This window comes from Aphis gossypii, unplaced genomic scaffold (genome assembly GCF_020184175.1).
Source record: "Aphis gossypii isolate Hap1 unplaced genomic scaffold, ASM2018417v2 Contig00763, whole genome shotgun sequence".
NCBI lineage: Eukaryota > Metazoa > Arthropoda > Insecta > Hemiptera > Aphididae > Aphis > Aphis gossypii.
The window spans coordinates 1-61,731 of NW_026083270.1; the positions used below are offsets into that span (position 1 = coordinate 1).

Below are 61,731 nucleotides of genomic sequence, written 5' to 3' on the forward strand. Positions count from 1 at the left end.
AGGGTAGAATCATTGAAAAATAAAACAGGAAAAGAATGTACAAAAGGTATGTTTAATATATTAAAACAAGCTAATCCAAATTATTACAAACAGATAATGGTACAGAATTTTATAATAATCAATTTCAACAGTTAATGAAAAAAAAAAAATTAGACATTATAGTACGTATAGCGTTATCAAGTGTTCAATTGGAGAACGTGTTATACAAACTCTAAAAATAATATAATACAAACATTTTACTGCAACAGGTACATGGAATTGGTATAACAAAAATATCAAAAATTATTTATAATTATAATCATACAAAACATAGATCAATTAATGTACACCATATGAAGCTAGAATAAATACAAGTAAAATCAAATCAAATATACAAACAAATAAAAAAATTATATAAACCAAAATTTAAAATTAATGATAAAGTACCCAGATAGAAAATTATGTTATAATAATATTCTAGCAATGTTACTTAGAAATCAAAATATTCTTAAAAGATGAACATAAAGTTTCTTGAATCTTTTTAAATATTCTTTTAATATTCTCAGAAAGTTTTTTGTCAACAATTTTCACATTCTGAGAATATTATACAATAATATTATAATAATATTACACAATAATATTATAATAATATTTTGCAATTAATATAATAATCTTAGTGTTATAACATTATGATAATGTTATGGAAAAAATAGTCTTACAATATTATATATAAATATTCTGTAAAAGGACCTTTGTTATATTTCAGTAATATTGTTTAAATACTTATCACATTTATATTTTCCTATTTATTAGTGAGTTTTTACACAGTGCAAGGGAAGGGCGTCTACCTATCACAATCCCCCGTAAAACACCACTGTGTTACACCCATATTTTCAAATAATAATCTACAATCTACCTTATTTAAATGAGGAAACCTATATTATTTTAGTAGTATATTAGGATAGATTATAGGATTAAAGAATAATAATAACAGTATATACAAATAAAAAAATTATTATTAAAAAAAAAAAAATTAAACATTAAGTATCAGCCAATTGCTAAGGATTATTATAATAATAATAATAATAAAAAAAAAGAATAATAATTAGCTTGAAGAAAAAAAAATTATACACAATATGTGTACATATGACATAATAATATGTACAATGTCATATTAATGTGTATTATTAAAAAACAAATAATGAAATATTATCAGCCAATTGCCCAGGCTTGTTATTAACAACATAAAAAAAAGAGTAATAGCTAAAAGAAAAAAAATTAAACACTTTTATGTTAAAAAAACTGTTTGAATTCAGTTTAATTGTATTTACATGTAATTTAAAATGGTCTTTATGGTTTATGATTTGTTTTTTTTGATACTCTGAATGGTGCATGCGCTAACCAAACACCCAGCGGTAGTTCAATTTCTCGCTCTGTAACCATTTTGTACTTGGTGTGCATTCTTAAGGAGTCTAGAATAATAAGAATGTTTGAAATTAGAATAATAAATCAAATTTACAAATACATAATTATTTTAGTTATGTTTCATGTGATTAAAATATTACCTATAATAACACGATACAGCATCAACTTAGTGAACGGCTGTTTTTTTTTAAACCCAATCAGTGAATAGTTAACTAAATATTCATCATCAAACATTCTGGCTACGATTCTTCGAACACTGTGACCCAAATCCGAAGCAACAGCAATTAATGATAGTTTTGAAACCTAAATGTATTATAAAATATATAATTAATTTTTTTTTAAGTTTAACAAGTTTAATGAACATATTAATACAGTATATTATGTAATTAAAATAAAGTCATAAACATAATTTAGCTAAATGCATTTAATTACAAATGTACAAATAATATACGAGGAAGAACTAATAATTAAAATTTTACCAATACTTTCCGCAGTTGAATATCTTGGACAATTTTAGATTCAATACTAGTAAGCTGTTCATCATTATTAATTGGAAATAATGAATGTAAATCAATATCCTGACTATTTTGTGCACAATTTGTTATAGATTTACCAGTTAAATTATCCATCAAAGACTCTATGTTAGTATGCATAACATTAATGACATTCATCATATTATTAATATCATATTTCATATGAGTGACTGTTGTGAAAATATATTTTTCATAATCTGTAATAAATAATTAATTATCGATACCTTATATACCTACTTGAACAAAAAGTATTAGTAATACAGTATAATACAAATATTAGGTTATTTATTATTACCCTGATGTGACTTAAATGACTCAACATTAAAATTGTTCTTGCTAGATATGTTTAATCCGTTTTGGGATATTTCTAAAAAAAATAATACATATTTATTAATTTTAAATTAATAAAATATATATTTATTTTAACTATAATACACACTTGATTTCTTTGGTGTATTATTTTCCTGGAATAATACTCGTTTTACTCGTAACGTGTCATCATTTTCATTTTTTTCAAACATAATATTTCCATCTATTTCAACAGACCAATTATTTGTTCTTGGAGAGCACGATACTTGAGAATGGCCAGTAGATTTTTGTGGAGTTGGGGTAGGGTTAATCGATTTAAAATCTTGATGATCTTTACCTTAACAATGTTACAATTTAAACAAATATTTAAAAAAAAATACGTGCAATAAAAACTAGATATTTTAAAATAAATGTAATCAATATTCTCCTATTATTAATTAAAACATGTATTTATATTATATGATTTTAAGCTTTTGTAACACATATTATAATTCGTAACATGGCTAGTATCAGATTAATTTGATAATATTTGTACGAATAACACTCAAAATGTTATATAATATGTGCTCTCACATGTGTTCCAATTACGGATTAATTATACTTCCTAAGTAAATAAATTATAAAATACCAAATGACAGAATGACAATAAATGTTGTAATTGTTGAGCTAACAGTAATTATATTGAATAATAATAATAATTGTTGTGGTAAAATTTATATTTATGGTTACCCAACCTTATTATACTTGGGTATTTTAAATGTAATAAAATGATTATACTATATATAATTATTATTATCATGGATGCTCAAGTAAAAAAAGTTGCCTATACGTGTTTAACTGTATTTTTTCTATAACGACTCCTCATTTTCTAACCAGACATAGATTTTTGGTATAATAAAAATATTTTTACTTGTATTCTCGTTTGATATCCACAATGGATCAGTATCTGAATCATCAACTGATGAATCTGAAGACAAATCATTAAATATACTTTTTTTTCCAACTGATGGACTAGATTTTGTAATAGAATCTTAAACAAAAAATAACAATTAAGATCAATAACATAAAAAAATACAAAAATGTAATATCCATTATCAATAGAAAAAAATATTTAATAATATAATGTCATTACCTTCCTTATTAAAATCATCATATTTTTTTGGTAATGGGCATGTATTTGCTAAATAGTTTTTTTTGGTTTTTAGTGAAGTTTTAAACATGTCAGGAGAGATACTGAGGGATTTTTTTTTTCTTTTTCTAACATCATCGTCCGTACTTGACAAATCAGACATACGAGTAGCTTTAGGCAATTTAGATCTGGTTTCAGCTAAAGATGCTATAATTTAAATATTAAAAATTCATTATTATTATATAAATACAGATTTACTTTTATAAAAACAATTAAAATTTACCATATGATTTATTCCCTAATTGTCTTGCAGGATGATAGGTGAAATCCTTTTTATTGGGTTTCTGTTGAGATTCAATAAATTTTTTAACAAGTTTTGGTTTGGCAGGCCAAGCGCAAGTCTCTTGCTTTTTATTAAACCATATGTTTGGTACGGCCTCAACACTATTTTCGTCCGTGAAATACACAACACTCCAATAGTTTTCCATTTTTGCTAATAATAAAATTAATTAGTTATATATTGTAATACAGTAATAGGTAGTTATTAATTACATTTTTATTGAAATAGTAATTTTTAAAAACTTGTGATATTTTATATATTAGGACAACAAATTTATTCATTGAGTCCAATTGTATGTATAATAGGCATGGCAATAAGAGTCCCACCATTTTCCAAAACCATAAGTTTTTTCTTTATGTCGGTTAGTTTCCAACAATTTAAATCCAATGATAAATTATGCAATATAAATATTTCTAAGATTGTAGAATTTATTGGTTCAGTGAAAAATGGTAATAATGTTTTGTACTTTTTACCAATTAATAATATTTCATCAGATGCTTGAATAATATTTAAACATTTCACAACTTCTCCAGTGTTGGTCAATATAGTACAATCTTTGTTAAATTTAACATTTATTTTAAATTGACTAAATATTAAAGCATAATATTGTTGTCCATTAATATTTTTTGTTATAGGACCATTGTTATGTGGCTGCTTTAATTCTGGTTTGTCAGTATGATTCATTAAATCAAAAGATTTATTTTTATTAATTGAATTTATTTCAGAATAACGATTTATTACTTGTTGTAATGGTTGATCTGCTTTTCTTACCAAAGACTTAAGTTTTTTCATGTAGTTTTCAAATAAAAACGAACTGCAGGTATCTAAAGGACCGAATTGTTGGTAATCATCACACAAATGTAATAAACCATGAATATTGTGTGATAAGAGATGTTTTCCATATATTCTTTGAAATGTCATTACAAAATAATCTAAAAGATATTTAGCATAAGGTATAAGACTACTACGATCTGGACTTAGAAGTACGATCATAGAAATATTTAGAGCCATGAAATTAGTGTAACATTCATCACTTATAATTTTTTTTAAGACAATTGGACCTGTGTATAGTAAAAATAATCTGAATTCTGTAGCCTTCCACCGATGAATTTCATTAATTGTTCTACTCTTTCTGGTAAAATCAGATGCAATATTTAAATTCATTGATGTCAATGACAAAGACAATTCATTAACTTTCCTAGAGTTAAGGCGGACGTGCAAGGGTCCTTTTTGTATCCATAAAAGCATCAGTTTTTTCATGACTCCTAGGCACACCAGATGCATGTAATCAAGAGAAAATTGTTTTACCGAATCAAATCCAGGTAATTGATTAAGAACTGAAAGGGTCTGAGATGTTTGAAAATCATCATCTACACAATTAATGTAAGCCTGATGAGTTCTCTCTGTAAACTTTTCCTTTGAATACGGAAAACATACTCGGTTGTTTAAGTATTTTCCAACAATTGTGCAGCGGGTGCATGAAGAAAAACCAGTATGGTTCTTAATTTTCAGAATAAATGCCTTGGCAGGAGCATCACAGCAATAGGCATTAATTGAGATTTTTCTTTTTACATCATTTACAATTAAACCATTCATAATTAAATCTTTAGCTTCAGTAATAAAATCAGATAAAAAAGTATTGCTATCTTTGGGCTTTTCATATCCAAAATAAATTCCAATAGGAAATACTTTTTTTAATAATGGTGGTGGAACTACTACATACCCCAAGATTGGCCAAAATTGCGCACCACTACTCTTAAATAGTGGAAGTCCATCAATACCTATCACAATTTCCACATTCAGCATATTATTTGGAGTATATTTCATTATACCAGTTGTTAAACCAAAATAAAAATATGTGCCGGGATCAACATTTCTTAATTTTGTAAAAGTTTGTTTGGGAGTAGCCAACAATGTTCTAGAATCCACTGGAAAATCTTTGAAACATTTGTGTTTTTTTAAACCTTTGAGCAAGTCGTTAATTGCATTAAGAGGTATATTAAATGTAGTTGACCAATTAGCAATAAAGCTTTTTATTGACTCGTCTTCTTGTAAAAAAGATTCAGGAAGTTGATTAACAGATAAATTTTCAGAATATTCGGGTATAACATTAAGTACGCTGGGTGCGTTGTATTGTAAATTTACATCTGTAGAAATATTTGAAGGTTTATCATATGAAGAGCTATTTTCATCACTATCACAATGTTTTTCGGAACTATGAAGTTGGTCTGAAGTTATCTGATTAGTTTCTATAAGCTCAATAATACTGAGTTCATTTTGAATTTTTCTTTTTTTGGTTCGCTCACTTTTTATCATTTTATATAAAATAATATATTGTCAAGGGCATAAATGAAAAAAATCGTTTTCCTAAAAAAAAAAAAATTAAAAAAAATTGTAAGGCTTAGTAGTAATGTAGGCATACACATCTATTGTCCCCTTAAAATTATATTCAAAGTTTATAATTAATATGAACATGATAGTTAGCTACTCGAATAAATTATTATAATAGATATACTAGGTATATAATATTATATAATATTATATAATATGATATATACTATATTTAAATATAATAGATGTAGGTGCCTATGTTATAACTATTAAAATACATTATAAGTCTTCTAAACGGATACATATTATATTATAAATGTATTGTTAGGAAGGTATATTAAATTAAATATATTTTATAAGTGACAACTATTTAAGTTATTTTCCAAAAATGTTCTTAACAAAGTTTATGCAATGATATATCTGCATACATTGTTTTATCTTACAAACACATAACATATCAAATTGAAAGCTCGCTGAATAATCTATTTAACTATGTGTACATCAGTTTTCTTTATACTTGTTAAAATCAATAAATTCGTGAATACATTTATTATGTTTAATACAAAAATGAGTGAATACAAAATATGGCTCAGATTGACAAAGAGCAGTTCTTAACTTGTAATATCAATATCTTTACAAAGTGTGTGTTTTAATTATTATAAGGCAGATTAATTGTACTACTTAATATATTTAAAAACAACAGAAAAAACATAAATTATATGAAGACTTAATATTTAAAATTTTACATTCACTGTATAAAGCAGTAGTTGGGAAGAGGCTTATTGAATATTATTTCACTAGAGTTTAATGTTGTATGTAACTTTTTAATGTGAGTATCAAAAACTTTACCCCAAAATTCAATACCATAGGAAACTATCGATTGAGCTAGAAATGTATATACAGTTGTAGCGTTAACAGTTAAGATATTTTTCAAACAATAAAATCATAAAAAAAATTTCAAATTGACATTGTTAATTTATCTATGTGGACATTCAATTTCAATAATTGGTCAAAATGTATACCTAAATATTTGATTGTGTGTTTTATTAATTAAAGGGTAGATGCAATTATTTCTTTCACTATTACATGAGACAGTATTTATAAATATTAATTTATTAAAATTAAGATTACTGTTATTCTTAATTATTTTAAAATCTATTAAGTTAGATATAGTAAGATTTAGTTGTAAATCATTACTGTCCAGTCAATTTTTTATTAAGTTATAATAGGTACCTATATTAGCTTCATGTTTAAGTTTGTGTTACCACGTTATACGTTTGTAATACGTACGTATTGTATATATACATACAACGAATGAAGATGTACCTAGCATCCTCCATTAAACTGTACCACTACCACAAAGGTAATACATGCATATTACATACGGATATAATAAAATATAAAAATATAATTAAATAATATGTAGTACGTACCTATAACTTTAACGTGAGTGACTGTGGTCAGTGGGCTGAGGCGATGATCGTGGTTATTCTATTCAGTCACTAGTCACTTGTCCAAGTCCAATAGTCAATCGATAAATGAATAAGGAATTAAGGAATAAAAATGTACGTAACAGCAATCAGTAATCGGTACTGGACTGGTGTGGATAACCGTAAACCGAATAACCGATAAACAATGTCCCATAGGCGGCAGGCCGTAAACAAAGATTTCTTTGTTACGATCGTTTTATTTTTCCTTATCGATATCTATAAATAACTTATTACTACGGTTCACGATTAAAGATTGTAACATCGAACCTAACTTTACTACCTAACGCGTATACGCAATACGCATCGATACAAAACGCTTAAAATCATAAGTTTGATACCACATGTTTGTTAACGCGCGAATATAATATTATTAATTATAATAATATGTTCTTTCATTCTTTGCGAGTTTGCGACTTTGCCCTTTGACGCTCGACGCCTGACGGTTATACACGGAGCGGTTTAGCCGCGCGCGGTCGCGGTTATTATCCGCCGCGGATTTTCTGATAATTGAAAAACAAAAATAGCGGATGACCGTCGGAGTGTCGTTCCGCGTACACATGTATATATATATAATAATAATGATAATTGTGTAGCGTGTGTGTCGGTCGGTACGATAAGGACGCACAGATGTACATGAAAAATATAAAATAAAATCATACAATATTAGAATAGCAATGTACTATTTAGTTATTACACATTATATAGGTATATACAATTATTTCATACTATGTAACATTTTAGTATAGACATTTATACAATAATATATTACACATATTGTAGGTATATGCAGTATAGCAGGGTTTTTTTAGTGTGTAGTGTGAGACACATTTTGTGCAGTGAGAAAAGTAATTGTGTAGTGAAAATTGTTACTTTGTGCAGTACTAAAAAAGAATTTCAGGGTGATAGGTATATATTATTGTATATTATAAAACAGTAATAAAGTAAACTTTAAAAAAAAAAAAATGTTTCTATTAAAATTAATAATTGATTATATAATTATTCATTAAGATACCTAGTACAATAATAATGTATAATAATTATACTATCTTAATAATATAATTCCTTATTATTTATTCAAGTATTGAAAATAACCAAAACTGATTTTTTTTTTCATATCCTTAGTTATACGATTCCCTTTTGTATAGATCTTGAATATTATGTACCTATAGAATATGTCCCTTTTTATATTTACTGGAGGCACTCAAATATCCATACTTAAGTACTTAACTCAATAGGAAAAAATAAAATAATTAAAAAATATAATTATTATTATATACACAGTACACACTATGTAAATATGTAATGCGTATTATGTATTTAAATATATAATAAAAAGATATTTTTAAGTGATAATAATTTTCAATTATTGATACATTATGTTCAAATTTAATTGGTTTAATAAATTTGGTTTCCTGTTTGACTTGAATTGTTTGGATACTTTGATTTTATATGTATATAATATAAATTTAATATAGTATTTACCTATTATAAATTGCAATGAATTATGAATGTCTTATTATGGATATCCATAAGTGATAAGTCATAAACATGTTATCATGTGTAAAATAAATATCTAATGGATATCCAAAACTAAGAAAAATGTGGCCAATTGGATATCTACTGGAAGTTTAATAGATACCTATACAGAAATATCTAATATATGTCATAGATAGGTATTTATAAATCATACTGTTATTTATTATATCCATTAGATGTCCCTGTGTTATGTGGATAGTGGGTATCTACCTACTTTCATGTATTATATAATATTTATAAAATACACCATGCAGGGATGCAAAATAATTTTGCCTCCCCCCACCCCAATATTTAATGCGCCCCTGCCTTTACTAAACAAATAAATTCCAAAAGAGCACTAAAAAATCAAGGGTTTAAAAATGTAATTAAGAATCTATATTTTTAATATTTCCAAAATTCATAATATCAAAAAAAAGTGCAAAATAAAAGTAAAATATGTAATCATTTGTCGTAAGAAATCTATGTTTAACGATAAAAGCTAAAAATAAATCATTTTTTATTTAAGTTCACTTCTCTAATTTGGTATAAATATGATTTGGTGTTAAACACTTATCTGGAGGAGTTAGGAAAGTGATTTTTTAAGTTTTACATTTACACTTTCCATCTCGACAAAAAAGAAAAAAAAACCTAAAATAATTTATACATGTTATAGAGCATTCTAAATTATATATTTTAAAAATATTTATATAATGTTAATGGTGTAATGTTAAAAACATAACCTACCATAAATATGTAAGAAATATTTAAAATGTAATATTATTTTATGTTATAAACTTAATATTCTTAAAACATTTCGACGTAATTAACTTTATAATATTACAAAAATAAGCTATCTGAAATATTAAGATAATGTTTCGTGTATAATATTCTAATTTTAATATTGTACTAATATGATAGTAACATTAAATTAGAAATATTATAAATTTAATCAAAGAGGAATATTATTGTAATATAAATATTACTGTTTTGCTATCTGGGTAAGAATATCAAAATATAAGCATATATTTAGTAAAGGATATACACCAAATTGGACAACAGAAATTTTCACAGTTTCAAAAGTTTTACATACAGAACCAATAACTTATCAGCTAAAGGATGGATCAAACAATATAATTCTAGGTGGTTTTTATGAGCAAGAAATTAAATTGACTGATTTTCCGAACACATTTCTAATTGAACGTATTATAAAAAAAGTTAAAGATAAAATGCTTGTTAAATGGATGGGTTTTGATTCCAGTCATAATTCATGGATATTATCGAAAGATATTATTAAATAATTTTTTTTTATAATATTTTACCTTTTTATAAAAATAAAAAAAAACAGTATTAAATTAAATTATTTTAGTTATTCATATAATGTTTTCCTTTCACTTTGAACGACACCTACTGAGGATAATAATTTAATTTTGAAATAATTATTATCACTAGATAGCGTGGAAAAAACACCTACTGATGATAATAATTTAATTTAGAAATAATTATTATCACTAGATAGCGTGGAAAAAAACACCTACTGATTATAATAATTTAATTTAGAAATAATTATTATCACTAGATTGCGTAAAAAAAACACCTACTGATGATAATAATTTAATTTAGAAATAATTATTATCACTAGATAGCGTGGAAAAAACACCTACTGATGATAATAATTTAAATTTTTTAGAAATACTTAATATCGATTTTCTTAAACATTATTAGAATATTAGAATAATTATTTTTTTAATTTATAATGTTCGTATGCTAGTGAGTTAATCCCATCGTTTGTTATAAAACGTTTATCATCGTTACCACTTAGTACAAGCTTATTCATTGTTTTAGAATGAACAACATGTTTATTCGATTGAATAAAATTCATGTTTCTACAAGTTTGTTTATTATCAAGAGAGATATGGTTTATGTACGCATTTAATACTTCTATATAATTTTTAAAATACATATGTTGATTAATTACATATTTTTTTACACCTTTAGCTTTTTTAACCTCATCGTTGTTTTCAGTCTTGTAAGCATATAATTTCGGTCTTAATGAAACAAATTCTTTTAAAATTTTTCCCCCCATTTCATCTTTAAAATAACCAGGTTGATTTTTATGATTTTCGCTAAAACAATAATGATCTTTTGGATAGTTGATGTATCAAAATACGGAAATAAATCATATCTAATATCATCAAAAAATTAAATGTTCGAAATTATTATACCAAAGAATCTGTATCCGAGTACAATAATCGTATTTTATTATTATATTTATTTTTCATTACATTATAATGAAAATCATACATAAATGTTTTCGAGACATCTAAAATTGCAGACCCTACATAAATTGCTTTATCGAATTTGATAGTTTCCTTATGTTGGTGAATAGCCATAAGATTTTCAGAGTATATAGTTCTATCTTTAAAAGTATTTTTCATCATCATTTATTTGCTTGTTTATCTGATGTAACCAGTTTTAAGAAACTCTAGTTCGAACATTCTCCATACATTTACCAAAAACGCTATTAATTAATAATTTCCAAAAATCTTTTTCAAATCTATTTTTAGCTTCTCTCCTCATTCTCGTACATAGTTCGATATATGAGGCCATCCATTTACTCTGTGAAAATTTGATTGCTCGATGAATTTTTACTAATTTAAGACCATTAGCAATTGCTTGTTTTAAATTTTTATAGTGTAATATATATTTTTTTTTGATGATAAAGTAGTTAATAATTTTTTAACTTTTGAATTTGGAGGACATTCGTTTAAAGGTAAAAACGGGAAATCATTATGTTTTTCATGTAAATATTCAGGATAATCAATATCAACTTCTAATATATATCCGACTTTTGAATCATCAGGATTTTAGTAACATCTATGTTCAAGTCATCAACCCATTCGAAATCTTTGAAAGGTAGCTCAGTTAACATCGATTTTCCATATAAATTTACACAATCAAGATATGTAATCCATGAAATTGATTTATTAGGATTATAGTTCAAACCTTTAATGTTTGGTATGTTTGCTTTAGCATATCTTTTAACTGATTGACAGATACCCCCTCTGATTGAGGATTCAAAATATAAAAGCATGTTATAATCAGCCAATTTTTCTAATTTAACCTTAGTATATTTAAGCATACATCGAAAGCAAAGCAAAGCTGGAGCAGTCATATAATGAGCAGGATCTAGACTAAGAGTAGATAAACATAAATCTCTAAAATTTTCGAACACATCCGTTAGTATGGTGACATCAGTTTTCAAATAAAGATCACTATACTCACCCAAAGTTTAATATTAAATACTTTCCAAATTTTTTAGCATGAGAATAATCATTATTATTAATTTCTTCATTTTTAAAGAGTTATAAAATGCAGATTTTGAAGGTAATCGAGTTTCGTTTAATTTACTCCAACTATCAATATACTCATAAGGGAAAACCCCTTTTCGTGTGACTAAATCAAATGTTTTATTAGAAAATAATTTTAAAGTTTCTTTAAACCTTGATTTATCTTCAAGTAAAATTTTTGCAAGCTCGCTTAATGAGGAGGCCATAAAACGGAATGTATCAACGAATTTTATACTAAATCTCGGAGCAACCTCTTTACTAAAAGATATATATTTTTCTACAGAATTTGGAATAACATGTATATTCTTATCATCAAAACCAAGTTCTCGAATTATAAAGTGACTATCGTAAGATAAGTTATGAAAAAAAATTGGAACAAATGATGGGTTGGTTATTTCAAAATTACATTTAAAACAAATACATTGTCTATATTTACCAGTAATATGACAGTGATCTCTAACTTTAAATAATTCATTTTCTTCAAAAGATAATAAACATATTTTACAAACCTTTGCTATTTGAAATTCTTTTTCCTCCTTTTCAGTCAACGTAATCATTGGTACATTAATTTGATAAATATCATTTATTTTTTTGAAATATCAATCATATTTTCCATAAAATTTTTGCCGCATCAATACCTCTATAAATTATTGTTTGTTGGAATTTTAAACTGTTGCATTAACTTTTCTGTGATAATATTATAGTCAACTTTTACATAAAATGCATAACTCATAATTTCATGTAAATGTGTGATATAAGTTTTACTAGTATTAGTGAATTCATTTGTCTGTTTAGGTTTTAAAATACATTCAAAGTCAGCATAAATAACAAATGGTATTCTAGAAGTTTTTTTATAACTTTTAAAAAATATGAATTTATTTTCTTTTCCTTCTTCAAACATTATCGGTCTTCCTAATTTATTCTTACTACACATTTTTTTATGTTCAGTTAATCCTGTTTCACCCCAAAGTTTACTTTTACATGGTTTATTTCCAAAAGTTGTAAAACACCTCTTACAAATAATTAATTTAGAACAATTTTAGTTTTCTGACTTCTAATAAATCTTGAAAAATCTTTAATATAACAATAATGTGATGTTTTATGATTATTGACAAAAAATAAATCAAAATGATTTTTTTCTTCTTTATTATTTATAAATAGAGGGAAAATAGTACCTTTATTATTTAAACTATAAACATTAACTGAAACATTATTTAAACGTTCAAATTTTTTAATTTGATTTATTGGTGTTGGGAAATCAATACATTTAAAATCTAACCCACTCTTTTTTCAAGAAAATCAAAATATTTTTGGTTAAATCGTGATTTATTAGAACGCTTATCATATTTGGTAGTATAGAATATTTAAAACAGTATTTATCTTTATTTTTAACGTTTATAATAGCCTTTTTTTCTCGTATAAATTTAGGTAAATCTAAATATGTACCTCCTTTTAATGGATTTACTAAATTGATTCTCAACTGTAACCCATCTATTGAAACAAGTGTCCATCCTGAACCTTTAGCAATAAATTCAGATTCTTCAGCTAATATTTTATCAAACTTTATGTTTAACAAACTAGCGAAATCGGATGAATTACATGCTAAAACATTCGAAGTTTTAAAAGCTACATCTTGTTTATCATGTGTTATAGGACGTGTGTAAGTAGCGTCAACGTGTAAATTAAATTTGATCGACGTTTTAATACACGATTGTCTTAACTTTAAAATTAACTCATGTAAAATATAGTAAAAAATAATTTGTAATCTATATAATTTTCACAGTTCTTAATTACGAAAGTTTTTGAACCTTTTCTAAATCTTTCTATTTCAATAAGTCCACTTCCAATCGTGTTCATACGCTGTTTTTTGTATATATTCTGTTCATAATGAGACTGAAATAATAAAAAAAAAAATTATAATATATAAAATAATATAAATTAAATATATTTATATATATATATATAAATTTGTTTTACATTTTAAAAAAAAAAAAAATAAATAAAATTCTTAAATAAACAATGAGTACTTAGTTTTTTTTTTTAAAAAAAAAAAAATCATTTTAGATTCAAACAAAAAGATTCTGTTAATAAATTTAGATCATCCAATAATGTACAATAATCGCTATGCAGATGATAAGCTAACGTCTGTTTTCGAAATCTAACATAACCATACAAATCATAATATTTATTAACAAGTAATATTTCATTTCTCAAATTTATTATATTCTCTTTAAGATTTTTATTTTTTTATATCTTGTAAAAGTGTTTTAGCTAAGTATTTTTCATATCTTAATATTTTATTTTTCTTTTGATTAAATTATAGTTTTCTTTGTTCATGTTTACTTTGTACTTCCTTCTCATCATTATCATCGATTTCTTCATCCAATCGATGAATTTCAATTAAGATATGGTTAAGTAAATCCATTTTCTAAAAAAAAACATTTTTTTTTTTTATGTTTTGGAAAAGCTATTATGAACAAAGTAATACTTCTATATAAGTAGGTGTATAAAAAAAAGAATAATAATAAATCAGGTTAAAAAAAAAATAGATTTATTTAAACAAATTTATTTATTTATTAAATCTTCTAGTTGATTATTTAAAATTGTGGAGCGATAACGTATACGTCTATTACATTTTTCACAATATAATAAGAAAAATGAAACTCATCTAAAACGTCCCTTTTTTCCTTTCTTAACCTATCTATTTCAACTAGATCTATTATTTTTTTTTATATAAATTATTAATTTTTTTATTTAAAGCTCTTATATCTATTTTTTTTCTTTCTTCATCTTGATCAACACTTTTTTGGTTTTCTAAAACATTCAAATGTAATTCTTCAATCAAAGATCGGAGGTAAACGATTTGAGGAGATTCCATTTTATAATTCTGAAATTATAGGTAAATATTTATTCGTTTATTTTTTTATTTTAAATATAAAAAAGGTAATGTAAAAACTATATCTCATTTACACCACATCTAAAAAAAATAATTTGTACCACTTTTCAAGTTTATAATTCACACCAAATAAAATTTAAAAAAGGGGTATTATCTAATCTGTACTTACTAAAATTATAATTTGTAACATTGTTCACATTATTAAAATTATAATGTATAAATATAAGTAAATTTTTTGTTTAGCAATAATTCATAAAATGTATATAAAACAATCATACTTAATTATAAATAAATGTAAAACAAAAACTCTATATAAAATCAATCATACTTTAATTATAAATAAGTAAAACAAACTCTATATATTATATTAAATAAGTAAATTCTTGTTAAGTATATTATACTATTTTTTTTTTTTTTTAAAAAAATAAAACATAATTTATAATTATTTATATCAACTAAACTCTGAAAGAAAAAGCTAGTAACTATTTTTTGTTTATATATATATATATATATATATACCACAGAATATATTCCGTGTACATACCGTACATTTACTATAACTAAGCTAATTATAACAAAAAAATAATAATAACTAAAATTAAGTGTATAAGACGTAACAACACAAAATATTGTTTACGATGTATCTGTGTATATGTGGTTTGGAAAAAAAAAAATGTGAAGATATAAAATTAAACATATTATTATTATTATAATAAATGACATACTTTTAAATGTTGTACTACACACTAATCTTTTTGAACTATTCAAAATGTTTCGTACTATACTCAATTTTAGGGCTGGTACAAATTACATAGGTATTTCATTTCGTTTTTTTTTTAACGTGGTGTAAAAAAAAAAAAAAAAAAAAACTAAAATTTATTTATTTATGTAACGCAAATACATGTTATATTTTTGATACAAATGAACCTATTTGTGGTGTAAATATGTAAAATACCATTATTAAATGGAATCATTTTTTATAGTAGAAAATTATAATAGTAAATATTTAATTTAAAGCTAGTTAATAGTAGTAAAGTAATAGTACTTACATTTCTGTTAGCGTGGAGATGCTTGAAAAAAAAAATATACTGGCTTCTAGTTGTAGTGAACGGTCTTGGTGAAGATGGTTCAGCACGATTCAACGACGAAGTCCACTTTGTCGTATGTGTAAGAAATTTAAAAAAAGTTATTTATTCACTGAATAATAAAAGCAAGCTCGATGTATTGTTAAGTATAGAACAATGTCATCGGTCTATGCGTAAGTGAAGCTTAACTTTGTCTAATTCTTAATACTACCACAACCCATTTTATATTAAACTATTTGGGAGTAGTCCCCAAAAATATACGTGCGTGTCATGGTAAACAGGAAATTCGACTATACGTTTCTATTTCATATTTTACTATAACCAATTATTTAAATACATATTTTTTTTTAATATATATATATATATATATAAACGATTATTAAAACTATGTTCGTAATCCAATTATTTAATATATTAATATTTATTATTCTAAATCTAACCAACTAATATCAGCTCAGGGCAACAGGAATGAAGTAATGTAATATGTCGGATTTCTACATAGTGTTTTTACTGAACTAGCTGTATGTCTAATTCTTAATACTACCACAACCCATTTTATATTAAACTATTTGGGTGTAGCCCTCAAAATATACGTACGTGTCATGATAAACAGGAAATTCGACTATACGTTTATTTCATATTTTACTATAACCAATTATTTAAATACATATTTTAATCTTTAAAATATATGTGTGTATATATATATATATAAACGATTATTTAAACTATGTTCGTAATCCAATTATTTAATATATTATAATATGCAGGATTTCTACATATGAACTAGCTGTATGTCTAATTCTTAATACTACCACAACCGCTTTTATATTAAACTTTTGGGCGGCGTAGTCTCCAAAATATACGTACGTTTCTATTTCATGTTTACTATCACCAATTATTTAATTTTAATCTTACCTTGCTAAATTTACGTACCTTGCTAAATTGTATATAACCTTTCAAATCTGACATTGAAATGTAGAAGTCAATTACATTCTTTTAGATACAAATTGTACTTGTTATTACATTCTATTTTTCGAATTGAAAAGACGTACCTTTCAAATTTTATTCTAGTTAGTGTTTTAGCTGAACTGATTATTTTAAACTTAAGAGGAGGAGTAGAAGTGGTTATATATATATATATATAAGAGACTCATCGATACAGTATATTCAGTTTACTTCAACAGATTTACAATCTAGACTTTTTTTTTTAATAAAATTAATTTAATTTTGAAAAAATGTCCTGCTACTCTTTAAAAGCGATGACGAGGAGTCGGTTGTATTTTCCGAAGTAAGTAAAAAAAAACATTAATTTTTATTTATTTTCATTTTTTTTTTTATTATTATAATATAATATATAATTATTTTAATTAAAAGACATTAAATATTTTATGAAAAATTTATTTTGTAAACCGTCATCAGCTTATCGTCTATTTTAATTATAGGATAATATTGCAACAACATCTCAAAAAAAAGGTACATCGAAAAGGTTAGCTGTAAAACCGGAGAAGAAACCAGTATCGAAAAAGACGAAAAAGGTGAGTTATATAAATTTATAACATATTACGAAAAAGTAAAAAAATATAATTTAATTATTATTTTATAGAGCACTGCTATTTGTTATACAGACAAAATATTAGATTTAATAACAGATCCAACTATACCAACCGATGCAGAGAACACCTTGAATATAAAAAAGGATGATTGTTCATTAACGGTTAAGACACCTGTAGACAATACGGCTGTAGATTACTGGACTATAGCACATTATAAATGTGCTAAAATTGATAAAGTTGCTCTGCAAGATAGGTAATAATAATAATAATAATAATAATAAAATAATATATATATTTAACTAAAGTGAAATATTTATAATAAAATGTAATTTAACCTAACCTAACTTTTTTAGATGGAAGCATGCTGAATGCTCACTCAAAATATCTTAACAGGACAGCATCCGGATGATTTAACTACAGCCAAAGAAATGGTGACGCTCATTCAATCTGTTTTCGACAAAATGATGCGACATCCCGCCAAGAAGCTAATCAGACACAAACCAAAAAAATAAACTTATAAAATGTATGTAATAGGATATGGTGTTGGATTAATTTTATTTAATAAAAAAAAATTTTTTATATTTATATTTATTTTTTATTATAGATAAAAAAAAAAATAATAATAATTCATTTATAGGTTAAAATAAAAATAAAAATAAAAACAAAAAAAAATAAAAATAAAAATATTGAAAGTTAGTATACAAGTGGTATTAATTTCACATTTTTTTTTTTTTTTTTTTACAAGAACGATAAATTAAAATAAATTAAGAAACTTTTTTTATATTACATCACTAAATCTTGTAATATCATGTTCGACAATGAATTAAAATGAAATTGTAATAACTCGTACATAAATGAACAATCTTCACTTTGTATATTGCTGTAGCTGAAATCATAATTTTGAATATATTGATTTGTAAATTCGTTTCGTTGACAAGATGATGGTAACCCATTTACGTCAGACTTAATTAACGTATAAGCTGTATCAAACGTTTTTTGGTATGATTCCAATTTTTTCTGTTTTTCAACAATATACAAGTCAATACAATGTTGTAATTGTTTCAAACGATGAAGATCAATATGAGATAATGTTATATAATTATCATTAGAATATAAAACTATAGTTGATTGGTTTACATTAACAGAGTAGAAAAAATTATCAGCTATCTTAACACGTTTACAACGAGTATGCAAATTTTCGATAATTGTATTAAAATTGTTTTCGCACATTAACTTACACCACTGATCAAGATCTAACGTTACAACTTTTTTAGTTAATTTACATTCTAATAATATAATAATTGAAATTTGCTTATTAACTAGAAGTCCAACGGTTACACTTCTTACTAAAAGGACGAATATCGAACACAGATTTGATACAACGATTGATGGATTCATATTGATAAAATAAAAAAAAAAACAGTAAACAGTATTTTTTTCTAGAAATATGAATATGATCACTAGACAGCTTAGCTCAAACTAACAAGTTTTGTTTATCCATACATGTTATATACTAAACAAATGTAAGGTTACAAAAGAAAAAAAAAAAGAAAAAAAATGTGAACGTATAGTGTCTAGTTGGATAAACAGTAAAGAGTTATTATACTTACCTACCTAATTCGATAGAACCTGAAACATTTTTTAAAAATCATTAACATATTAAATTTAAATTAGACGCGTTATCCCACTAGGCTATACGTTCACGAGGTATTAAATAAGTTATTAACACATTTAAGTTTATTAAATTCAGATTTTTTTATTGAAATATAGAAAGTTAATGAACTAAACAACAGTATCATATGACCTTGATCCACAATCACAATCACAAATATCGATAATCTTACCATATTTTTTTACTACATTTTCAACAAACTGATTTCCTTTTGATAATAATACAAAAACACATTTCGGATTCCATCTTGAATGTTCAATCCATGGATTATCTTCTTTTTCCCAACGATGCAATATAATACCGCAGCCAAAACATTCAACAATATCTTTTTTCCCTGAATATATAAAACCGCTTTCAGCTAATGAGTATTTATCTTGAGATGAAGTCAACGGAAATAAATTGAATGTTTTCAATCTTGATATAAATGTAGTGAATTCTGGATATGTAGGATATGCATTGTTTCGTACTAACGAAACAAGTGAACAAAAACTGTTGTTAATTTGTTGAAAATTCATTTTTTATAAAAAAAAAAAAAAAAAACTTAAATGAATTAAACTTGATTAAAACTAACAGAACCTGATTGAACGATGGTTGAATATTAACTGAACTGTCTGAACTGAAATGAATTCAATAAAACGACTTTTATCTATAATTTATTAAAAAAAAAAAAAAAAAATGAAATTATTGTGTAACCTGAATGTTTAACTTACAAGGGAAATAAATAGTGTTGAAGTGTGTATACACTGTTTAAACTTTATGTGTAACAGGGGAAAAAATAATTGTTTAAAACTATATCTTAATATCCTAGTCAAATCCGCAGAACAAGTGCGCAGAACATTATGGTTTTTGAGAATCAGTGTTTTTTACTAGTACAGCGGAGAAAAAAAAAGTTTGAGGGGGAAAATCCCCCTTAAAATTTTACAATCTCCGCAGTCAAAAGTGCGCAGAACATACATTATGGTTTTTGAAAATCAGTGTTTTTTTTACTGGTACAGCGGAGAAAAAAAAGTTTGAGGGGGAAAATCCACCTAAAAATTTTAAAATCACCGCAGTCTGTAGTAGAGCGGAGAAAAAAAAGTTTGAGGGGAAAAATCCCCCTTAAAAATTTGCAATCTCCGCAGTCAAAAGTGCGCAGAACATACAAATGTATACTACTTATTTATTCTGACACTACTAAAAAAAAAAAATACCTTGATCATAGTGTGGAGATAGCGAAAAGATCAAATTCATCGTTCGATAATTTTTTAATTTCTAATCCTAAACTACAACGGTATGATCAATCGTAGGCATGCATTTATGATTCGGTTAATGATCACTTTAAAATATCGATATTCCTGTCACTTTGATTTGGTAACTTACGCTTGCTTGATAATTACTACCCTTGGACTAAAGGACTTTGGTCTTTATTATGTGAGAAAGTACCAAAAAATATGACCTAAAAAAATGAAGATATGGAATCATATTATAATATTCTAAAAACAATTAAAGTTAATTTAAAGGCAGACGGGAAACCTAAAACCTCAAGATATTTCAAATGGATGAACGTTGTAAAACCTCTATATGATCGAATGAAAATTGATGAAAAACAATTAAATGAGGAAGTATATGAAAATAAATAACACAAAGTTAAAACTCCTTCTCAATTAAAATTAAAAGAATTTGATAACTTTTATCTAGCTCAGGCGCAAAACGAAGAAAAATTATTGATGATACAGCCATATCAAATGAACCATTTGATTTTTCTTCTTCAGTGATTAGTTCTAAATTTGAAGAACCTCCAACTGATCAGCTATTTAAATTTAGTTTATCACCGTCAGTTAAGAAAGGATCTGGTTTATATAAAGATGTAATACCTCATACACAATTAGTGTATTATGATGATCCAAATGAATTAGTTGTTAGATTAATCTTTTACATCGTCCCAAAATGCTGGTAATACTGGTGTAAATAATGAAATCATATCTATTATAGAAGAATTACGTGAGAGGAATATTATAGTTTAATGTCTACATTTAAGGGTTTAGCTAATGAGCTACATCGGCCTTCAAGAAAAGTATTTCCAAGACGTAGTATAATAACGTGATTTAAAGATGACCTTTGGCAAGCTGATTTAATGGATATGCAATCTCATTCTAAACAAAATCTTGGTTTTAAGTATATTTTAGTTGTTATAGATACATACACGAAATATGTATGGCTAGAATCATTGAAAAATAAAACAGGAAAAGAATTTACAAAAGGTATGTTTAATATATTAAAACAAGCTAATCCAAAATTATTACAAACAGATAATGGTACAGAATTTTATAATAATCAATTTCAACAGTTAATGAAAAAAAATAAAATAAGACATTATAGTACGTATAGCGTTATCAAGTGTTCAATTGGAGAACGTGTTATACAAACTCTAAAAAATAATATATACAAACATTTTACTGCATCAGGTACATGGAATTGGTATAACAAAGTATCAAAAATTATTTATAATTATAATCATACAAAACATAGATCAATTAAATGTACACCATATGAAGCTAGAATAAATACAAGTAAAATCAAATCAAATATACAAACAAATAAAACATTATATAAACCAACATTTAAAATTAATGATAAAGTAAGAATATCAAAATATAAGCATATATTTAGTAAAGGATATACACCGAATTGGACAACAGAAATTTTCACAGTATCAAAAGTTTTACATACAGAACCAATAACTTATCAGCTAAAGGATGGATCAAACAATATAATTCTAGGTGGTTTTTATGAGCAAGAAATTGAATTGACCGATTTTTCGAACACATTTCTAATTAAAAAAATTTATAAAATGCTTGTTAAATGGATGGGTTTTGATTCCAGTCATAATTCATGGATATTATCGAAAGATATTATTAAATACATTTTTTTTTTATATATTTTACCTTTTTATAAAAAATAAAAAAAACAGTATTAAATAAAATTATTTTAGTTATTCATATAATGTTTTCCTTTCACTTTGAACGGCACCTACTGATGATAATAATTTAAATTTAGAAATAATTATTATCACTAGATAGCGTGGAAAAAACACTTAATATCGATTCTCTTAAACATAGTGAATATTAGAATAATTATTTTTTTAATTTATAACGTTCGTATGCTAGTGAATTAATCCCATCGTTTGTTATAAAACGTTTATCATCGTTACCACTTAGTACAAGCTTATTCATTGTTTTAGAACAGTGGTGCGCAACGTGGGGGTCGCCAAAAATTTTACACCAAATGGAAAAGTTATATACTCGTATTATATAGTATGTATATTATTATTATTATTTTATACATATATTTTATTTCTATATTTTAATTTAGAAGTATTAAAATTAACGATTTAATTTATATGAATAATATGTTTGTATTAAATGTATACATTAATACTATTGAGTAAATATATATTATAATTTTACATAATGTTGGTAGGTAGGGGTGGGGGTCGTATTATCAAAATAAATAATTTTGGGGGTCGTGGACCAAAAAAGGTTGCGCACCACTGTTTTAGAATGAACAACATGTTTATTCTATTGAATAAAATTCATGTTTCTACAAGTTTGTTTATTATCAAGAAAGATATGATTTACGTATGCATTTAATACTTCTATATAATTTTTAAAATACATATGTTGATTAATTACATATTTTTTCACACCTTTAACTTTTTTTACCTCATCGTTGTTTTCAGTCTTGTAAGCATATAATTTCGGTCTTAATGAAACAAATTCTTTTAAAATTTTTCCTCCCATTTCATCTTTAAAATAACCAGGTTGATTTTTATGATTTTCGCTAAAACAATAATGATCTTTTGGATAGTTTGATGTATCAAAATACGGAAATAAATCATATCTAATATCATCAAAAAAATTAAATGTTCGAATATTATATATCAGAGAATCTGTATCCGAGTACAATAATCGTATTTTATTATTATATTTATTTTTCATTACATTATAATGAAAATCATACATAAATGTTTTCGAGACATCTAAAATTGCAGACCCTACATAAATTGCTTTATCTAATTTGATAGTTTCCTTATGTTGGTGAATAGCCATAAGATTTTCAGATTATATAGTTCTATCTTTAAAAGTGTTTTTCGTCATCAATTTATTTGCTTGTTTATCTGATGAAACCAGTTTTAAAGAAACTCTAGTTCGAACATTCTCAATACATTTACCAAAAACGCTATTAATTAATAACTTCCAAAAATCTTTTTCAAATCTGTTTTTAGCTTCTATCCTCATTCTCGTACATAGTTCGATATATGAGGCCATCCATTTACTCTGTGAAAATTTGATTGCTAATTTTACTAATTTAAGACCATTAGCAATTGCTTGTTTTAAATTTTTATAGTGTAATATATATATATATTTTTTTGATGATAAAGTAGTTAATAATTTTTTAACTTTTGAATTTGGAGGACATTCGTTTAAAGGTAAAAACGGGAAATCATTATGTTTTTCATGTAAATATTCAGGATAATCAATATCAACTTCTAATATATATCCGACTTTTGAATCATCAGGAATTTTAGTAACATCTATGTTCAAGTCATCAACCCATTCGAAATCTTTGAAAGGTAGCTCAGTTAACATCGATTTTCCATATAAATTTACACAATCAAGATATGTAATCCATGAAATTGATTTATTAGGATTATAGTTCAAACCTTTAATGTTTGGTATGTTTGCTTTAGCATATCTTTTAACTGATTGACAGATACCCCCTCTGATTGAGGATTCAAAATATAAAAGCATGTTATAATCAGCCAATTTTTCTAATTTAACCTTAGTATATTTAAGCATACAATCGAAAGCAAAGCCTGGAGCAGTCATATAATGAGCAGGATCTAGACTAAGAGTAGATAAACATAAATCTCTAAAATTTTCGAACACATCCGTTAGTATGGTGACATCAGTTTTCAAATAAAGATCACTATACTCACCCAAAGTTTTAATATTAAATACTTTCCAAATTTTTTTAGCATGAGAATAATCATTATTATTAATTTCTTCATTTTTTAAAGAGTTATAAAATGCAGATTTTGAAGGTAATCGAGTTTCGTTTAATTTACTCCAACTATCAATATACTCATAAGGGAAAACCCCTTTTCGTGTGACTAAATCAAATGTTTTATTAGAAAATAATTTTAAAGTTTCTTTAAACCTTGATTTATCTTCAAGTAAATTTTTTGCAAGCTCGCTTAATGAGGAGGCCATAAAACGGAATGTATCAACGAATTTTATACTAAATCTCGGAGCAACCTCTTTACTAAAAGATATATATTTTTCTACAGAATTTGGAATAACATGTATATTCTTATCATCAAAACCAAGTTCTCGAATTATAAAGTGACTATCGTAAGATAAGTTATGAAAAAAAATTGGAACAAATGATGGGTTGGTTATTTCAAAATTACATTTAAAACAAATACATTGTCTATATTTACCAGTAATATGACAGTGATCTCTAACTTTAAATAATTCATTTTCTTCAAAAGATAATAAACATATTTTACAAACCTTTGCTATTTGAAATTCTTTTTCCTCCTTTTCAGTCAACGTAATCATTGGTACATTAATTTGATAAATATCATTTATTTTTTTTGAAATATCAATCATATTTTCCATAAAATTTTTTGCCGCATCAATACCTCTATAAATTATTGTTTGTTGGAATTTTAAACTGTTGCATTAACTTTTCTGTGATAATATTATAGTCAACTTTTACATAAAATGCATAACTCATAATTTCATGTAAATGTGTGATATAAGTTTTACTAGTATTAGTGAATTCATTTGTCTGTTTAGGTTTTAAAATACATTCAAAGTCAGCATAAATAACAAATGGTATTCTAGAAGTTTTTTTATAACTTTTAAAAAATATGAATTTATTTTCTTTTCCTTCTTCAAACATTATCGGTCTTCCTAATTTATTCTTACTACACATTTTTTTATGTTCAGTTAATCCTGTTTCACCCCAAAGTTTACTTTTACATGGTTTATTTCCAAAAGTTGTAAAACACCTCTTACAAATAATTAATTTAGAACAATTTTTAGTTTTCTGACTTCTAATAAATCTTGAAAAATCTTTAATATAACAATAATGTGATGTTTTATGATTATTGACAAAAAATAAATCAAAATGATTTTTTTCTTCTTTATTATTTATAAATAGAGGGAAAATAGTACCTTTATTATTTAAACTATAAACATTAACTGAAACATTATTTAAACGTTCAAATTTTTTAATTTGATTTATTGGTGTTGGGAAATCAATACATTTAAAATCTAACTCACTCTTTTTTTCGAGAAAATCAAAATATTTTGGTTAAATCGTGATTTATTAGAACGCTTATCATATTTGGTCAGTATAGAATATTTAAAACAGTATTTATCTTTATTTTTAACGTTTATAATAGCCTTTTTTTTCGTATAAATTTAAGTAAATCTGCACCTCCTTTTAATGGATTTACTAAATTGATTCTCAACTGTAACCCATCTATTGAAACAAGTGTCCATCCTGAACCTTTAGCAATAAATTCAGATTCTTCAGCTAATATTTTATCAAACTTTGTGTTTAACAAACTAGCGAAATCGGATGAATTACATGCTAAAACATTCGAAGTTTTAAAAGCCACATCTTGTTTATCATGTGTTATAGGACGTGTGTAAGTAGCGTCAACGTGTAAATTAAATTTGATCGACGTTTTAATACACGATTGTTTTAACTTAAAATTAACCCATGTGAAATATAGTTAAAAAATAATTTGTAATCTATATAATTTTCACAGTTCTTAATTATGAAAGTTTTTGAACCTTTTCTAAATATTTCTATTTCAATAAGTCCACTTCCAATCGTGTTCATACGCTGTTTTTTTGTTATTATATTTCTGTTTATAATGAGGCTGAAATAATAAAAAACACATAATATTTATATATAAATGTATGTTTTTTTGTTTTACATTTTTAAAAAAAATAATAATAATAACATTCTTAAATAAACTATGAGTACTTAGTTTTTTTAAAAAAAAATCATTTTAGATTCAAACAAAAAGATTCTGTTAATAAATTTAGATCATCCAATAATGTACAATAATCGCTATGCAGATGATAAGCTAAAAGCTAACGTCTGTTTTCGAAATCTAACATAACCATACAAATCATAATATTTATTAACAAGTAATATTTCATTTCTCAAATTTATTATATTCTCTTTTAAGATTTTTATTTTTTTATATCTTGTAAAAGTGTTTTAGCTAAGTATTTTTCATATCTTAATATTTTAATTTTTCTTTTGATTAAAATTATGGTTTTTCTTTGTTCATGTTTACTTTGTACTTCCTTCTCATCATTATTATCGATTTCTTCATCCAATCGATGAATTTCAATTAAGATATGGTTAAGTAAATCCATTTTTTAAAAAAAAAAAACATTTTTTTTATGTTTTGGAAAAGCTATTGTGAACAAAGTAATACTTCTATACAAGTAGGTGTATAAAAAAGAAAAAATGGAAAATAGATTTATTTAAACAAATTTATTTATTAAATCTTCTAGTTGATTATTCAAAATTGAGGAACGATAACGTAAACGTCTATTACATTGTAGACCAATATAATAAGAAAAATTATAATCGTCTAAAATGTTTCTTTTTTCATTTCTTAACTTGTCTATTTCAATTAGGTTTATTATTTTTTGTTTTTATAAACCATGAATCTTTTTATTTAAAACTCTTATATCTATTTTTTTCTTTCTTCATCTTGATCAACACTTTTTCGTTTTCTAAAACTTTCAATTCTAATTCTTCTATCAAAGATTGGATATATATGATTTGAGGAGATTCCATTTTTTTAAAAAAATCTGAAATTATAGGTAAATATTTATTCGTTTATTTTTTTATTTTAAATATAAAAAAGTAATGTAAAAACTATATCTCATTTACACCACATCTAAAAAAAAATGTATTTTTTTTTAATAATTTGTACCACTTTTCAAGTTTATAATTCACACCAAATAAAATTTTAAAAAGGGGCATTATCTAATCTGTACCTACTAAAATTATAATTTGTAACATTGTTCACCTTATTAAAATTATAATTATAATAAAATGTATATATATATAAGTAAATTTTTGTTTAGCAATAATTCATAAAACATATAAAATCAATCATACTTTAATTATAAATAAATGTATAAGTAAAACAAACTCTATATATATTAAATAAGTAAATTCTTGTTAAGTATATTATACTATTTTTTAAAAAAATAAAACATAATTTATAACTATTTATATCAACTAAACTCTGTAAGAAACGAGAAAAAGCTTGTAACTATTTTTATATATGTGGTATATATAAATATATATATATATATATTTATATATACCACAGAATATATTCCGTGTATATACCGCACATTTACTACAACTAAGCTGATTATAACAAAAATAATAATAACTATAATTAAGTCGTTATAATCAGCTTAGTTGTAGTAAATGTATAAGACGTAACAACACAAAATATTGTTTACGATGTATCTGTGTGACTGTGTATATGTGGTTTGGAAAAAAACTATTAAAATATTTATTTTTTTATTTTTAAAAATGTGAAGATATAAAATTATACATATATTATTATTATAAATGACATACTTTTAAATGTTGTACTACACACTAATCTTTTCGTACTATTCAAAATGTCTCGTACTATACTCAATTTTAGGGCTGGTACAAATTACATATTTCATTTCTTTTCTGACGTGGTGTAAAAAAAAAATACTAAAATTAATTTATTTATGTAACGCAAATACATGTTATATTTTTGATACAAATTACATATGTATTTAAATGAACCTATTTGTGATGCAAATTATTAGTCCAGTCGATATAATGAAAAATAGGGGGGGGGGGGGTAACTGGAAAGTATTCCGAAGTTAATGGAATTTTAACAGGTTGTCTAGGGATACTCTAGGATGACTATCCTAAGTTTTCGACCTCGAGGACCTTGTGCTAACTTAAGGGGGTGCAAAAACCTCAAAACTATCAGATTTTTTCAGTTTTTTTGCTTATATCTAGTAAACTAATCATATTTTGTTTACAAAAAGCAAAGTTAAGATAATTGCAGTTGTCATATTCAATGTACATAGTACGTAGAAACAATTTCAAATTATTAATATACACGAAGGTTTCGATCCCATAACTACATATTGATATATTATAATATAGTATTTGGTACCATAATTTCCATTATAACTTTTAAGCGCTGTGCGTTGTCGTTTAAAAACGGAGATATAGTCAATAGATCTATTTTTAGGAATTTCTGGTGAATTAAATATTACACTTATCGTAATAATGACGATTTGTCTAGCTATATTTTATTTTTAAATACTTTTATCAATGATGTTATAAAATCCGATTGGTGTATATTAATATAAATAAAATAAAAGAATAAAAATAATACGTGTATAATCGAATACCATTATATTGATTTTAATAAATTATGTTATAGTCAGCTCTCAGCTATTGTGAGATATTGTACTGTTTTATTTGTACTTTTGACGCTGTTTATACAACATACAACTTAGAAATCACTTTTTTGGGTAAGTAATATTTTATCATATTATATTGAATGTATTTTTCATGTTGTTTTTATTTATAGGTACGCATTATATAATATACTCTAATATATAATCTATGTTTATTTATTTATTGTATTAATTATTAAAATTAGTATATAAAATAGTTCGTAGATGAGATAAAAAATATGCATCATTTTGTAAATTGTCTTGACCTCAATATAATTGGTGACAAAATTAAATAATAAGACGTGTTTTTTAGTGAATTTATACCCAAGTGGTCATAATAATTTGCCATTCTTTTTTTTTATATATATAATAAGCCAGGTGGGTGGTGTGTTACAACTAATGCGTGTTGGTTAGGTTATTTTGTATTTTGGTTTGGTTAGGTTTGGCTATTATGTGATATTATGCAAAAACCATCTGAATAAGATAGCAGATAATTATTTCAATATTTATCTATTAAAGATAAAAGAAATATTATATTTTCATTACCAATTCCTAAATAAATTTAGTTTAAGTTAAATCAAAACTAATTATTAATATGAGTATTACTCGTTGTAATATGCATTATCATAATGCAGCCTGTACTCGGATAAGCAGACTCGTACCTGACGTACCTAACATAATAATTTATCATTTTAATATTCTGATTGTAAAAAATAAAAATAAGAATTGAAATCATTGGTTATGAATTTATAATTACAATTCAACTAATAATATTAATTAATAACAATATTAATTATGTCGGTACTCAATATATTATTACCTATTTCAGTATTTCAAAACAAAAATATCACTATTTTTATTATAATATTAATTGTAATAAATAAACATACATGACCATTGAATTTGTCTAGATGAGATAATAAGAAAATGTACTTATTTTTATGTAGTTAAAACAATTAAATAAATTATACTATCTAGATAACTCCTAACTTAATTATGAACAATGTTTTTTTATTGTAATTTTCTCAAAGTACTTTCATATTTCGATTATTTTACATAGGAAATCGAATAATCAGAATATCGAGCAATTGTGGTTATAGAGGATTTTCCGTTGAGTACTCAACTTATAATTGGACATGGCATCTACTTCGACTTCAGAGACGGTTCGGTGTTTTATTTGTGAGGAAAGTTTAGAATGTGGTGGAGTGTCTGTAGTAAAAAAGAGAGGAGTTGTTACACTTCTTGCTTCTGCTGGAAAACGAAGACAACGCGAACATCGACGTTTGTTGGAAGGAGTGAGTGAAATTACAATCCACACAGCTTGCCAAAAAAAATACAACAACGAGAAATTAATTGTGGCTGCTTTGCGTCGTGAAAGTGAAACTCGTGCAATTCCCCCCAAGCCGATTCGCTCAAGTACAGTCTCATTATCATTTGATTTCAATAACAAGTGCTTTTTTGCGAAGATTCGGTTACTGAAGAGTACAGGCAAAGACAGAACAAGTTACCAGTTGAAAGGCGCAATCCAATGGTCAAAGTGACGCTACCTGAGGTAGCAATTACCATTTTGTCGTAAGTTAGGCAACGCGGAGATGAGTGGGGAAAAAAAATTGGAGATCGAGTTGGCATTTTAGAGGGTATGAACACTGATTTAGTAGCGGTAAACGCAGAATATCACCAAAAATGCATTCAAAATTTTTACAAATTGCCGTTTCGTCTTCAGAAGAGAGACAACCTACTCCCAACATTGACCAAGCAATGGAAATCATATATATGTTTCTCGCGAATAAAAAAGAGGAATGCCAGTTTTCTCTTGGACAATTTATAGATGAAATTCCTGAGGATTCCCGTCCTCATATAAAAACAGTAAAAAAGCGTTTGGAGGAGAAGTATGGATGTGATATTATCATTTCTCAGTCTGCAAATAGAGCAAGTGTTGTATGTTTCAAAAGTATTGGCCATAAAATCTTGACGGACAACTGGTACTCTAATGAGAAGATGTTAGACCCTCAAGACGAACGCTCTCGAATTGTGGAAACTGCCGGAATAATTATTTTACAGGATATCCGATCAAAAATGTTCAACACTGCTTTCTACCCTCTGATTGATAATTTCAATGCTGATGCCCATTATGTCATCCCAGAGACACTGCTTCTTTTGTTACATACAATTATTTTGACGAACAAACCAGGTTCATTGGAGTCATGGAAAAAGAAGTGTCTTGCGCTGTCACATGCCATAATAGTAGCTGTTTGACCAAAATCATTTTTATCATCACTTATGATTGGGGTTTCAATATATTGTTACAAAAAGTTTGGATCAAAACTTCTTCTGAATCTCCTTGCTACTTTGGGATTTTCAGCCAGCTATGACGAAGCTTCTAGGCTTGAAGAATCGTATGTTATGCAAGCAAAGGAAGTCGTAGTTGATGGCTCAATTAATCCATTTAGCCAATTCATATTTGACAATGCAGACTTCAACGGAAATACACTAGATGGACATTCCACGTTCCATGCAATGGGAGGAATAATGGCTGTTATCCCCCAAAATGCTGTAACCAGTGAACAAGATGTTCTTCGCATGAATGTTAGATCATCATCTCGTGCAATTGGTAAATCAGGCACCATTAACTGTAAAGAGTTCCACCGTCCACCAAATTCTGGCCTGAAAACTATCAAAATTATTGACATAGACATCAACCATCAAGACGGCAATGTACCATCTGCATCTGATATCGCCTGGCTTTATGGAAAAAATACTCACTCGTCAACAGTACCTGGGTGGAATGGGTTTATGGAGTTTAGGACACAAGGGAAAGAGTATAAATGTTCAAAGATTGTATGCCTTCCATTTATCAATGCACCCTCAAGCGACTATTCCACTGTGTATACATCCATCCTCACCGCACTTGACAAATGCAAATTAATTAATCAGAACACTTGTGTTGTGACATTCGACCAGCCATTGTTCTGGAAGGCTCGAGATGTTGTTGCCTGCGTTCCAGACTTCAGCAACGTGGCTGTAAGGCTTGGTGGTTTTCACCTCTTGATGAGTTTCATGGGTGCCATGGGAACCATAATGGCTGGAAGTGGTTTGAAGCAGCTCTTCTGTGAGGTCTTTGCAAGCAACAGCGTTGACAAAATTATGTCAGGGCACGCATATGCCAGAGCTGCTCGCGGGCATAGCCTCGCATTCGCTGCCTTAGGTGGACTGATAATTGACCTTTTAGAGTTGGATGAAGAAGAACTGTTGGCGTTCGACACAGTTATCGATTCTTCCAACAATTCGAAAATAAATTCAGAGGATCCATCACTAAAAAGTGTGACAGAAAAACTGTCCAGTCTTCTTAAGGACATTGAGCACCGAGGGCCAACTGCGACACTTTGGATTCAATATTTACGCATGTGCACGCTAATGAAGAATTTTATTAGAGCTGAACTGACAGGTGACTGGAAACTGTACCTTCATTCTGTCAGGGATATGGTTCCATATTTTCATGCAGCAGTCCACTTAAATTACGCTAAATGTGCTCATCTCTACTATCAGGATATGCTGACGCTGCAAGAGAAAATGGACCCAGAAGAGTTTGTAAAGTTCACCTCCCAGGGGTACTTCACAATTCGAAAGTCCGATAAATTCTGGTGTGGAATCTAGTCGGATATGATCATTGAGCAGGTGCTCATGCGATCGATGAAAAGCTATGGCGGGCTAACACATGGACGTGGTATCAGTGATAGCGTATTGTCAAGGTGGATTGTGGGCATGCTATGCCTTCAAAGCATAAATGAAGAAATGGAAATTTTCTTTGACATTCACTCAGAGACAAGCGACCAGCACGTAGATATGCGGCCTGCTCGCGTTGCCAGAGATAATAGTGACATTCAGAAACTAAGTGATTGGTTTTCAGAACATTTTCCATTCCCTGAGACGCAAGAGCTGATGTCAATCAGTTCAGGGGCTATTGCTTCCGAAGGCGTCAACTGTTATATGGCCCGATCAATTGGTTTTAACTGCTTAAAGAATTGCTTACAGAAAAGCAATTTTGAAGACTTGAAACTGAAGAGGAAGGATAAGGTGGTTACTCTGGCATCTGTTTCCTGTTCTCTGAAAATCAAGGACAAACATATTACAGTAGACCCACTCACTTTATTTCAACGTATGTGTATAACCAAACAATCAGAAGCTGACCTCAGGAACTTGTTCAAATATGAGTTGGCCCCTTTCCCAACGTCTCTCTTCACAGAAGAAGGGATGCATAAAGGCAGAAAATCAATGCTGTATGATGCATTTCTCCCTATTATGTTTGAAGACGTAACTTTAGGAACCAGAATATGTAATGTCATTGATGGTGGGTTCCTATTACATAGAGTTGTTTGGACCAAGTATAGTGAAGCCATATTTCAGGTAGTCTGCCAAAACTACGTGGACTACGTTCAAAAGCACTTTGGGAATAATACCATAGTGGTTTTTGATGGTTATCCTGTTGGAATTAGTTACGAAAGCACCAAATCGGCTGAACGTTATCGGCGTTCGTTGCTACACTCCTCAACAAAACATTTTTTTTCCAAGACAAATTCGATCAGCACTATTTCGCAGGCAAAATTTCTTTCAAATGATTCAAACAAGATTAACTTCATAATAATGTTGAAGAGTGAAATGGAAGCTAAATGGATACATGTGAAGCAGGCGATAGAAGACGCCGATGTAATGATCGTGGAGACTGCTCTTACAGTTGCTGATCAATATGATAGTGTAATTATAACAGGGGAAGACATAGATCTCTTGGTGCTACTCATTGCTTTGGGTTCTTCTAAAATGAATGTCTATTTCCAGAAGAGTGGAAAAGGTCACAGTAAAACCATGCTGTATTCAGCCCACTCTTTTAAGTACGAACCACAAGATATTCTTTTCTTGCATGCGATAAGTGGGTGTGATACTACCTCGGCACCCTTTGGTATTAGGAAGAAGAAAGTGATGCAGATGTATAAAAAGATCCCTAGCCTTTCAGAGATGTTGGTAATTTTTAAAGACTCCGGGGCCACTCAAGCTCAAATTGCTGACGTTGGAGAAAAGTTCCTTGTAAAACTTTATGGAGGAACCATTGAACTGGACAACCTAGAAGACCTGAGGTATCGCATTTTTTCTTCAGTCATGGCAAATACAAAATGTCAACTTGCCAGACTGCCACCTACCAGAGATGCCGCCAAATACCACTCTTTCAGGACGTACTTGTAAGTCCAGGCGTGGATGGGAAGCCAAGGTAGCCATCAAAAGTTGCCTTCTGCATGGGGTTGGAAACATACAAAACGAGGTGGGTATTTTTATTGACTTAAGCAACAACTTTTTTATACTGTAATAGTACATTTTAATTCTTAAAACTTGCCACACGAATTATTCTACTATTAATACTTGTAATAATGATCAATACACGTGTATTAATTAACTGATTCATTTTTTTGTAGGTGTCGTTCCCATCACCACAACAATGGATGCTGCCCCGGAACAGCTACTCCGCATAATTAGCTGTAAGTGCACGACTGGTTTAGCTACTGCAGGCTGCAGCTGTAAAAAAGCTGGACTATTATGCTATGCGGTATGCAAAAGCTGCGTGGGAATATCGTGCGAAAACTCATCTCAACCTGATACCAACGAAGCTGACACCGATGAAGAGTATCGCAGTGACATGCCCCTTCTTTCTGCACCGAAGGTGCACGAGAAAGTCGTGTCCATAGACACCGACTACGATGACGACGACAACGAAGACAAAGGTCCGGCAGCTCCTAAACGATCTAAGGTTATAGTGTCCTGATGCATTATATGTATTAAATATTATTTTAAATTAGATGTTGATATTGGTGAGTGATTGAAAAAATTAACATGGAAATGATGGTATTAAATATAGTTATAGAATCAAAACCTTCGTTTTTCATCCGTTTTTTTTTTATATTTTGAAAGCTATGTATAACTTTGATCAGCTGTATCTCAGTTAATTTTGTACGAAATAAATTGTCTAACCTACCAAATTTTAGAAAATTTAGTGGTCTACAACTTTGTTATGCTTTATGGAACACAAAATATGGTTAGTTTACTAGATATAAGCAAAAAAACTGAAAAAAATCTGATAGGATTGAGATTTTTGCACCCCCCCCTAAGTTAGCACACGGTCCTAGAGGTCGAAAACGTATGATAGACATCCTAGAGTACCCCTATATAATCTGTAAAAATTCCATTAACTTCGGAATACTTTCCAGGTAAAATGTGGAAATCGACTGGACTATATACAAAATACCATTTCCTAAACCATTATTAAATGGAATCAATTTTTATAGTGGAAAATTATAATAGTCAACCGATTCAAATAATAAAACTTAAATTCTACATGATAATAGTAAATATTTAATTTAAAGCTAGTTAATAGTAGTAAAGTAATAGTATTAATAAGTACTTACATTTCTGTTAGCGTGGAGATGCTTGAAAAAAATATACTGGCTTCTAGTTGTAGTGAGTGAGCCGGTCTTGGTGAAGATGGCTCAGCACGATTTAACGACGAAGTCCACTTTGTCGTATGTCTTCTTCAGAGAGTGTAGGAAGTTTGAAGTTAATAAACAACTCGTTTGAATTAAAAGTTATTTATTCACTGAGACAATGTATATAATAAAAGCAAGCCCGATGTGTTGTTAAGTATACAACAATGCTATCGGTCTATGCGTGAGTGAGGCTTAACTATGTCTAATTCTTAATACTACCACAACCCATTTTATATTAAACTATTTTGGCGTAGTCCCCAAAATAAAAGTACGTGTCGTGGTAAACAGGAAATTCGACTATAAGTTTCTATTTCATGTTTACTATAACCAATTATTTAAATACATAATTTTAATCTTTAAAATCTATATAAACGATTATTAAAACCATGTTCGTAATCCAATTATCTAATATATTAATATTTATTATTCTAAATCTAACCAACTAATATCAGATCAGGGTAACAGGAATGATGTAATGTAATATGCCGGATTACAACATAGTATTTCTACTGAACTAGCTGTATTCATGATGGAACTTATGATTTTTTATAGTCTAAACTCCCCACCTCTTAAAAGCGAATACGGTACATTGTATTAGATTCTATTTTTTCGATTATGAGAGGAACGTACCTTGCTAAATTTCATATAACCTTTCAAATCTGTCATTTAAATATAGAAGTCAATTACATTCTTTTAGATACAAATCACATTTAATATTACATTCTATTTTTTCGATTATGAAAAGACGTACCTAGGTCACATGTTACAAAACCTTTCAAATTTTATTCTAGTTAGTGTTTTAGCTGAACTGATTATTTTAGACTTAAGAGGAGGAGTAGAAGTGGTTACATTTGAAAAAATGTCCTGCTACTCACTTAAAAGCGATGACGAGGAGTCGGTTGTATTGTCCGAAGTAAAAAAAAAAAAAACATTTTTTTTTTTTTTTTTTTTTTTTATCACAATATATATAGTTATTTTAATTAAAAGACATTTTTTTTAAAAAAAATTATTAAATATTTTATGAAAAATTGATTTTGTAAACCGTCATCGGCTTATCGACTATTTTAATTATAAGATAATATTGCAACAACATCTCAAAAAAAAGGTACATCGAAAAGGTTAGCTGTGAAACCGGAGAAGAAACCGGTATCGAAAAAGACAAAAAGGTGAGTTATATAAATGTATGACATATTACGAAAAAGTAAAAAAAATATAATTTAATTATTATTTTATAGAGCACTGCTATCTGTTATACAGACAAAATATTGGATTTAATAACAGATCCAACTATACCAACCGATGCAGAGAACACCTTGAATAAAAAAAAAAGCGGGATAGTGGGTACCGTTCTGCTGCACATTGGGGGGTGGGGTTGACCTCGGACTAGGGTAGGTTAAATTTGAATGCAATGATAGGTATCATTGTATACGAAAAACGATTCTGAACGAAGATGATTTGTCAGCCTAGGATATAATTTCCAGTGGTTGGTGAAAAAGGTGGTTTATGTTTATGGCCTGAATACACCAAAATATAAGTTCTTTTATAATTATTGTAAGCTAACCTTATGAAAAATCTTGTATTAAATTTTCTACTCTTAGCTACCTATACAAACATTTTTATGAATTATACCTACAAAATAATTTGCAAATACTCATAATTATGACGAATTTTCGTCAAAATTTGAACTTCAAATGCTAATAAAAAAAATTGTGCCTATGTATTCTTATAATTTTTTAATCACTATAAGAATAACATATGAGGAACTTTGTATAAAATTTTCAAGTATTTTGATAGGGCCAAAAAAATTTTATCGACCCTTCAAAAAAATTTTTTCAGAAAAATTGAAAATTTCAGTTGTCTATAAATAGCTCAAAAAAACTCAAAATATTTTGACAATTAAATCAAGTAAATAAAATGCCATTCTAAATAACTGGTAAAATTTTCAAGTATCTACGACTTATACTTTTTGAATTATAACAAATATCAAAAATCGTTTGAGGCTAAACCGTTATTTAACGCGGTTTTGTAAAAATTTAAATTTCAAACACTCATAAAAATTTTTTGTCTGAATCCGGTAGAGTTTTTTTTACAGATATTTGAAGAAAAATGTATGGAGAACCTTGTACCAAATTTTCAAAACTTAGTTATAAAAGGAAAAAATTTTATGATTTTTCAACTTCAAAATTACTTGCAACTTTTCGCGTTTTCGACAGATTTCGTAAAAATTTGAACTAAAAACGCTTATAAAAAAAAATTGTGACTAACGATTTTTAATTTTTTTTAGCTACATTAAAAACAACTTATAAGGAACCTTGTATTAAATTTTCAAAACTTTTTGGTCATCCAAAAATTTTTTATCGACACTTTAAAAAAATTTCAGTGGTCTATAAATAACTCAAAAAAAGTCAAAATTTTTTGAAAATTTTACTATATACAGATACCACTGACATTAACATTTGGTGAAAATTTCAAGTATTTTCAATGATTAGTTTTTGAATTACAACCATAAAAAAAAAATCGATTTGGTCGAAAACTGGTTTTGCGTAAAAATTGCCGTTTTTCCGTCATTTTTTTTTTGTTTTTCTCGATTTTTTTGAAAACTATTGGAAAATGTTAACTTTTTACCTGTATGATGCACCAAGGATATTCACTTTTACATCGGAAACCACCCCCATTGTTTGAAATTGGAGCATTATTTCGACTAGTTATGCTGTACACAGACACAAAAACAAAAAAACACACATCATTGTAAAATCAATACATTCTTCACTTCGTTCAGAATCTAAAAGGATGATTGTTCATTATCACAGAACGAAAAACCTCATTACGATTTACAAAAATAACAGTTAAATCAACAAAAGCATTGTTAACATAGGGCCAACAAACAGCATTGTTAATAACAAAATTGTCATATTGTTCATATACAGATTTACAAACAGCATTGTTATTTTGCTTAAAATCTTGTTTAATTCAACATTATTAGCCTATCAATTTTTCAGTCAACGGAAAAAATGTTTGGTTGAATTAACAAATCATTTTGTAAAATTGATATAACTGCCATTTAAATTATACATACTTTCATTATTAATTCAACAGTAAAGCATGTTTGTTTTAAAGAAATTTAATTGTTAATATAAATTTAATTAGGCAGGCGCTAAACTTTCAAAAAGTCCAATTTTTATTTTATAATATGTCAATCACTAACATAAAGAAAACATAAATATAGATTATATCATGTTTTTGAAAGTTACATTCCCTCCTATAAAAAATTCCTGCTGTAGTTGTATCTGGATAGTAATAGTAATTTTGAAATCGCATGGTCCATGGATAAAAAAAATGCTAATCGTATAACTTTAAAATACTTCAAAATATGTAATTTCTTTATTTCCATTCAAACTTTAAATTGAAACCATTTCTATTTATCTGCACACTTTTGCCATTAATCTAATTACACGGCATGAGAACATTTTTTTAAATTTATCCATGCCAACAAATTGGCACAAAACAACATAATACAAAGGTGAAAAAAAGTATAAAATACATTAATTTTTTGAATAAAAATGAATAAGTTTATTAATGAATTTCTGTTATTACAAATATAATACCAATAACAATAACAATAAATATATTAGAATTAAAAAAAATGAATATAATTATTTAAGTTCGGATATAATTTGCTTAATTAACGGACATGGTTTGTCTAATGGTAATTTAATATTATAAAAAGAACGCTGAATAAACAGCCATACAGATACAGACTCTAACGGATATTCAATATTAAATAAATGATAAATTTTAAAGCACATATCTAGGGCTTTAATAATTGAAAAAAATACATATTTTGATTCATCAAAATATATCATAATTTGTAATGGATTTGAGAGTGTACCGGCAATCAACAAGCAAGGTTGGATAGGATTTTTTGCAGTCTTTTTAGTTTTCAATATTTCTTCGAGTTCGATTGCTGTATTTGCCACTATCATAAAACTATTTTGAGAATCTTTGATTGAAAATTTATGAAAACATTTTCTTCCATTTGAATCAATGAAGGTTTTTTTGTAGTAGGAACAAAAAGAGCATGAAGAACGTACAACACCACAGCATTTTTATAATCTGAAAAAAATATAATTTTTATAACTAAAAACTAAAGTCTAAAATGTGCTTATTTACATTCAAAGGCAATTTCAAAACATTTTTCAGGAAATAGTGATCAATGAAGAAAACATATTTTACCAATTAATAATTATATAGGTATTATAATAGTACTGTACAAGCATTTAAAGCTTAAGTATAAGGTGATATAATATAAGATGGTTTTGTTAATTTCAGCATGCACCATTCCCCTATTTTAAACATTAAATGTAAATACATAATGAATTCAATATTTGCTTTCTATAAATCAAAATGTTCATAAAAATATTGTGTTTATTATATTATAATGATGGAAACATATTTTACCTATATAAATATTAGGTTGTTATAAAAACAAATTAAGACAGTATGTAAATAAGAATTATCATTTCTAAGATGCAGTAATTATCATAACTAAGTATTTATTTTAAGTTGAATGTGACAAAAATATAACATAGCTCTTTATAATATTAATTAAACTTACTTTCTGGTGCGTTCTTCATATTCATCATGGTTTCTAACATTTTACGACAGCTAGGGTCCTTTATACAGTCATCTATTATTTGTACCAGCTTAACATATGATTTTTCATAAGTACTTAATAAGTCAGTATATTTCTCATGCAGTCGTTTGAAATCAATATCAATCTTAAAAATATTAAATAACATTATTATCATATTTGTATTCTTAATAACAATACATTTTCTTTTTACTTCTTTAAAATATTAGTATCAATTTACTTACAAGTTTATACCCTAATGGTTGCATGTACTGAGGCCATGTCTTGTGGATTTCTAATGGTGAAAAATTAATTGTTTTAAGATGATTCAAACGATAGCCAGTAGTTTTTGCCCAAATCATCTCAATATCGGGCCAAGATAATTGTTCATGTTTCAAACTGGAAATAAGAATTTCTGCATCTTCTTCAATAACTAATAAAAAACGAATAAAATAATTAAATTAAATTAAATGTATATAAAACATAATACAGTTACTTGTTTCAACATTTATGTTTCCAGAAATCCTAGAGGGCAGTTCATTGTTTTCCTGCAATTTTGACACTTGTGAAGATATCAATCCATGATTTTTTAAACTTCTGAGTTTATTAAAATACTTTGCATAAAGTTTTCCTTTTGGACACTTTCTCTGTCCACTTCTTTCAAAGCATATTTCCTGTCAAAAAAAAAAAATGTAATAATATTTATCATAAACATTTAATTTATGAAATGTATTACTTTTATTTCTGTAGTAAAGGTTCCAACTATTATATCTGAAATGTGATTAGCCAAGGCAGTAGACATAGGACGTTTTTTTTCAAACAAACTGGCTATTATCAAATCAACCAAGAGATTTCTACATGTTTCATTTAAATTTTTATTAGATTCGTAGTAACTAATGATCATTGACCCATGAGTACTTCTTTTTAAAACTTCATCAAGAAAAAACTCTGGTAATGGATCTGATGATCGTGCTAATAATGAACTTGATATGGGGGGAGTGACTGAAGGTATAAGCAAATTTGAATTTGAAGTATTGGTATCTGACTTGGAGTTTTGCCATTGTTTTAGGTAATGCTCAAATTTTATATGAACACCAAGGGGATACTTCTGCAGTAGCTTTTCAATTTGCCTACTATTTATATACCGAAAAGCTTCTTCATCCATAAATTCATCTTAAAAAAATGTGATGCAATTTAATTAAAAATTTGTATTTAAATCAATATTCATGAAATTATTTTGTTTAATCACTACATATGATTGTGGCTAATGGCTATGGATGTAATAAATTTATACTCACCAACACAAGTTTGAAATAAATATGACATATTCCAACCATTAAGCAAATTTTGAATACTATTTTTGTCATCTTCTGACAATGGTGTTGGATTATTAGAAGTGGCTACAGGTTGTAGTTCTATCAAATCATTGCTTAAGTTACTATTATCAAGCATAAATGAATCACTAAGCTCTGCAGAAAATGAGTTGCAACCATCGAACAAGCCATCGTTAAAATTCATTTTCAATCTTAAACAATTACTATATATATATATATATATACATGAATATAGGTTAAAATAACAAATTGTGTTATGTACACATAGACAAGGGATAAAATTAAACAAAATATAAAATATAATAACAAATTTGTTGTGATAAAATAATGGTACAGATGAAATATTAATAAAAATTATACAACTTTGTACCTACTCATAAAATAAATAAAACTTAATTATATGAAACGACTATATACATCTAAGGATTTGTTTTATTTTATTTTATGAAGTAAATATAAAATAAAAGGTTTCTTTAAAAATACTCCTTTAGTCTAATCATGAGTCTTCCATTGGAGACTTGATTAATATTTATTGGAGGACCACTTATCTCTTCAACACCAATAATTCTCTTTGAAATTATATTTTTATGTTTATTGACTTCATATGCTCTCATGTGAGTACTATGAGATTCTAATTGAATTTGGTGAACAATAAAAGATATAGCACTATCATTTATTATAATAATTTCAAGTATTTCATACAAACAAATATCTTGCTTAAAACTACTAACATAATTTCCTATTTTATAAACTGTACCCTTAAAATCAATTTTAGAATAACTAATAAAATTGTTAGATATTGTGTTCAAATTATTTGACAGAAATTCAAGATCTGAATCAATTTTATGTTTAATGGAAATAGAAAAATTTTTGTGAGTATCTTGATTAAGTAAAAAGTGTACAAATTTCAATTGATATTTTATAGCTAATGTTAAGCAAATATTTTTTCTAGAAGTAATTGCCCTAGCATACATTTTAAGTTCTTTGTGCTTAGACTCATACCTAAAACACCAAAAATATCTGGGTGGGCCAGATTTTAGTATTATTGATGGATAATGAGTTAAGATGTGATGTTTGGGTTTTAAACTATCATTAAAAAATAGTACATAATTTGAATTGTGTTTATTAATCAAGTACTTTAAATGTGAAACAGAACTTTGCAGTAACAACTCATGACTAAGTATTATTTCAATTATTTCTAGAAAATTAAAAAAAAAAATCCAAACATCATCATCCGCAGGTATTAAATCACCTATTATTAAAGGAAAGAAGTGTACGAAGCTCATCATTTGTCTTGCAGACATTTTTAAGTGAAATTTAGATAAATTATGTTTCTCAATAAATTGGGGGTGATAAGTTTTTTTGCTCTAATTCACCATAGTTAAAATGTTGTGTTTTTAAGTTCAATGTTTCTAGAGATAATATTTTTACTGTTTCTGTGTAATAAGTGATAATGTGACACATGTTATAATGGCACACACCTTCAAATATGTCATGCATTACATCAACACAAAAATTAGTTGTAACATGAAAGGAATTTATATTATTCAAAATACTATTTTGGCTAATCCCAGTTAATGAAAGATTGTTTGTTTCTATATCTTGTACATAATTATCAACATTACGTAGTAATGTTTCATCTTCTCCACCTAATGTATGTGTCAATGTTTTATGGGCCTTACAAAATCTACAAAAATAGTTGGAAGAAAATGATTTACTGAAATCACAAATGCTATTAAGTCCTAAATTGTCTCCAATTATCAAACCAAGAATAAAATATACCTTTATACAACCATCAGGTGTATTGATTATAATCCCATCTTTTTCTAATGAATTGAATTCATCAATTAACTGTTTAAAACATAAATCATTTCCATATGATTTTAAATCTTTAGATTTTATAAGAGATGCTAAAAAAATATTTGTAAGTTTTGAACTATTTTCACTCAATGGGAAACTATAATACACAGCAGTAATAGCATGACATGTTGACTTAGATCCTAGTGGGTTATTTATTTCAAAGTCGTCAATATACATAAAAAAAAGGCATTACTATTTTATTTTGGTGTGGAATTATTTTTTTTTTCCACAAAGACTCTTGGATAAAATTTGTTATGGGACAATTATCATCTAAAACTGGAAGATTTATTAAATAATTATAATGTCTTATAGCCAAATTAAGATTATTATTTAATTCAAAATATTTTTTAAATTGGAATTTGGGTGGCATTAGAATTGCTTTTGTACTAATTTCATCAAATACTGTTTGACCGTTATGGGATACTAAATTTACTTCATTGTTTATTGTAAATTGTTTACATGAATCAGTTAAAAGATCATTGGTGGTTAAACATTTGTTTAATAAATATTCTGTTTTACATAGTTTGAAAGAATCTGAAATTGCTGAAACAATTTTTGAAAATTTTGATAAAATTAAATGGTCAGTAATTTCACTTTTAATTATGCCTTCTAATAATGATGTAATAGGCTTAATTATTTTTTTCTCAATATCATTTTGGATATTTGTAATATCACTCCTGCAAAAGTTATTGTTATTGTGTAATGATAAAGAAAATTGGACTGCAAACAAATGTAACTGCTCAATACTCTTATTGACATCAAATATATTTTTATTAGATATTTCAGATGTATTAATTATACTAGGGATGTCTGGGATAATATTGTTGTCACTACATTCTATTTCTACATCAAAAGTATTACTATCATTAATAATTGTAAATTCATTAGGAGCTACTGTTTCATCAGTATTATTTTCAAATTTATGTTTTACTAGTACATGTTTTTTAAAACTATTCAACGTCTGAAAAGATTGCAAACAATTGTTTTCTTTACATGTGTAAGAGCTATGAGGTCCTATCAAATGTATGATTTTGTAATGAGAGATGAGTGAAGGCAATGTGGGTGTATTTACGTGACAAATTAAACAAATCATTTTAGTAATTGATAATTAAGCTAATTAAGTGTAAGAACTTAGAACAATAAAATGAGATATTAGTATAAGATGTTCTTCTTCATCAATGAAATGTAAAAGGTACATCTACTAGTTATTAAAGTACTAAAATTATACTTACCAGTTAAGTTAATGCCGTTAATAGAGTAAATCACAGTTTTCACAAATTCACAAATTCACAAATTTCACTGTACAGAAATACAGATTACGGTAAACGGTAAATACTAAACATTTTTGTGACAATAGCCGATTCGCGTCGATATGCGTACTGTACACAGCACACATGATAACACGGGTACATCTGGCACTTTTGTTGGGAAAAATTATTTTCCACTTTAAAAATAGACCGGTCGTGCATAATATTTACAAATTTTAACAAATATTTACTATTGATTTAACAATATATTGTTAATTCAACAACTATAATTTTATCAATGATCAATAAAATTGTTTTGTTAATATAATAGATTAATTTTCGTTCTGTATATTAATTGTAACAAATATTTACTGTTAATTTAACAATATATTGTAAATTCAACAACTATAATTTTATAAATTATCAATAAAATTGATTTGTTAATATAAAAGATGAAATTTGGTTCTGTGATAACGGTGAAGACACCTGTAGACAATACGGCTGTAGATTACTGGACTATAGCACATTATAAATATGCTAAAATTGCTAATGTTGCTCTGCAAGATAGGTCATAATAATAATAATAATATTAATAATAATAATAATAATAGAAAACTGAAATTTTCAATTTTTCTGAAAAATTTTTTTTGAAGGGTCGATAAAATTTTTTTGGCCCTATCAAAATACTTGAAAATTTTATACAAAGTTCCTCATATATTATTCTTATAGTGATTAAAAAATTATAAGAATACATAGGCACAATTTTTTTTATTAGCATTTGAAGTTCAAATTTTGACGAAAATTCGTCATAATTATGAGTATTTGCAAATTATTTTGTAGGTATAATTCATAAAAATGTTTGTATAGGTAGCTAAGAGTAGAAAATTTAATACAAGATTTTTCATAAGGTTAGCTTACAATAATTATAAAAGAACTTATATTTTGGTGTATTCAGGCCATAAACATAAACCACCTTTTTCACCAACCACTGGAAATTATATCCTAGGCTGACAAATCATCTTCGTTCAGAATCGTTTTTCGTATACAATGATACCTATCATTGCATTCAAATTTAACCTACCCTAGTCCGAGGTCAACCCCACCCCCTAATGTACAGCAGAACGGTACCCACTTGCCCGCTTTTTTTTTATTGAAATATAAAAAGTTAAAAAAAATTATTTATTAAATGAACTAAACAACAGTATCATATGACCTAGATCCACAATCACAATCACAAATATCGATAATCTTACCATATTTTTTTACTACATTTTCAACAAAATGGTTTCCTTTTGATAATAATACAAAAACACATTTCGGATTCCATCTTGAGTGTTCAATCCATGGATTATCTTCTTTTCCCCAACGATGCAATATAAGACCGTAGCAAAAACATTCAACAATATCTTTTTTCCCTGAATATATAAAACCGCTTTCAGCTAATGAGAATTTATCTTGAGATGAAGTCAACAGAAATAAATTGAATGTTTTCAATCTTGATATAAATGTAGTAAATTCTGGATATGTAGGATATGCATTGTTTCGTACTAACGAAACAAGTGAACAAAAACTGTTGTTAATTTGTTGAAAATTCATTTTTTTATAAAAAAAATAAAAAAAAACTTAACTGAATTAAACTTGATTAAAAATAACAGAACCTGATTGAACGATGGTTGAATATTAACTGAACTGTCTGAACTGGAATGAATTAAATAAAACGACTTTTATCTATAATTTATTAAAAATGAAATTACAGTGTAACCTGAATGTTTAACTTACAAGGGAAATAAATAGTGTTGAAGTGTGTATACACTGTTTAAACTTTATGTGTAACAGGGGAAAAAATAATTGGTTTAAGGCCGAAACTATACCTTGAATTTTAAAAATCTCCGCAGTCAAAAGTGCGCAGAACATACATTATGGTGTTTGAAAATCAGTGTTTTTTTACTGGTACAGCGGAGAAAAAAAAGTTTGAGGGGGAAAATCCACCTAAAAATTTTACAATCACCGCAGTCTGGTACAGCGGAGAAAAAAAAAGTTTGAGGGGAAAAATCCCTCTAAAAATTTTACAATCTCCATAGTCAAAAGTGCGCAGAACATACAAATGTATACTACTGTTGTCGCCTTCTGGGTGAAGCCAGGTGTCCTTGTCGTTGTTGTTGCAAATTCGGACACGAATTTGATAATGTGCAATTACATTTCAAATGCATCATTAGTGCACTATAATTATTGATGCGCTTAGTATCCGGACACGTGTCATGGTCATAGGAGCATCCCATTGGGGCAAATTTCAGGGGTGCTAAGGGTGCTTAGCACCCTGAATTTTAATGCTAGCACTCCGAATCCCGTGTTTATAACTTATAATAATAATAAAAAAAGATTTATTAAATAATCGTGTTAATAATAATATGTTGAGTTTATGTCTGGATAAATTAAACTGCTATGAGTTATGCCGTATACAATATATTAGATGTTACTGTATACAATATAGTTGTTGTTGAGATTATAATAAAAATAATTATATTAGCAAACATTTAAATAAAATAACATGCTCACCTACACAAACTGCGACAAAACTATTTTAATCCTATTCTGTAGAATTACCTAAACCGCGACGACGGCACACCCATTTCCTTCAATTATAGCCGCGGTATGGGTAATTCTACAGAATAGGATTAAAATAGTTTTGTAGCTTGCTTGCATATCGTACCGGCCGTCACTAATATTATCAATTATTAACAACAATTATGCTAGTTTTTAGAATTTAGTGTATTTTACTATTTAGTATTATAATTTAGTGTCCGATCGTACCATAACCCAACCACGAGTCTACGCGATTCATTCACCTCGTAATAAATTGCTCTTCGTTCACGTTTAGTGTTTTATTTTTTTTGTTTACAATATTTTCCTATAATAGTATAATAACTATTGCACAAAAGATTTATAAACATAATAAATTAAAATAAAATAAAATGAATACATTATTTTCATATTTCAATAAAACAACGTCGAATACAGACAAGCAGCTTGAGGTAAGTTCTTTTAACCACTTTTGGGCTAAGCCTTTACGCAAGACTGGGCAAGTTAACGTTTATTTTTTACTCGATAAGTTAAGTTAATATAAAAAGAAGTAATTTAAAGTAAGTTAAAAGTTATTTCATATATTTTTTATAACTTCATTAAGTTAAAAATTAATGGATAAAAATAATTAACTAAGTTAAAAACTTAACAACTTTCGAATCGGTAAGCAAAATATGATACCTACAAGTTAATAAAGAATTTGGAAATTGTTTCAAGCTCGGGCAGTATCATTGCATTCCTGTATATTCTTGGTCATTTCTATGTGAATTATGGTATTACCTTATATTTCATAGAGCAACAAAATTATAAATAAATGTTTGAAATACAATTCAAAAATTCAAAATGTAAAATAATTATAATAAATCCGTATAAAATTAAATTGAAGTTAACTCGTTAAATATGTTAAAAAATGTAACTAATTAAGTTAAAAATTTGTTTTAAAAAAAACTAACAAGTTATTTAACTTTAATGTTAATTTTCAGGCTTCCGTTACTTGTGACGGAACACCAGCTATACAGATCGCAACTGACAAAAGCCATAATACTGGCGTGCAGATTTGTCCAGATGATTTGGGAACAAAGGACACAGGCCCAAGACAACCAGTATTGCCTGTAAGTACCATTAAAATTATATTAAAAATGTATAATTTACAAGACTATATAATTATATCCAAATAAAATTGAAATAGAAATTTATGAACCCATTTTAAAATTAAATATAGGTTTATCCATTAACCAAATTTGGCTTTCAAAATAGAGCATTCTCGTCAAGTTTCTATATAAAATTCAGTTGGATTGAGTACAGTGAAAAAAATGATGCAGTATTCTGTTTTATTTGCCGTAATTTCTCAACTAATACTCATGATGATAAATTTGATAATATTAATGGTATTAGAAACTGGAGAAAAGCAAATTTCAAATTTTTAATATATATTATTCTGAATTGTGTCAGCATTCCATCAGTAACAACTTACAACGTGTATTTACAAATTTTATTTAGTTGAGTGATAAGTTGAATAGACTGTTGCGTGCCAGTATCAGATTTGAATCCAGATGGTTAATTTGAATTAAAGTTAAACTTAATTACGAAATATGTCTTTATTGCATATAAATAAAATACATGTAACAAACAAAATAAGTGGCTGAGTGACGTGAAAGTGCTCAGTTGTTGATAGCTTTGGTACATCTACCGTTGCTGGTCTTCGGGCTCCCTTATATATTGTGGCGCGTCTCTTGTTTACGTCGTGTTGTCGCCTTCTGGGTGAAACCAGGTGTCCTTGTAGTTGTTGTTGCAAATTCGGACACGAATTTGAGAATGTGCAATAACATCTCAAATGCATCATTAGTGCACTGTAATTATTGGTGCGCTTACTATACCGACACGAGTCATGGTCATAGTAGCATCCGCATTACCCTTGACACGAGGCATGGTCATACTAACTTAGCCTTGATATCTCGTAGATATCTTATAGATATCTCATAGCCCTGACGCGGTGACGGCGGTAGTGCTGTTGTGGGTGACCGCGGTTCACCGGTCTCGGTTGTATGTAGGAGAGAGAGAGAGCACGATGAAAACAACGAACGCACGGTTTCTGTTACACGAGTGTGTGGGTGTTGGTTTTATTTTAAAACAACGAAGCAACAAAAGAGAATAAAAATAAAAAACAAAAGTAAGCCGATAGTGTGGCTGGGTTGTCGAACTTAACTTTGGTACGCTGTTCGACGGTTAACGCAAGAGAACCCGACCGCCGGCGGCCGGTACTCGTTCGGCACGGCCTGTCTTCCCTCCTGCCTAGCCTTTGGGGCGTTGGTGGGAGAGTCGACAGAACCGTCTTGTCGTCGTCCGTGATGGCGGTTGATAAAGGTGCAGACCGGTCGCTGCGATGCCTGTACTTTGTACTGGCAGCCGTTGCGTACCGTGTCATACTCCCCCCCCCAAACCGCAAACGGGTGTACTTGTACCGGGGTCGGTGTTGTTTTGGGGGTGTGGTGCGGCTTGCGCTACCTCTCGCCTTAGCTTGAGGTAGGCTCGCCTTACCTGCGCAGCACTTAGGACTGGTTTGGTGACCCAATCGGAGTGCAGAACGGTTTGTCGTCCTCCATCTCCGGCAGCCCGTCCAGCAACAGACCTGACGCAGCTAGCCAATCGTCCTCGGAGGGTGCCTCCGGTCGGGTGACTTGGCTTAGTTGCGCCTGGCTGGTGGTTGCCACCGGCTCCAAGGGCGTCTCACCCTCGGTCGCCGGTATGTCCACCTCCATTGCTGTCGACGTTGACGGTTCGGGTGGAGGTTGGCTGGGGGCCTCGGGATCAGATTCTGGCCTCGGGTGCTTGGCTAGCCGGTGTTGCTGGCTTGCCACGTCTCCCCGGGCCTTCATCTTCTCCTTTAGCTTTCGGAACTTTTTACGGTTCCGCTCCAGTTGTGCCTCCGTCCGCTCCTTCACCGTCGATATGACGGGTGCCCCTGACGGTCCTGGTACCGGTGCTGGTTCCTGGATCGTCACGGGGTTGGGGACCCGTACGGCTGCCACCTCGGCCGCCGTTGGTGCTGCCGGCCTCGGCTGTCTTGGCTTCGGCGCTGACAGTCGTGGCGGCCTTGGTGCTGGCAGCCGTGACGACCATCGTCCTGCCGTTTGTGGCGTCCTCGCTGGTGTGGTCGGCGGCCTCGCTGATGTGGTCGGCGGCAACCGTGTGGACCTTGGCTGGTATTGCAGGGTCCGCTGGATGTCTGCCGTCCGATCATCCCAACCCCGGCGATAGATGGCAGCTCGCACTGGGTCCTGTAGCAGCTGTTGCGTGGTCATTCTATGACCTGGGCGGCTGTCGTCGGCTGGTCCGCTCCCATCAACCCCAGTTGCGCAATGAGGTCGGCCACCTGCTGCCACTTTTCCACGTTTTGGCCGCTCATGTTGTCCGTAACTCCTGTTAGGCGGGGTAAGAGGGGCGCAGCGAACAAAACAAACAACAACAAAAAAAAAATTTTTGATTTGCATGACGGTGGTGATATAAATTACGTTTAAGAAAAAATATAATTCATTTTAATTTTGTCCCGTGGGTGCGCGTTTTAGGCAAGACACATGTATTTTCCGCGGTGGCTGCTGGTCGGTCAGGAACACTCCTTTTCCGACTTGCTTCGCCAGCCCTACCGGTCCCCACCACTTTGGTGCGAAACCGGCATGGAAATTACAATGTGCTTTCGATAGGTGGTGTGCTTTGTAGTATACTACATCGCCCTTGCGGAACTTCGCCGGTGTCCCGGTGTTCGCGCTCGGTTTACCCCTACCTTTTACTTAAAACTTGTTGTTCCCGCACTACCCTCTCTTCCTGTGTTCCCCCGATACTGTCAGGTGTTGAATTTGACAGTGCCCAATCTCCGGGTCTCTTGCATTCCCTGCCGAGAACGAGGACCGCGGGTGGGTAGCATGTCTGTTCATTACACCTGTTCCGTATCGCGAATAGAATTGAGGGTAGTTTTGTATCCCAAGATTTGTGGTTGCCGTCGATAAGTTGTGCGCGCAAACCTTTTTTCAAATCCTGATTTCGGCGCTCGACTGGGTTGGCCCTCGGATGGTAAATCGGAGTAGTCCAACCCTGTGTTCCCCAACGTTCTAACGCGTTTAGCATCTCGTTTGACACGAATTGGGGGCCGTTATCACTGAGACACACGCGCGGGTAACCGAATCGTGAAAAGAACTCGCGTTCTAGTGTTTTGATTATTGTTTTAGAGGTTGCTGTTCCTAGGGGGTAAGCCTCGGTCCACCTACTAAAACAGTCGGTTGCTACCAGTATGTATGATTTTCCCATACCGGAACGTGGGTATGGTCCCATCAAATCGACACTGATCACTTCCCACGGTTGTCGGGGGGTTCTAGGTGTTATCGGATCGTTCGGACGCGAGTTTAGTGGTTTCGTGCACGCGCACACGTGACACGCCCCGACATACAACCTCACGTCGTTTTTTTGACCTTTCCAATAGTACCGTTGTTTAACCGCCCTGTACGTCTCTTTCCAACCCGGATGGCTAGATAGGACGTGGTCGTGACACCTCCATATCACATGTTGTGCTTTGGACTTGGGTATCACGATGGGTGTGTTAGGGCCGGTGTTCGCACGTAAGAGGCCTTCCGAAAAGACGTATGAGTCGATTTTCGTTTTGGCGTTCCGTGTGCTACGCGATGGATCGACTAACGTGAGACCGGCAACCATATCGCAGATCGTAGCGTCCTCGGACTGCCACTTTCTGAGCGTGGTTGCGTGAGTGGTGTGTTGTCGCTAACGTGGTTGTCGTGTACAGAGAAAACGTGGTCCCTTCCGAAGTCAGAATTGGTCGTCGGCGTTACCGGTGGGCCTATCAATTTTTCCTCCAGCAGGTCTTCGTCTATGGGGGTGCTGGGTACCGATCCCGGGATAGCATATCCGGTGCTTCGTTTTGTTTTCCCGGGACGTGTACCGTAATAAAATCTAAATTAGCTAGTTGTAGTGACCAACGTGTTAATTTCGAGTTTTTGTCTTTAGCCCTATACAACCACGTTAGTGCTGCGTTATCGGTAAGGAGTTCGAAACGACGGATTTCTAGGTATGGACGAAATTTTTCGGTCGCCCAGATTATAGCTAGGCACTCACGTTCAACTGCGGCGTACCGTTTTTGTGTCTCACTGAACTTTTTGCTCGCGTAGGATACTATGCGTCTTTCCTCCGGTCTGTCATCCCGTTGGAATAGGACTGCACCAGCTCCAATTTCGCTTTCATCAGTTTGTAGACAAAATGGTTTACTATAATCAGGTGGCGATAACTTCGGTGATTTGACCAACGCATTTTTAACTGATGTAAACGCGCGTTGTTCTACATCGGTCCATTTCCACCTTACTCCGTGTTTTAACAAATTTGTTAGGGGTGCTATGGTGTCCGCGTAATTATCTACGAACTGGTTGTACCAGTTGCACACTCCCAAAAATTTTCTTACATCCTTAACCTTTTTTGGAACCGGAAAATTGTCAATGCAGACCAATTTTTCCTGTTGTTTTTGTATCCCTTCCGAGTCTACAATGTGCCCCAAAAATGAAATTTCGCGAAGACCGATTTTACATTTTTTTGTGTTGCACATTAGCCCGAATCTCTTGAGACGCTCGAGAACTTTGTCTAAGTGGGCCTGGTGTTCGTACTCGTCCCTTGAAAATACTACAATATCGTCTAGGTAAACTTGTACAAAATCATCCTGGTAACCCCTCATGACCTCGTTCATGAGTCTCACGAAAGTCATTGGACTATTTTTCAGACCGAAAGGGAGGACTCTGAACTGAAATAGACCTCTACGTGTTCGGAAAGCCGTGTATTTTCGCGCATTTTCATGTAGTGGTACTTGCCAGTACCCCGACCTTAGGTCGAAAATGCTGAAAATTTTCGCGCCCCGCATTTGCCTAATCATTTTGTTGAGATCTGGCATCGGTATGCGTCGGATTCTGTCACGTCGTTAAGCCGCCTGTAGTCGACACAGAGACGAAAAGTTCCGTCTTTTTTCTTTGCCAGTACTACCGGTGCGGCCCACGGTGAGGTACTCGGTTCTACGAGCCCCTGGGTCTCCATGTCGCGCACCATTTCGTCAATCGCCACTTGTTTTTGTTGTGGGTACGGATATGGCTTTAGCGCGATGGGTGATGGGTCTTTAAGTACAATTTCGTGTTCAATTAATTTGGTACGTCCTACTTTTTCACTGAATACTACCGCATATTTATTTAATATTTCGGTGAATTTCGCGCGAGTTTCGGTATCGTTACCAAATTCTAATTGTGATAGGTCGGGACTAGTGGTGGTTGGTTGTGCCTTCCCTTTCCAGCATGTCGACGTACGAACGTGTCTACCTAAATGTATTGTACCCGCGGCGTAATCCCAAGAGACTTCATTGTCAATAAGGAAGTCGTGTCCTAGCAACGCGTCGCAATACAAATTATCTAGAATAGTTGCTTCAAATCGTATATCGAGTGCTCCTATTCTAGCTTCGAATGAGGTGGTGCCACTGGTTGTCGCAGTGTGACCGTCCGCCATTCGGACTGAATTTGGTGGTCCGTGGGGGGGTGATTTGCCGTATTTACTGGCTATTATCGGGTTTACATACGATTTTTGCGCCTGCGAGTCTAATAGGGCTGTTACGAAGCCTGACCGAAATTCGAGTTCAACCCCAGGGGTCGGAATTTTGTCCGGGCGTGTTCGTGTACCATTACTAGTCGTATTTCCACAGGCCGAGCGAGACAGTGGGTTCTGAACCGCGACAGAGACTGTTTGATCTTCGGCGCTGATCGCCATGATCTCACTGTCCCTATCGACTGCCTCTGTGCCCGCCTGTGGTATTACGTGCGCAGACTGACCTAATGCGGGGGCATGCGTGGTGTGCGTGTTCGCGTCCCCGTCACCTGTGAAGGTGAACACCAGTGTCTCTGTTGCCTTTGTCCCTACACCTGCGGTTACCGCATGAGCCGGTTGGTGCTGAACACACGTGTCACCGGTGAGGTGAGTGTGCACGGCGCAATGGTGTAGGTTGGGGGTCTGTGAACGGGTGTCGATAGGTGTTGTGACGGAAAAAATTGTTGTAGTAGGTTGTTCTGTGTGCTGAACTTCCGTACTACGCGCTTTTCGATTACGCCTATTTTTTCCGTGTGTACTACCGATAATGTGTGTTGGTGGGTGGGGGGGGAGTTGGTGAGTCGATGGGACGGACTAGTCCCCGTCGACTCCCCCGCCGTTTCCCGCCTGGTCGGTCGGTGTGGGCACCTACTGTTCCAATGGAGTTCCCCGCAGAACTTACACGGCCCCGGTGGCTGGTCATCAGATGATTTGCCAAAAAATTTTTTTTGACCGGGGGGGGGGGTATTTGCGGGGTGTCCGGCCCCTTTTTGGGGTTTGGCGTCCAGCGTTGTGTGGGCGGGTTGGTGCTGTCCGTTGCCGGATCCAAAACGCCTGCGATGCGTCTCAGCTCGCTGAACGTTTGTGGTCGGTGCAAACGGAGGTGCGTACGAAACGTGTCGTGTGCTAGGCCAGCGATAATACCTACCAATTCCGATTCGGATAGGCCAGTGGTTACGCGGTGTGCTAGCTGATTTTTAGTTAACACGAATTCCGTTAGCGATTGTTTGGGCGTTTGTCGTGTTGACACGATGTCGGCGCGCAATCGAGACTGAATTTCGGCGTTATTGAAATTTTCCAAAAATTCGTCCCGAAATTCTGCCCAGGATAGGTCGAGCGGCCTGATAGAGCTATACCACGTACTCGCCGTTCCTTTTAATTGCGGTTCGACCGCCCTGCACCACCCGAGTGGTGTATACGAGCTTGCCCCAAAATCGCCTCGGTATTATCTATATATCGTACGGGGTCCTCGGCCCTTGTTCCAGTGAACTCAGGTAACGAGGCTCTTGCTGTACGCAAGTCCTCGTACGGTATTAACACCGAACGTTCCTGTGTGCGTGCTTCGTACGGCGTGTATGCGGACATATTACCCGTCCGTCCCGTCACGTCGCCGTGCGTATTCTGCGCGGCTACGTGTTGATAGTCTGTCCGGACGGCGTAGCTGGCTCCGGGTAGAGCGTTGCCTGCACCGTCCGCGTTTGACTTACCCTACTGGTCGTACTCACGTGTGTTTGCTACGACCTGTACGGGTGGCGGGGTGACGGGTGACCGCGCAGCTACCTGCTGCGGCGGCTGTTGTGCGAATGCACTGCGCATTTCAGTCATGAAATTTGCCATGCTCGCCTCGAGTGCCGACAAACGCGCCTCGAACGCGTTGATGTTGCGGTTCTGTGGCGGCGTCTGTTGTAGCATCTGTAGCTGTGCCGCTGCGGTCTTAAATACATCGACGCTGGGCACGTTAGTGCCCGAGGTGGGTTGGACCTTTCCGTGTCCCGAGCCGCCGCCCGAGGTTAACTGCCATGCACTGGGGCATGCAGTGTTCGCCGTAGGCGGTTGTCCGGCGACCCAGCTCGCGTCCGTGCCTACCATTGTCGATGTTGCGTACGGCTGTTCTCCTGTGCCGTCCGTTTGCGTATTTGACGCAGACTGCACTGGATTAAACCGTACGTTGGCGGGGTCTTGTCCACATTCCCTAATGAACTCATCTAGCCTAATTATGACGTCTGACTTTGAGCCAGATATGCTTAGTCCACGGGACGTACACTCGCCACGTAGCTCCGCTGTCGACAACTGTTGTAACGATTTGCCTGACATATTGTTTTTTTTTTTTTTAAATAACAAAAATACAGATGTAGACGTTAAACTATCGCGTTGACGGTAGCCTGTGCTTGTTGTACGGATACTCCGAGATTATTCGGTCGAGGGTGTGAGCGAGAAAGGGAAAGAGGAATAGAAATTATCTAACAAACAAAACAAACGGAATACGCGCGATGTTTACAATCAATATTTTGATTACACCCGCGCAGATGATAACCAGCTGTGCAGCTGATTGTGGTGTCGCCAGTACGGTCCAAAAATAACGTAAGTAGGTCAACGTACTAGGCGTCGGCGGTGAAACCTGTTTGTCTCGGCGGCGCGCGGCGGCTGTTCACGTCCGACGGCGGCGCGCGATTTTATTTTCGTGCGACGAAATTACCAACGGCGGCAGCGATACTGGATCGGAGGTTCCTCACCTGTGCGCTGCGCTGCTGTCTGTATTATCGTCGCGGTACGAAAGGCAAGTGTTCGGCGGGGTGGTGTTACGTTGCGTAATCACTTCCCAAGCCGTTTCACGGTTATTCTCGGTTGCGCGGAATTCCCTGTACGTACTATAATACTTTTTACGTAATCGTTAACTCGGGATTCCTAGCTAACCGGAAAACACACCTCTGGCTAAAATATCTTAATACTAATATAATATAAGCAATTTACCCGAGGTACGTGTCAGCGTGAAAGAAAACTCTTACCTTTACGTTGACTTCTTTTTGAGGTGATTCCTCAGCGGGGAGCCAATTTGACGCGGTGACGGCGGTAGTGCTGTTGTGGGTGACCGCGGTTCACCGGTCTCGGTTGTATGTAGGAGAGAGAGAGAGCACGATGAAAACAACGAACGCACGGTTTCTGTTACACGAGTGTGTGGGTGTTGGTTTTATTTTAAAACAACGAAGCAACAAAAGAGAATAAAAATAAAAAACAAAAGTAAGCCGATAGTGTGGCTGGGTTGTCGAACTTTTGGTGTACGCTGTTCGACGGTTAACGCAAGAGAACCCGACCGCCGGCGGCCGGTACTCGTTCGGCACGGCCTGTCTTCCCGTCCTGCCTAGCCTTTGGGGCGTTGGTGGGAGAGTCGACAGAACCGTCTTGTCGTCGTCCGTGATGGCGGTTGATAAAGGTGCAGACCGGTCGCTGCGATGCCTGTACTTTGTACTGGCAGCCGTTGCGTACCGTGTCAGCCCATAACAAGACACCAGAAATCATTGGTACATATATCAAGTTTTGTAAAATTCCAGTTGTTTATTGAAACGGGAAAACCGGAAATGTCCATACTCAATTATCTACAGCTCATAAAGACTTTATAGAAAAAAACAGAAATTACTTAAAAGTGATAATTGATATTTCAATTTATTTAGCCCGGCAAGGAATTGCTTTACGGGGCCACGATGAATCAGAACATTCCAATAATCAAGGTATTAATTAAAAAGCTATTTTAAAATTATGATAAATTATTTTTCTGCAGTTAGGTACCTATTTAATTTATAGATTTTACATTTTACCTAATACATTATATTTTCAAATTTTATGTTATAACTTAGGAAAACATGTTTTGATTTATGTGAATGTGTATTTGCTCAACTAATATGTTTTACCTATTGAATTACCTATTTATTTAAACCATTATTTACTCTCTGTAGGTAATTTTAAAGAATTATGCAAATTACACTCTAAATATGATGATAACTTTTTAGTTATATTCAATTAAAAGACTAATTATACTAGTTGGTTAGTGCAAAATGAATTATTGAACAAATGTGCTACTTTCATTATTGATACTATTTTAGAGGAAATTAAAAATAGTGGAATGTATGCAATAATGTGTGATGAAGCCAGATCATTATATTTTTAAAGTTGGAACTACATTCCATCTTAATATTTACTAAATTTATAACTAACAATTGTATTTAATTTATATACTATAGATCTTACAAGCAAGAGCAGTTGTCTCTTTGTATACGGTATGTTAAAGACTTAGAAATAAATGAACGGTTTATTTGTTTTATGGATGTTTCAAGTGGAAGAGGAGCATCACAATTAGCTAGTACAATTTTGACTGCAATTCAAAAGTATAATATTCATAATGTACTATTAGTAGCTCAATCTTATGATGGAGCTAATGTTATGTCAGGGTCAATATCTGGGGTTCAACAAAAAATCAGAGAACACTATCCAAAGGCAATATATATTCACTGCTTAGCTCATAAACTCAATTTAGTTGTTTGTAATACTTTCAGCAGTATCAAGGTATCGTGTGATTGACTTTTTATAAACAATTTGAATATTTTTGTATTCATAATACTATTTGATTTTAAATTTAAAGGAAGCAAGAAATTTTTTTAATGCTCTTGAGGCTATATACGTTCACTTTTCTCAACCTGGTACTAATAAGGAACTGATTAATTTGTCATCTGAAATGAAAATTAAACTATTATCCATCACAAGATTGTGTGAAACAAGATGGGCATGTCGCTTCAAAAATTGTGATGCAGTACTAAACAATTTTGGTGCTTTAATTCAAATTTTGATGAAAGAAGTTGATGAAGGTGTAAATAGAGATGTGCCACAAGCAATTGGTAATAACAAATTATTTAAACATTTTTATTTATGATAATTTGAATAATTTTAAAATGTTCCTCATTATATTATTACCCATAACTAGTTTGAACAATGATTTATCTTTTATTCTAACTTTATTTTGCTTACTTAATAATTATATTTTTACTGTTTATCATTTAAAGGTCTCTTGAACATGATGAAAACCTCAACATTTGTATTCCACCTATTTATTTTCCATGAAGTATTGAAAATGATAAATATACTGAGTAAGCAGTTGCAGCAAAAAAATACTTCTTTGAGGAATGCTACAAATACCATAAATGGGGTGATTAAAACATTTGAAGGAATGAGAAATAATCAACGATTTTCTATAATTTGGGACAAAATTACAAATTTTTCATCTAAAAATGATATTTCACTTGATATGACAAAAAGTAATTAAATAATTAATGTTATATAAATAAATATTTAGTAATCCACAATTCAATAATTTTTTAATTTAATAAATAATTATAAGTTTGTCAAAATATGTTAATGTAGATATTTATTTATTAATATTTAGGATCAAAAAGACAGCGTACTGAACCATGTTATTTAAGAGAATTTGATGTTACTGTTGCTACTGGTGCAAAACTACAGCTATCTACTCAATGTACAGAAAACCTAGACAAACAAATACAAGATTATTGGTGTAATCATTTTTACTACCCTGTTATTGATAATATTATCAACCATTTAAAATCAAGGTTTTCCGAAGAATCGCAAGAATTAGCCAAAGCAACAGAAAGTTTTATAAGTCTTGACTATAACAATGCATTATATTTTATCAAAAATTACAAAGTTTGTATACTATTTTTTATCCGTTATAACTATATTAAATACATTTATATAATATAATAATGGTTCCATATTAAAGGATTTGTTTTCAATAAGCACGGAGTGTTTGAAGTCTGAAATGATAGTTGCTAGAAACTGTGCTATTCAACTTACTGAAAAATTTGGGTTAAAAGGATTAAAACAGGTAATCAGTGAAACTGTTTATCCAAATTTATTCAAGTTGCTTCAAGTTGCCTTAGTCTTACCAATTTCATCTGCTTCATGTGAAAGGAGTTTTTCTGTTATGCGAAGAATAAAGTCTTGGACACGTACCACAATGGGTCAGGAAAGGCTATCAGACTTATCAATTATTCACATTGAAATATATATAGTTCTTAATAATGAAATTATTTTAAATAAATATGCTGGAAAATAAGCGTACATTGTCTTTAAATTTTTAATAAATTATATTTGTTTCTCAAAAACGTATGGATTCTTAGTTAATTGTATTTTATTAATGTATATACATTATATATATATATTGTTTAGTAACAGGTGGGTGTGATGGGCAAAGCCCCTCACACGTCTGTTAATTCAAAAATTTGTTTGGTGCTTAAGACCCCCCAATATTTTCGATTGATTTGCGCCTATGTAGCATCCGCATTACCCTCGACACGAGGCATGGTCATACTAACTTAGCCTTGATATCTCGTAGATATCTTATAGATATCTTGTAGCCCATAACAAAAGTTTAAAAGTATTAGGAATGGCCGATTCAAAACAGAAATTGTTTTCAATTTTTAATTGTTCAAACAATAAAAAGCAGAAAGTAAATAATGTAACTCAAATGATTTAATTCCAATTTCGGTAAGAAAATAAATGTGTTTACCTTAATACTGCCTATATTTGTTATTATTATTATTTTTTATATTGGTAATTGGTTGTTGTTTATAAAATAGGATATATTAAGCTCATCAAATGACAATGCACTAATGACAAACATTTATACAGTTTTTTTAAACTTTACTGATGTTAGTACTTTTAATCAATATGATTTGCCTGATACTCTTCATTCCATGAATGCAAAGGATACATATATTTTGATATGTATGTTCATTGATCATCAAGCTACCTATTTTTAGTTATATTTCTTTGCTGTACTACATCAAATTATAATAATATGCTTTTCATTTTCGCCTTACAGCTTGTCTTAACAATTTAGAAATTAACTATCCTTCTTAACTATTGCATAGTCTGACACTTAAGTTGTAATTTTTTTATTTATAGGATAATGAATTACAAGTTTCACAACACAGCATTTGCTTGATATTGCTAATTTTGTAGTCGATCATTCTTTAAAACATTCTGAAATTGTAAACTGCTTAAAATTTGCTTGGTGCCCTTCGCCTGATTATGTTTTCCCACCGCAAATAGAAGGAAAAGGAAAAAACTAACGTAGCAGAAAATTCCTATATAAATATTTAGATCTCTTTCCTTGGCTGGCTTACAGTAAAACAAAAAAATGGCGCATTTTGTAAATGGTGCGTCGTGTTTGCTTTTTCTGGCGGAGGTATAGTTCGACAGGTAACTATAATAATTAATAAATATAAAATAATACTTAGTTATAAGAATTTATGGAAACTTTTTACATAAACCTAATTGACTAGTATTCAATAATTAGATACCTACAACAAGCTATGTTTAAATATTTTTTTATATTAATGTTGAGGATTAATTTAAATATTAAAATAAATCAATTTTGAATTTAATATCGTAACATAGAATCAATCAATCATCCTTATTAAATTATAATTAGTATAATTTTTTTTATATTTATATCATATTGTACCTACTTGGTTTAGTGTATAACAAATAATAAATAAAACTAAATTTTTAATTAGAAGAAATAGATTTTCTGACTACTGATGTTAAGTAAGATGATTAATCTTATTAGGTAGTAACAACATATTTTTTTTTCAGAAATTGGGTAAATTAGTTACACAGCCAATGACAAAAGATAAAGATGCCATGAATGATTTTCAAGAACATGCTACAAAAGACTATCATCTTCTAGCTGGTCAAAGAGTTACAGATTTTTTAAATAATTATAACTCTGGAGGTAAAAAAAGATGTAAATGTACTCCTCGATAAACGCTTAAACCATGTTACTGAATATAATCATAAGAGACTTATACCCATAATTAAGTCAATACTATTTTGTGCTCAAAACAATTTACCACTAAGAGGTTATAGAGAATCAGGGACTTTAAAATGTGCTGATGTACGAAAATAATGTTTATCAGGTAAACAGGGT

General features: G+C 30.2%; 2 protein-coding genes and 1 long non-coding RNA gene across 3 annotated transcripts; 1 reads left to right on the forward strand and 2 right to left on the reverse strand.

Annotated features, from left to right (window-relative positions):
• The first annotated feature begins 17,627 nt into the window (after positions 1 to 17,627).
• LOC126555248 (uncharacterized) lies at positions 17,628 to 18,435 on the forward strand. Its single transcript, XR_007606792.1, has 4 exons — positions 17,628 to 17,667; positions 17,822 to 17,914; positions 17,983 to 18,185; positions 18,286 to 18,435. It is a non-coding gene; the product is annotated as an uncharacterized LOC126555248 (long non-coding RNA).
• A 21,094-nt stretch (positions 18,436 to 39,529) lies between these two features.
• LOC126555247 (uncharacterized) lies at positions 39,530 to 44,769 on the reverse strand. The gene is made up of 7 exons (XM_050210198.1): positions 44,742 to 44,769; positions 41,614 to 41,730; positions 41,052 to 41,488; positions 40,812 to 40,989; positions 40,561 to 40,748; positions 40,301 to 40,463; positions 39,530 to 39,798 (listed from the first exon to the last, which is right to left on the reverse strand). The coding sequence occupies exons 2-7, from the start codon at positions 41,639 to 41,641 to the stop codon at positions 39,665 to 39,667; spliced, it is 1,128 nt and encodes a 375-aa protein (XP_050066155.1). The 5' UTR covers positions 41,642 to 41,730; positions 44,742 to 44,769; the 3' UTR covers positions 39,530 to 39,664.
• Positions 44,770 to 49,642: 4,873 nt separating this feature from the next.
• LOC126555246 (proteoglycan 4-like) lies at positions 49,643 to 50,638 on the reverse strand. The gene has a single exon (XM_050210196.1). It carries the CDS (start codon positions 50,636 to 50,638, stop codon positions 49,886 to 49,888), a length of 753 nt encoding a protein of 250 aa, XP_050066153.1. The 3' UTR covers positions 49,643 to 49,885.
• Between the last annotated feature and the right edge of the window lie 11,093 nt (positions 50,639 to 61,731).

Bases quoted from the DNA above. Each gene is read 5' to 3' on its own strand.
- LOC126555247 (XM_050210198.1), bottom strand. From the start codon at position 41,641: ATGTCATATTTATTTCAAACTTGTGTTG. The intron at 41,489-41,613 runs GTGAGTATAAAT...CATTTTTTTAAG, and splicing joins TTTATTTCAAACTTGTGTTG to ATGAATTTATGGATGAAGAA. The intron at 40,464-40,560 runs GTAAGTAAATTG...AATATTTTTAAG, and splicing joins AACCATTAGGGTATAAACTT to ATTGATATTGATTTCAAACG.
- LOC126555246 (XM_050210196.1), bottom strand. From the start codon at position 50,638: ATGACCACGCAACAGCTGCTACAGGACCCAGTGCGAGCTGCCATCTAT.